The sequence below is a fragment of the Crinia signifera genome, chromosome 3 (genome assembly GCF_055691185.1).
Source record: "Crinia signifera chromosome 3, ASM5569118v1, whole genome shotgun sequence".
NCBI lineage: Eukaryota > Metazoa > Chordata > Amphibia > Anura > Myobatrachidae > Crinia > Crinia signifera.
In genome coordinates this window covers 77680597-77752685 of record NC_139219.1, presented here as the reverse complement: position 1 = coordinate 77752685, position 72089 = coordinate 77680597, and the positions used below count along the sequence as shown (strand labels likewise).

At 43.4% G+C, this 72089-nt stretch overlaps 2 protein-coding genes across 3 annotated transcripts in view; both read right to left on the bottom strand.

Annotated features, from left to right (window-relative positions):
* The window catches only part of LOC146063579 (ADP-dependent glucokinase-like), a 21445-nt gene extending 12460 nt beyond the window's left edge, over positions 1-8985 (bottom strand). Inside the window, exon 1 of the mRNA XM_083176085.1 lies at positions 8148-8985. Coding sequence (XP_083032211.1) covers positions 8148-8331 — 184 coding nt within the window. The 5' untranslated portion in view covers positions 8332-8985. The remainder of the gene's footprint in view (positions 1-8147) is intronic.
* A 24816-nt stretch (positions 8986-33801) lies between these two features.
* HNRNPLL (heterogeneous nuclear ribonucleoprotein L like) lies at positions 33802-70633 on the bottom strand. Of its 2 annotated transcripts, XR_014471618.1 has the most exons (14): positions 70263-70633; positions 58285-58403; positions 54020-54257; positions 53714-53799; positions 52668-52764; positions 52513-52585; positions 48348-48419; positions 46532-46746; positions 44531-44652; positions 41743-41944; positions 40294-40351; positions 40108-40206; positions 37580-38248; positions 33802-37240 (listed from the first exon to the last, which is right to left on the bottom strand). XR_014471618.1 is itself a non-coding variant. In XM_083176084.1 (13 exons), exons 1-13 carry the CDS (start codon positions 70428-70430, stop codon positions 38193-38195), a joined length of 1605 nt encoding a protein of 534 aa, XP_083032210.1. In that variant the 5' UTR covers positions 70431-70633; the 3' UTR covers positions 33802-38192. The 2 variants fall into 2 exon arrangements, 1 of the variants encoding a protein (XP_083032210.1); XM_083176084.1 differs by having other exon boundaries at positions 33802-38248.
* Positions 70634-72089: the final 1456 nt, after the last annotated feature.

The following is a 72089-nucleotide window of genomic DNA, read 5'->3' as shown; positions in this document are numbered from 1 at the left end:
TATGGGATACATAGTGCATGGTGCAGTCTATGAGGCAGAGAAACTTTAGTTGGCAAATTCCTATAAACATCCTGTTCTGTTCCAGTCCAGTAACATTTGCTCCCAAGCTTACAAAAGCCGGCTTGACTGGATTTTCAAGCTATAGATGTTTAATCAGTGTTTATACAGATCTCAGTGACCTTGTGCTACCTCAGCACTATTAGTGTGTGAAATGCTGCTAGCGATGTCACTGTGATGAATGGTTGCCTCTAGCAGAACCCATGCCAATATGTGTATTTCTACATGCCTGGAAATGATTGCTGAGAAAAACTGGCAGAAATTGATGTCAATTTCACAAAGTAGCCTTCATGTAAATCCAGATATTCCAATTAGGTAAAGTGGAGAAGAATTAGTGCAAGAGGTCTTCCTTTGAAAATGGTAGCAATGGTCCACAAATATCATAAGGGTGCAGATAAACGTTGAATTCAGTCACTATGAACTATAGCAGAGGTTCTCAAACACTTTGGAATCACTGTGCCCTAGAGTATCCCAAAAATTTTCATGCCACCCCTAGGTCAATAGTTTATTATTAAGTCATTTACAAACAATATTAAATTAAGTAAATTGTGTTTTTATGTCATCCTTAGGCTTAATTGTGTGGTGAGTGACAGGATTTGCTTCTATTTGTACACATATTCTGAATTCAATATATACACAAAACGCTGAATTCCAGGTTTCTTGTGATACTCCTAATTGAGTTGGTCAATGACAATACAGCAACCCCAACCCATCTAAGCAGACACTCAACACAAGACATACACATCAGCAAGTCATACAGGTTAAGTTTAGCAAACTGATAGGCTGCAGGCAGCTTCTAGGCTTGCTTGCCCCTTACTGAAGTCCCAACTCTAAAGGCACGTACACACTTGGCAATGTATGCTGTCCCTAATATCGGCGGCAGAGGGGATTTGTCAAGCGACAAACTATGGAGGGGGGGATGTTGCATTCTGCAGCATGGCCCCCATTAACGATCTACTCTCATCTGTACATCTTTTCCCAAATATTCTGTGGGACACAGAGAGAGGAAACCTTTACTTTCTGCTGCAGATAAGAAAAGTCCATGGGCAGGCAGATGGGATTATTGTCCCATAGGTTCAAGTAACCCGGGGAGAAGACTCTAAATCAGACCTTCCATAAAGGACTTGTGACCTATCTATGTGAGTGTACTGATTGAATTAAACCAACTTGAAGTGCCTCACAATATCACACTATGGTCTTGTCTTTTTGTTTTTGAGTCTTTTCAGATCAATAATTCGGCTATCTGGACTTATATAACCTATATTGTGTGTAAGTCATATTGCATTTCGCCAGTGGGTGTACCATCTTTGGTTTTTCTATTCTCGTCAGTACATGCACAAACAACGGAAGGGGTAGTTAACGAGGGCTAAAATGTGCAATATCACTCATTTTATCACCCAGAGTGTAGAAGGCTTTTATCTATGTTTAACATTTTTATTAACGATATTGGGATAGGGTTACTCAGCAATGTATCCATCTTTGCGGACGATACAAAACTTAGCAAAGTCATCAAATCATCAGAAGATGTCACCATGCTTCAAAATGATCTTGCAATTCTAGATGAGTGGGCAAAAAAATGGAAGATGAGATTCAATGTAGATAAATGTAAGGTTATGCACCTTAGGAGACACAACCAGTGTGCAAGTTACAACCTTAGCGGAGAGGAACTGGGTAATTCCATACTTGAAAAGGATCTAGGAGGCCAAATAGACAGCAAACTAGGATGTAGTGCCCATTGTAATGTAGCTACAAAAAAGGCCAACAAAATTCTGGCATGTATTAAGAGGGGAATGGAAACTAGGGACTCAAGGGTAATTATGCCACTATATAAAGCATTGGTGAGACCTCACCTAGAGTACGGAGTACAGTTCTGGGCCCCACACTATAAAAAGGACATCATAGAATTAGAAAAAGTCCAAAGGCGAGCAACAAAGCTTATTAGGGGAATGGAGAATTTAAGCTACGGGGAGAGATTAAGCAATTTGGGACTATTTACATTAGAAAAGAGACGTTTAAGGGGGGACATGCTCAACATGTACAAGTATATCAAAGGCCAATATAAGGAACTGTCAAGTACCCTCTTTTCTACTAGAAAGGAATCTAGGACGCGAGGGCATGAGTATAGATTAGAAGAAAAAAGATTTCATTCAGCTAGTAGAAAGAATTTCTTTACGGTCAGAACAGTCAAACTCTGGAACTCTCTTCCCAGAGAGGTGGTAACGGCTGGCTCATTAAATACGTTCAAGGAAAAGTTGGACAAACATTTACTGGAGAAAAACATCCATGGGTACAAATAAGAAATATAATTTGTCTGTAAAATACTAGAAGCTACCAAATCAGCAATGGATATCTATACCAGGTTGAACTAGATGGACGCAAGTCTTTTTTCAGCCTTACCTACTATTTAACTATGTAAGGCTGTATTTGTCTTGGCCAGGAGTCAGACTGAGAGCCCTTCTCCTTCCCTTGTGCTTCTCTCCGCAGCTGCCAGAGTCCCACTGTGAGACACTAGAACCCGCCCGCCCCGGTCAGCACACACTCTGTCATACACCACGCAGAAGCAGCAGACAGTACTCCTGCTTAAGCATGGCGCTTTCAGGCACAGCTGGCAATGTCATGCTATGCACAGCTGGGGGCAGAGGCAGCTTCCAAGCCGTGTGCTGCAGGTACTCAGCGGAGCTCCAATCCGAACAATTTTAGGTCAAAATCCACCAACCACGAGGTGCACACATCCCTCCAGTTATGCATATAGCCATCATTACCAGCATGCACACGCACCAGCCCTACAAGTGAAACAAGAAATCCATATGCAATCAGACAGATCCCTGAGTACACCGAACTCTGCAATACTACACGCCCTACCTAAACAGCCTACATGTGATTTGAATGTCCTGTTGTCCCACAGAATGTCATGTTGTCCCACAGTGCCCATCCAGCTGCTAGTTGCATTGCAATAGATATGTATACGACTGTGGAATGGGCAATAGGTGCATGTGCTCGGTGCTAAAGAATAGCGGGATCCATTTGCAAAATAGACTTGGATGAATTGGTCCCGATGTGAGCAATCCACTGTGTATATTGCACACAGTGGCATAACAATGGAGGGTTCAGTGGATGCAACTGCATTGGGGCCCCATGGCTTGGGGGCCCAGCAGCCATACCCCTGCACCCCTTTTTTTTTTATTCCACTGCGGTGCCACCCGATGAGTTGGGGGCAGTAGTTTTACTTCCTGTGAGTAGGGGTTGAGGCTAGCGTAAAGACTGAGCAGGCTGCATAGAGCACCACACTAGAGGGTGCTGCAGCTGCCTTTTACAATTGCCAGGCACTCGTGTGATTATTGGGGCAGATGTATTAAGCCTTAAAAAAGAGATAACCGCGAGGGTGATAATGAGAAATAAATGTCCAGCCAATCAGCTCCTAAAGCTGGGTACACATCTATACAATCCCTGTTTTCTTCCGACCGTTCGACCAACCGTAGACCCGCCGGACCGTCCACAAACAACAGCTGATACACGCGTACACGCCTGTACAATTTTACTTGCGACGTCCGATGTACTCCCGTCCAAACAGTCGCAAGAAAAAGATTGTACCACGGTACCCACTGTCTCGATTTGGGCACTGTCACGTCATATGTGAACAAAATTATCATAATGGGCTGGGTTAGGGCATACTTATAGCAAACCACTATATACGCAAAATTAGTCAGCCGGCAGGGTGACAACTTCTATATAGACGGGTTATGCATCTAAATTTTAGTCAGCCGGCAGGGTGACAACTTCTATATAGACGGGATATGCATCTAAATTTTAGTCAGCCGGCAGGGTGACAACTTCTATATAGACGGGATATGCATCTAAATTTTAGTCAGCCGGCAGGGTGACAACTTCTATATAGACAGGATATGCATCTAAATTTTAGTCAGCCGGCAGGGTGACAACTTCTATATAGACGGGATATGCATCTAAATTTTAGTCAGCCGGCAGGGTGACTAAAATTTAGATGCAAACCCGTCTATATAGAACTTTAGTCAGCCGGCAGGGTGACTAAACTTGTATATAGACGGGTTATGCGTCTACATTTTAGTAACACATTTACCAGTTAAAAAGAAAATGACGTGGGGTGCCATGCCCCCCCCCCCCCCCCCCCCCCCCCCCACGGCTGTAACCAGCACAAGGCTGAAGAGCCGGGGCTGGTATTAAAAACCCGACAAATAGGGCTTCGCTGATTTTTTAAAACCAGCCCCAGGCTCCAGGTCCTGGGCTGGTTCCCAAAATACGGGGGACAAAATGACTAGGGGTCCCCCGTATTTTAAGAACCAGCCCCAGGCCAAACCAGCCAACAGGGTAATGCCTTACCCGGGGGGGGGGGGGGGGGGACTTTTTATACAAGTCCCCCAGGCCAAAGCATTCAGCCCTCTGACCGGTCAGCCTGGCCAGGGGAAGTGGGGACCCCCCCAATACAGGGGTCCCCCCCTCCAGGACTTACCTGACCAGGCTGAAGCCTGGTGCTGTCCCCGGTGACCCTGTGCGGTGGTCACCGGGCTGATCTTGGTGTAAAAAAAAAATAGAATAAAAACTATTGTCTTTTACTGTGGAACTATGAGTCCCAGCAAGCCTCCCCCGCATGCTGGGACTTGGAGAACCACAAGTCCCAGCATGCGGGGCATTAAAGGGCCCGCTGGCACTTGTAGTTCCACAGAAAAAAATATAGTCAAATAAACACACTGACACACACTGAAAATAAAACTTTCATACATACATCCAAAGCCCATACATACTGATACTTACCTATCTTGATCCCATTGGTAGGTCCCTGCGTTAGGTCCAGTGCCTTGGTTCCGGGGCTGGTTCGGGGCTCCAGGGCTGAAAAGTCCGGGGTCCTAGATCCGAAGAAATCCATTTGGGACCTGTGGAAGGAAATCCTACTCACCCAGGTCCTCTGGCGAAGATCCCGTCATCTTCTCCGTCTTCTCCGTCTCTGCCGTAGTCAGCCGCCGGTACCCATCGGACTTTGAGAGGCGCAGAGATGTTTCATCTTCCGCGCCTCTCATCCGAATGATTCTATTGGCCGCCTAGCGGCCAATCAGGAGCCAACTTTCTCGGCTACTAAAGGTAAAAAAAGGTAAATATGAGCCACTGCTGTTCATACTAGATTTTATGCTTCAAGAACTGAGCAATGTTTGGGGAGAATTAAGTTCATCGTGACATGTTGCCGAATATAACAGCAATGTCTGGCTGCATGTATTTCGGTTTATTAAGGAAAAGCATTTTAGTTAATTTTCCTGCTGAACTCAATGGGATGAGGGGAAAAAAGACCTAAGTACCAGATGTGTGTTCTCTCATTAGATTCCGTATGACCCCAGATCGAGTTATACCTTACGTATTATTGTAAAGATCTTTTGATACTCCCTTCCACATTCTCATTCAGATGGATGGATTACAAAAACATCTTTATGTGCCATTGTTCTATTTGCAGTTGACCAGGATTATTGCAGGAGTGCCTAGTCTGACATTAGAAGGGATGCAGTCAAAATCCGGACGGTCAAAATCCCGTCAGCATCAAAATACAGACAAGGACAAAATACTGACATATAGAATGTACAGGTGAAACAGTCAACATGACTTTCAGTCGACAGGGGTTTTTTTCACTGTTTTTTGCCGACATGCGGTATTTCATGCCCTACCATCCACTAGGGTGTGGTCTGAGAATAAAATAGTGTGCCGTGAGCTCGGCACACTATTTTATTCTCCCACCACACCCTAGTGGATGGTAAAGCATGAAATACCGCCTGTAGGCAAAAAAACAGTGAAAAAAAACCATGTCGACCTTGCAACCTGTCGACCGAAAGTCATGTTAACTGTTTCACCTGCGAGGCACCGTGCCCGAAGCATCGTGAGCGAAGCGAGGGGCTGCGGTTCACTTCCAACTGTGTCCATGTAGACTGTGTCGACATTCGGGTAAAAAAAACTGTGAAAAAACCCATGTCGACCTCGCTACCGAAAGTCATGTTGACTTTTTCACCTGTACATTCTATATGTCGGTATTTGACTTTGTCGGGATTTTGACCCTGTCGGGATTTCATACCGAATCCCATTAGAATCATCTTTCACCTCACGTACCAAATTTTGTATATTAGTCAAATAAGGGCTCAAATTTGCTGCACAGCAAATGGCAAAGACAACAGTTGTACTCACAGGAAATGTCACAGATGCCATCCAAGGTAGGCCCTGGCACATGCTATTATATTTACCCCTATACAATACTATTTGCAGTAGTTGTTTGTGCAGGCCAGAAGTCTGGCGAATTATGGGTACTTGCCTAGTAATCCCTTCTTCAAATCTGTCAAGTCATTCAGAATTACACCTGCAGCTCTGTCCTCCAAACAACAGTGAAAATAACAGCCATACACTAAGCACTATTTACATGACCTTTGGCACACTTGCTCAACAACTAGATCCAATCAACCATCCATCTAAATAATTAAAGAAATGTCAAACACAGTATATGTCCATAGTTGCCAAGTCAGCTTGAAACAAGCGGATTTGGGCTTGTTTTTTTCGTGAGTTGCTTATTTTTTTTGATGGTTGCTTGTTGCTTGTTTTTGGGCTTATAATTTTTTTTAGTAGCTTGTTTTGGGCTTGTTTTATTTTGGGCTTCTCTGTAATTCAGTTATTCAGCACAGAGATAAGGGACAAACACAGGTGAGAACTAGGCTTATAGAAATGGTAATGACTCACATTATCTATGTTGCGGCTTGTGTGTATTCAGTAGGGCTAATCTGATTTTAGTAATGATGCTTGTAGTAAGATTGTTCTATCTTTTCTTAAAATGTCCACGCATGGTACAATTTATCCCGCTCACATCGCACAGCACAAAAAGTATGTGCTCACTAGATTGCATTGCAGCGCATTCAAAACAAATGCGATCTAGTACAAAGCGTACATCGCCTGTTGCACCGTGTATGGTAAATATTTCTCAGTGTGTACAAAGGACAATGTTCACTTGAGATTTTTCTTTAGAGAAAAAAATGAAAGTAAAATATCTCATATTGGGGCAGTTGTATGAAGGCGTGCTATGGGGAAGAAGGGGGTATCAGCGCATGTTATGTGCACTGATAACGCTTCTCCCCCATGTAAGAAGGAGCTGGTGTGCACAGGCCGCTATGTAAGGTAAATGTATGAACGGTCCACATCGCTGACTGTTCCGCCCCCTGCCGCTTTCCGCTGCAACAGCTGCAGGGTGACGAAGCCCTATACCCAAAATCTCACGTGAGTAGCGAGATCTCACGCATGCCCAGTACAGCCGGCCATGGGGAAGGACTCAGCGCGCAAGTTTGTGTTCGCCCGCTTCGGCAGACAAGATGTTAATACATCTTGTCGATGTCCCTTCCTGCTTTGCCTCATCAATGAGGCGAAGCAGGAAGTGTTATAGTATTCTTTAAAAGCCAGTTTTGTGCTGATAAAATATCATTGTAAAGACATTACATGTAGATTGTATAAATAATACATAAAATATCTACCTATCTATAGTCAAATGTAAGTTGGGCTTGTTTTTGGGCTTTTTAGGATTAGATTGGGCTTGTTTTGGGCTTGTTTTTTGGTCATCAGTTGCTTGTTTTACGTTTCAGAGTTGGCAACACTGTATATGTCCCTTATTCTGTAGTTGCCAACACTGCACAAGTTTCTGCTAAGCTGGCACATCACAACAAGTCCCGTGTGATAACATCTTGGTGGACCTTGGAGCAGTACAATCGCCAACTCCTGCTGTTTTTATAATAACAGTATCCGCATTTTAAATAATCAACTTTAGATCCAGTAAAACAACTGAAAAAAAGAATTGCATGGAAGAGGCAGCCACAATGATTTTAGTTTGAGCTTGAAATACAAGTTAGCAATTATGTTATTCACCAGGTATATTAAAATAAGGCGTTTTCTGTCAGTGCACTATACAGTTTTACATAGATAACATTGGTTCGATCTGAAAACTATTCTACAACCGGCAGCCATGGAGAATTTTTTTTTCTTTTATGAAAAAATGATCTCTCATACATACATACATACATACATACATATAAAACGATTTTACACACCGATTGCAATGCGAGGTGGTCTTTCTGCATCCAGTCCCACTTTCTGCTCAGCTCGAAGCAGCGATGACAGCACAGTATCCAAGCGGTCCTCCAGGTGGTCCTCCTTCACATTGCGGAACCAGTAGGCAGCCAACAAGGCCAGCAGGGATAGCAGCGGGAGGCACAAGAGCTTGGGGGCAGCCATGGAATGACAAAAAGCAACCTACCCAAAGGACTCAAACACCAAATGGCTATTGCTCCTACTACCTTATCTGTGTGGCCACAAAGCAAAGCCCCTACAATGCTCCGACACCCAGCCACCCACACTGGACCTTTTCAGCTGTGCCAGGGTAAAGGGGCATACACTTCCAAATGATGCCCCACGTACATTCAGAGGTACAGTGGAATTAGTTTCCCATGCCAAATAGTGTGGCACTCTGACTGACCTAGTAGCTACACGTATGCAACACACAGAGATCATCTGCATACATACTAACCCCACACAGCAGCTGGCTGGTAACTTGCCCCTGGCATTAATTAGGGTTCATTGCAGGTAAAACTCCTCAAAGCAAATTCCTGCCTGTATATCCCAGCAGCCAGCCTCCCTCCCTCCCTCATACAGACAGCCCGGTCCTCCTGCTGCTCTCCCTGTACGGGCCTCTTCCTCTGTGCTGCATGGTAGGAGGAGGAAGGCAGCCACACACACACGGAAGCAGCAGCAGCAGCAGCACCACCCGAACTCCTGCCTACATCCTATAGAAAGCAGGCATTAGTTGGGTGTGTACGCCTCCAGCTGATCAGAGCAGGCGGAGGCTTCTGCGGTGCTGACTGATCATTCTGGGTGTGCTGTGCTGCTATCTATCTCCCTGCCCATATCTCGCTTACATGTCTGCCCATCTCTCCTGTAACAGAGGAAGGATGTGTCCTGGAAATACTATAGGCTTTCTGCTGTGCATTAGGCTCAGCTGCTGCAGCACTGCTTTATGGGATTGTAGCAGAATGGGGCATTTTTGTATCTAACATTGGCTGACAGGTCTCTAAAATGAGTTGGTGTGGGTTAAAAACTGGAAACTACCAGATCCATGCAAAATATATTGAAAAAGCTGGATCCAGCTTAATTATACTGGGAAATCTGGATCCATGCTACTATGTATATTAAAAAGCTGGATCTGACTTTTTCAGTGTATTTAGCATGGCATAATGGATCCAACATATCCAACATATTGAGGCTGCATCCAGCTTTTATGATTGTGTATTGCATTTGCTGTGGATCCAGAGTCTGATTGTGCCATTTATTTTTAGTATGGATCCAGCTGTTCCCTATTCCCTCTACATCATAACATGCTGATTCAGTGTGCAGAAAATAAGAGTCAATGTAATAGTAATAGTCCACAGGTTGCCTAAACAGGCTACAATATGATACTGCAAGTTATATGTCATACAAATATAGTTTGTTATTTTACAGTACTTTGCTTTGCATTCTCATGGATTATCTTTAAACATTGTGTACTGGTATTGATTTTTCTCACGATGTGGGAGCAACGTGTGGATTATATAAACACATGTATGACACACACAGGGCAGTACGATCGAAGGTCACGCTATTCCTCACCCTGCTGTAGAAAAATATGCTCACATGACATTTACTTGGATCCTAAATAAATGTTTTTCAGCTATGACCATGGCCAGTGCTAATGTGTTCGGTGCCCCCCCCACACTTTACAAAGAGACAGAGCATGCTGAAAAAAAGGGTTGTATAATGCCTGTAGTAGTATTGTCTTATACACGTAATATGCACAGTAGCAGCAGTGTCATAAATAGCTATGTTGTTGGGGTATGAGTAAAAACCGGACCAGGACAAAACCCCCAGACCGCCGGACCAGACATCAAACTCTGCATTTTGGAGCTTGTAGCGTCCGTCCGGGCGGTGTCCTATCCGGGGGTGTCCTGTCCGGGGGAGCTGCCTGTGAAACCTAGAGGAGAAGGGGTAGAATAAAGTCTCCCTGTATGGTCCGGGCATGTAGCAAAAACCGGACGGTCCGGACCACACGAGGAGGCTGTAATCTCCCCTCTGACATGTGCCTGGTGATAGCTATCACAGGGACCCCCGCACAAGACACCCCCAGGACCGGACCCTACAAACTCCGGACTGCAGATTTTGATGTCCTGTCCGGCGGTCCGGAGTCTAGTCCGGGTCCGGTTTTTACATAGTCCCATGTTGTTGCCCTATGCCAGAAAAGGAATTGGTTCCCACACACACATATAAAATAGGGACAGTATGCGCCAAAAACCTACACTGTAATGCCCCTTATGCCACACACCATAATGCCCATTACACATTATGCCACACAATGTAATGCTTATTGTACATTGTACCATTCTCTGTAATGCCCATTACACATTGTAATGAAATATTTCCAATTGATGAATTTATAAATTGTGGCACCGCATACTGTATATATGCACTACAATGTAGTTGCGGATTACAGTATGTAGCAGTGGCGGAACTACCGCCGGTGCAGGCGGTGCAGTGCACCGGGGCCCAATGGCTTGAAGGGGCCCGGTGCCGCCGCCGCCTGCCCGTTATGCAGAAATTATTATTTTGGTTTTTTTTATGCGCGGCGCCACTACTGAGTTGCCCCCCGGCGGTAGCGTCGGAGCGGGTGCTTTATAAAAATAATTGGCTGCGGCACTCGGCAGACGGTGGGGCTGCTGTATGTCTGCCCCTAAGTAAAATGACCGCTGGCTGGGTGGAGGACTGCTGCGCATGCCCAGCCGCAGCAGCTCCTCCCATGGGCCTTTGCGGAGTCAGTCTGACTCCAGGGAAGTCACCAACCTCCGCCTCCCGGCTCCTCCTCCTATCCCACCATGCACAGTGTCAGTGCACACTCAGGGAAGGACAGAGGCCCAGCCCACAGAGCTAGGGGCACGTTTTGTAAAGTAAGTACTGTACATGCACTTATAACAGATAATAATAATAATAATAATAATGTATACTCTATGTATACAATCATGTGTGTGTGGGTGTGTGTGTTTGTGTGTGTGTGCATATTCATGTGTGTATGCATGTGTGTGTAATTTATTCATATAAATATACTGTAGTATGGCAAATCAAATGGCAGGACTGGTCATTGCAGTAATAAGGACATACGTTATCAGTGCACCTTTGAAATACACATTTTGGAAAATTCATTCCTTGTGAAGCAAGCCCATGGGTCTTAATGATAGACTGTCCTACAATGTCTCCAAGTCTTAAACAACAACCCGGCTCGAATTAGGGGTCCCTCTGTTAATTTAGGACTGCCAGCTTATGGTATTGATTGATGGTTCTGTTAGGTTATAGTAGATCCTTACATGTACAGAATACAGAAGGCTTCCATTTGACAAGAGGACTTTGTCTGCCTGCATGCACTTTAGTGTATTTTATTGTATTCTGTGTTTTTTTCAGCACCACACAGGTTCAGTCTGCACACACCCTTTGTGCTGTTTATTTCACAGCTCACGCACTTATGTGTATGTATATTGCACGCAGTAGATGCGTGCCTCCTACCAATCACAGCATACTTATGTTTTTGCACAGAGAACTTCCTCTCCCAGGACGTGGCGCCAGCAGCACCAGTTGCCGGGTAACACAGTTACTTAGAACAGCATGGTCAGAAGTGGGGGGCCCAAACCATTTTTTTGCACCTGGGCCCACAGCTCGCTTGTTCCGCCTTTGGTATGTAGGACAGTGTTTTTCAACCACTGTGCCGTGGCACACTAGTGTGCCTTGAGCTGTTCTCAAGTGTGCCCCGAGATCTAGAGATGCCCAAACCAGTTAACAGCCACAACCGGTTCGACTGTCATTTACTGGTCTCCTCTTTTCATGTAAAAGGCCAATGTATTTTATTTTTGTTACCTGTGGGGACCAGTGTGATTGCTTTTTATATGGGGTCCAATATGTTTTTTTTTTTTTTCCTGTGGGGGCCAATGTGTTTTGCCCTGTGGGGATCTCATGGTGTGCCTTGGCAATTTTAAAAGGTTGTTTAGTGTGCCGCAAGGTAAAAAGGTTGAAAATCACTGATGTAGGGAGAACTACGCATAAAGACTAGATTCAGAGAATACCGTCTTAACATAATTAAGAAATATCCGGGTCACAGTATTAAAACACTTTCTGGAGAAGCCCTATGGATATTCAGATTGAAAACATTGTTCCTCAATGGACTAAATGCCAACATTGACTTTAAATCAGATATCTGTCACCAAAGTAGTGCGTACACACTGAATTATTTTCCTCAAAGTGCAAGAGAATTTCAGGAGGCGAAAGACTTCATTATAAGGCTATTTACATAATGGGCTGGGTTTGAATTCGAAGGGTGGGAGCAGGGGCCATTTTATTCAGTGCATTCCTGTTCTTGGTGCCTGATTCAGAACTGATTGCTGGGCTGTGTATATTCGGAGCCCAGCAATCAGCTAAACTCTACCCTGCACCGCCCTGACCAGTAAAAAAATCACACCCATGTGCACGGCAAACATTTCATTTGTAGCCGTGCACGTAGGGAGAAATTCATTCACTTGCACCAGCAATGTATACGTTACACCATAACAAAATATACATATGGGGGGCAGTGGCGGTGGTAACATATACATTGCTGGCCTGCAAAAAATTTAAGACATGGCTTTGTTAGACAGGGGACTAAGCACACTGTAATGCCCATTACACATTATACCACATACCGTAATGCCCATTACACAATATGCCACACACCGTAACTCCCATTACACAATATGCCACACACCGTTCTGACTTCGTGCCAGGGGTAACATGCTCCATTCCATGGGTAACATGCATAGTGCCAGGGGGGAAACCCGGCTGTCTTAGAGCAGGTCTATCCATCCATGGTGTGGCAATTTCAATGAGTAAGCTTCAGGGACAGGGGGGAAATGGGATATATCCGCACAGGTAGGTGCTATAGCACCAGAGTTACCCCAAACGAGACATTATCAATTGTAGGGCTCAAAGGGGGTGCAGCCAAAGACAATAAATGTAACAACAGAAAAAAGGACAGGGAAGAATGTCTTTTTTGTTGGCGCACAAGAGTAGATTGAGAGAAATGTATAAATTACAAATTTCAATATCTTTATTAAGTCGTATTTAAAAAAAAGAGCTGTCCAGTAAGTGAAATATCTCATATATATGAAAACTGTTTTTTAATTGTATTGATTTTTAATAAAGTTCACTTTAATTATAATCCGTATCCTTTTATGTGTTTTTTGTTCAATTTCAAGGACCAAAATTGAACAAAAAACACATAAAAGGACACGGATAATAATTAAAGTGAATTATATTAAAAATCAATCAAATTAAAAAACAGTTTTCATATATATGAGATATTTCACTTACTGGACCGTTCATATTTTAAATACGACTTAATAAAGATATTGAAATTTTAAATTTATACATTTCTCTCAATCTACTCTTTTGCGCCAACAAAAAAGACATTCTTCCCTGTCCTTTTTTCGGCTATTTCAATGACGCTCCTGCTCACGACTTGCGAGCCAGTCGGAACTCACAGCCAATCAGGCATCAGTGGCTCTTGATTGGCTGCCGGGCCGCAAGCTCCGATTGGCTCACGAGTCGCAAGCTGGTGCATCATTTGAAATAGCCACGCCACGGAAGGATGGACCTGCTCTGAGATAGCTGGTTTTCCCACCGCTCTGCCTGGCTGTCTCCTTTAGCGATGTAGGCAGGAACAGACAGTGGGGCAAAGTGAGCGGATGGAACACAGTTCCACCCCATTCCTGCTTACTTTAACCCCTGATGGGCAGTGATGCCAATATATACATTGCCGGCTTGTGCCAGTAAAATATATATTACTGGCTAATAAATAAATAATAATTGATGTGCAGTGGTGCCAGCAATGTATATATTACTGACTAATAAATAATTATTGGTGCCCAGTGGTACCAATAATATATACATTGCTGGCTTGTGCCAGTAAAATATATATTACTGGCTAATACATTATCATTGGTGTGCAGTGGTGCCAGTAATATATACATTGCTGGCCAGTGACAGCAATGTTTATATTACTGACTAATAATCATTGGTGCCCAGTGGTACCATAATCAGGGCCGGCGCCACCACTAGGCAGGTCTAGGCATTTGGAGGGCGGTACTGAGCTGCCGAGGAGGAGAGGTACCATAGAGGTACCCGTACCATAGAAACCAGGATGCGCCACGGGGAATGGGAGCAGGTGAGAAAGGAAGCGTAGCTTCCCTCCCCCCCCCCCCCCCTGGACACGGTGGTTGCGGGCGCACGCCGCAGTGTCACCCGCACACCCACCCTGTGGTGCAGTATCGTCGGCACCCCCGCCCGCCACCTGCCGTCCACTGAAATCTCCCCTGCAGCGGGGACTGGGAGCAGGGGAGAAAGGTAGCGTAGCTTCCCTCTCGCCCCCCTAGCCTGTGCCAGCAATGTATATATTAATGGCTAATAAATAATTATTGGTGCCCAATGGTACCAATAATATATACATTGCTGTCCTGTGCGAGCAATGCATATATTACTGGCTAATACATTATCATTGGTGTGCAGTGGTGCCAGTAATATATGCATTGCTGGCCTGTGCCAGCAATGTATATATTACTGGCTAATAAATAATTATTGGTGCCCAGTGGTACCAATAATATATATATTGCTGGCTTGTGCGTGGAGTTAATTTTATATAGAGTGGCGGGCGCAGCTCGCCACCGAGCCCGAAGCGTGGCGAGTACAGTGCGCCCCGCGAGCTGACGCGTATTACTTTACATGTATTCCGCGTCCGCTCGCCACACTTCGGGCTCGGTGGCTCTCTGCGCTCGCCACACGATATAAAATCAACTCCACGCCGACGTGGATAGCGGGGGTATGGAAAGGTCGGAGGACGAGTACCGCCGCCCCTCGTGGCCTCGGTACGCTCGCCACGCTTCGGGTTGCCGTTGATAGTGGGGGTGCTTTTAACACATTTAATTATGTTATAGGGGGCACTTTTAACATTGAAAAACCCATTAGGGTGCCTTTACAATTTTAAATCGCATACCATTGTATATGCGATACAATGGCATACAATGCGATGTTATACAATTTAAAATTGTATAACATCGCCTGCCATCGCATCGCATACCATCGCATGCCTTATGGTCTGCGATGCGATGGGCGCCGTGCTAGTACACAAGTACCAAAAAAAATTTAGTCAGATATTTTGGCCAGATATGCCACACTGTATGAGCCAAAACTCACATTATGTCACACAGTATTAGCCAAAACTCACATTATGACACACGGTATGAGCCAAAACTCACATTATGACACACGGTATGACCAAAAACTCACATTATGACACACGGTATGAGCCAAAATTCACTTTTTGATACACAGTATGAGCCAAAAATCACATTATGACAAACGGTATGAGCCAAAATTCACATTATGTCCCAGGGAATGAGCCAAAAAATCAGGAACAGAGAGAGGGAAAGCAAGGAAATAGGGACAGCCATCCCGCCACCACTAAAGGCCCACATACATTAGGCCGACTTGTCCTAAAGGCCCATACACATTAGGTGATTTTCAGCTGAAAATTTTGGCTGTTTTGAGTGATTTTCTGCTGAAAATTGCCTAGTGTGTATGGGCCAGCTGATGGCAGATTAGCGATGATGCACACTCCTGCATCATCACTAAAGAGGTCCCACCGCGATGATAACTGGTTTCTCGGCCATCATCGCCCCGTCACCCACCACGCAGCGTACACTGACTGCCCACAATATATATACATTGCTGCACCACTACCCACCAATGTATCTATTTTTATATGCCCACCAATATATATATTTTCAGATGCCCACTGCCCACCAATATATATATTTTTATATGCCCACTGCCCAGCAATGTATATATTTTTATATGCACACTTATGTATATATTTTTATATGCCCACTGCTCACCAATATTTATATGCCCACTGCCAATAATGTATATTTATTTAAACACCACTGCCCACCAATGTTTATTAATAATAGGCGGTAACATATAGAGTACATTGGTCAGCCGGGCTGAAAGCCGCGCATCTTTCAGCTCGTCTGCTGTACACATTTAGCGATGATGGCTCAAATATCAGCCATCACCGCAACATCTGCTGGTAAAACCAGCAGATGGACCACCTCGCTGGCGATGATGCGGGAGCGCGCATCATCGCTAGTGGGGACTCGCTGGCCCATACACACAAGTCGGAAGCTGGCGCATCATTTGAAATAGCCACAGATGGATAGATGGACCTGCTCTGAGATAGCCGGTTTTCCCACCGCTCTGCCTGGCTGTCTCCTTTAGCGATGTAGGCAGGAACAGACAGCGGGGCAAAGTGAGCACGCATCATCGCTAGTCGGGCCTCGCTGGCCCATACACACTAAACAATTCTTAGCTGAAAATCATTAAGTGTGTATGGGGCTTAAAGTCTTACAGACATCACTGAAAACTAGTGGTTCAGTTCTGAGTAAGTGATGTGACACTGGGTTCATTAATCTGCAGGCTTTATGCGATGAGGTGAAGTCCTCAACCATCCATCTCGATCACATTACACTTGTTTCTTGGGGGGTAAACAATTATTTAATCAATATTCAATTTTCTATTGCCTGTTAGTTTCTAAAATTACTCAATAAAGGCGTATGACTTCAAAGATTGACTGTTCCTATAATTACAAATAATGTATCTGTGTGTATCATCTCAGAGTGGTACCAGGCAGAAGCCATCCTGTCCCCTATTGCAGATGTTAGTGGGGCTCCTGGTATAGAGCCAATTTACTACAGGTGCACTGCAGAGCTCCATTGAAAGAGCAATTGTCACACTTGGGTCCTGCTGTGAACCACATAGGGGCTGCTTTACATGTGCCCCATCAGGGCTTGAAGCCTCCATTGCCTCTGGGAATTACATCCCTGGAACTCCACACTTACAGCCGCTCGTTAACTACATACACACAGACCACAGCGAAAAAGCCGACCATTCTGATGACATACAATAATGATTGCTTTAACCCCTTCATGACAGAGCCAGTTTGTGCCTTCATGACAGAGCCCTTTTTTTCAAATCTGACATGTCTCACTTAAGTGGTGATAACTTTTTTTTGCTTTTACTTATCCCAGTGATTTTGAGATTGTTTTCTCGTGACACATTGTACTTCCAGTTAGTGGTAAATTTGGGTCGATACAGTCTGTGTTTTTTTGTGAAAAATACCAAAATATCGTGAAAAAATGGAAAATTTAGCAATTTGCAAAATGTTAAATTTTCTGCTTGTGAGACAAATAATCATACCACTCAAAATAGTTAATAACTAACATAGACCATATGTCTACTTTATGTTTCCATCATTATTTCAACTTCCTTTTAATTTTTTTGGACACTAGGAGGCTTACAATATGAATAGCAAATTCTCAAATTTTCAAGAAAATTTCAAACACTGATTTTTTTAGGGACCAGTTCAGTTCTGATGTGACTTTGAGGGACTTGTATGTGAGACACCCCCATAAATGATGCCATTTCAAAAACTGCACCCCCACAGTATTCAAAACAGCATTTTGGAAGTTTGTTAACCCTTTAGGTGTTTCACAGGAATTAAAACAAAGTGTAGGTGAAATTTCAAAATGTCTTTTTTTTTGCAGAGTTTCAATTTTAATACATTTTTCTAACGAATACAGTAGATTTTACTAGATAAATGTGACTAAAAATTGATTCCCCCAATTCTTTTGTTTTCAAAAATATCCTATATGTGGCCCTAGTGTGCACGTTGACCAAACCACAGGCTTCATAATAGAAGGAGCACCTACTTGATTTTGGAGCCTCCTTTTTATGAGATTTTTTTTAGGCACCATGTAGGTTTCTAGGCACCATAAGTGCTAAAAGTTAGGAACCTCCCCCACAAGTCACCCCATTTTGCAATCTACACCCCTCAGGGAATTCATCTAGGGGTATAGTGTACATTTCAAACCCCCAGGGGTTTCACCAATTTTGGTAAAACTGGGCTGTGAAAATGAAAAATTACATTTTTTTACACAAACATGCACTTCTGGCTCAAGATTTTTCATTTTCACAAGGAATGAAGGAGACAAAGCACCCCAAAGTCTGTGCCCCAATTTCTCCCGAGTACGGCAATGCCTCACATGTGACCAAAAAATACCAGTTGGGCGCATGGCAGGACTCAGAAGGGAAGGAGTGATTTTTGGATTTTGCAGCACAGATTTTGGTGGAATGAATGGTGGGTGCTATGTTGCATTAGCAAGACTCCCAAAGCACCAATACAGTGGAACCCCCCCACAAGTCACCCCATTTTGCAAAGTACACCCCTCAGGGAATTCATCTAGGGGTATAGTGTACATTTCAAACCCCCAGGGGTTTCACCAATTGTGGTACAACTGGGCTGTGAAAATGAAAAATTACATTTTTTTACACAAACATGCACTTCTGGCTCAAAATTTTTCATTTTCACAAGGAATGAAGGAGACAAAGCACCCCAAAGTCTGTGCCCCAATTTCTCCCGAGTACGGCAATGCCTCACATGTGACCAAAAAATACCAGTTGGGCGCATGGCAGGACTCAGAAGGGAAGGAGTGATTTTTGGATTTTGCAGCACAGATTTTGGTGGAATGAATGGTGGGTGCTATGTTGCATTAGCAAGACTCCCAAAGCACCAATACAGTGGAACCCCCCCACAAGTCACCCCATTTTGCAAAGTACACCCCTCAGGGAATTCATCTAGGGGTATAGTGTACATTTCAAACCCCCAGGGGTTTCACCAATTGTGGTACAACTGGGCTGTGAAAATGAAAAATTACATTTTTTTACACAAACATGCACTTCTGGCTCAAAATTTTTCATTTTCACAAGGAATGAAGGAGACAAAGCACCCCAAAGTCTGTGCCCCAATTTCTCCCGAGTACGGCAATGCCTCACATGTGACCAAAAAATACCAGTTGGGCGCATGGCAGGACTCAGAAGGGAAGGAGTGATTTTTGGATTTTGCAGCACAGATTTTGGTGGAATGAATGGTGGGTGCTATGTTGCATTAGCAAGACTCCCAAAGCACCAATACAGTGGAACCCCCCCACAAGTCACCCCATTTTGCAAAGTACACCCCTCAGGGAATTCATCTAGGGGTATAGTGTACATTTCAAACCCCCAGGGGTTTCACCAATTGTGGTACAACTGGGCTGTGAAAATGAAAAATTACATTTTTTTACACAAACATGCACTTCTGGCTCAAAATTTTTCATTTTCACAAGGAATGAAGGAGACAAAGCACCCCAAAGTCTGTGCCCCAATTTCTCCCGAGTACGGCAATGCCTCACATGTGACCAAAAAATACCAGTTGGGCGCATGGCAGGACTCAGAAGGGAAGGAGTGATTTTTGGATTTTGCAGCACAGATTTTGGTGGAATGAATGGTGGGTGCTATGTTGCATTAGCAAGACTCCCAAAGCACCAATACAGTGGAACCCCCCCACAAGTCACCCCATTTTGCAAAGTACACCCCTCAGGGAATTCATCTAGGGGTATAGTGTACATTTCAAACCCCCAGGGGTTTCACCAATTGTGGTACAACTGGGCTGTGAAAATGAAAAATTACATTTTTTTACACAAACATGCACTTCTGGCTCAAAATTTTTCATTTTCACAAGGAATGAAGGAGACAAAGCACCCCAAAGTCTGTGCCCCAATTTCTCCCGAGTACGGCAATGCCTCACATGTGACCAAAAAATACCAGTTGGGCGCATGGCAGGACTCAGAAGGGAAGGAGTGATTTTTGGATTTTGCAGCACAGATTTTGGTGGAATGAATGGTGGGTGCTATGTTGCATTAGCAAGACTCCCAAAGCACCAATACAGTGGAACCCCCCCACAAGTCACCCCATTTTGCAAAGTACACCCCTCAGGGAATTCATCTAGGGGTATAGTGTACATTTCAAACCCCCAGGGGTTTCACCAATTGTGGTACAACTGGGCTGTGAAAATGAAAAATTACATTTTTTTACACAAACATGCACTTCTGGCTCAAAATTTTTCATTTTCACAAGGAATGAAGGAGACAAAGCACCCCAAAGTCTGTGCCCCAATTTCTCCCGAGTACGGCAATGCCTCACATGTGACCAAAAAATACCAGTTGGGCGCATGGCAGGACTCAGAAGGGAAGGAGTGATTTTTGGATTTTGCAGCACAGATTTTGGTGGAATGAATGGTGGGTGCTATGTTGCATTAGCAAGACTCCCAAAGCACCAATACAGTGGAACCCCCCCACAAGTCACCCCATTTTGCAAAGTACACCCCTCAGGGAATTCATCTAGGGGTATAGTGTACATTTCAAACCCCCAGGGGTTTCACCAATTGTGGTACAACTGGGCTGTGAAAATGAAAAATTACATTTTTTTACACAAACATGCACTTCTGGCTCAAAATTTTTCATTTTCACAAGGAATGAAGGAGACAAAGCACCCCAAAGTCTGTGCCCCAATTTCTCCCGAGTACGGCAATGCCTCACATGTGACCAAAAAATACCAGTTGGGCGCATGGCAGGACTCAGAAGGGAAGGAGTGATTTTTGGATTTTGCAGCACAGATTTTGGTGGAATGAATGGTGGGTGCTATGTTGCATTAGCAAGACTCCCAAAGCACCAATACAGTGGAACCCCCCCACAAGTCACCCCATTTTGCAAAGTACACCCCTCAGGGAATTCATCTAGGGGTATAGTGTACATTTCAAACCCCCAGGGGTTTCACCAATTGTGGTACAACTGGGCTGTGAAAATGAAAAATTTAATTTTTTTACACAAACATGCACTTCTGGCTCAAAATTTTTCATTTTCACAAGGAATGAAGGAGACAAAGCACCCCAAAGTCTGTGCCCCAATTTCTCCCGAGTACGGCAATGCCTCACATGTGACCAAAAAATACCAGTTGGGCGCATGGCAGGACTCAGAAGGGAAGGAGTGATTTTTGGATTTTGCAGCACAGATTTTGGTGGAATGAATGGTGGGTGCTATGTTGCATTACCAATACAGTGGAACCCCCCCACAAGTGACCCCATTTTGCAAACTACACCCCTCAGGGAATTCATCTAGGGGTATAGTGTACATTTCAAACCCCCAGGGGTTTCACCAATTTTGGTACAACTGGGCTGTGAAAATGAAAAATTACATTTTTTAACACAAAAATGCAGTTCTGGCTCAAAATTTTTCATTTTCACAAGGAATGAAGGAGACAAAGCACCCCAAAATCTGTGCCCCCATTTCTCCAGAGTACGGCAATGCCTCACATGTGACCAAAAAATACCAGTTGGGCGCATGGCAGGACTCAGAAGGGAAGGAGTGATTTTTGGATTTTGGAGCACAGATTTTGGTGGAATGAATGGTGGGTGCTATGTTGCATTACCAATACAGTGGAACCCCCCCACAAGTGACCCCATTTTGCAAAGTACACCCCTCAGGGAATTCATCTAGGGGTATAGTGTACATTTCAAACCCCCAGGGGTTTCACCAATTTTGATACAACTGGGCAGTGAAAATGAAAAATTACATTTTTTTACACAAAAATGCAGTTCTGGCTCAAAATTTGTCATTTTCACAAGGAATGAAGGAGACAAAGCACCCCAAAATCTGTGCCCCCATTTCTCCAGAGTATGGCAATGCCTCACATGTGACCAAAAAATACCAGTTGGGTGCATGGCAGGACTCAGAAGGGAAGGAGTGATTTTTGGATTTTGCAGCTCAGATTCTGGTGGAATGAATGGTGGGTGCTATGTGGCATTAGCAAGACCCCCGAAGCACGGTGAAATGATGAACCTAATAATCCATAGATGTGTGGTATATTTTGAAACACTCCTTTATACATAGGCCGGGTTTGTCGGGGCAAGTTTCACAGTGGAAAATAGTTTCCTTTCTTATTCCCTTTTTATAGCAAACTTTGCACCTTTTTTGTGTCCTGCCCTTTCTTGCAGTGGAGGGGATTTCGTTGGGAAAATGCTGCCCTGGTACAATACGGGGGCCAGTACTAGAAGTACTGGGGCCCTCTGCCTGCTGGTTCCCAAATATTAGGCCCTTTATGACTTCCTCTTGAAAGTGCATAAATGTCCCCCTCTGGCCGGTAGAACGGAATAGCACGTAAGCGTTATACAGTGCCATCTGGATGATATACACGGCCAGCTTCTTGTACCAGATATTTGTTTTCCGCAGGGCACTGTACGGCTTCAGTACCTGATCTGAAAGATCCACTCCGCCCATGTACTTATTGTAATCTAGGATACAATTTGGTTTTGAGGTGTGGGTACTGGTACCTCGTACAGGGATGGAGGTGGTACTGTCTCCATGAATTGTTGTCAGTATAAGGACATCCCTCTTGTCCTTATATTTGACCAACAACATATTTTCGGTGCATATTCCCCTGCTTTCACCCCTTCTTAGTACTTGGGCAATGTGCGTTTTGGGGAGGCCTCTTTGGTTCTTGCGCACAGTACCGCAAGCTGCTGTACCTCTTGAACCAAGGGCCTTAAACAGGGGGATGCTAGTGTAAAAGTTATCCACATAGAGGTGATAACCCTTATCCAGGAAGGGGTGCATTAAATCCCAGACAATTTTTCCACTAACACCTACGAGGGAGGGGGGGCATTCTGGCGGTTCAATTCTTGAATCCTTCCCTTCATATACCCTAAACTTGTGGGTGTACCCTGTGGTGCTTTCACACAGCTTATACATTTTTATGCCATACCTTGCCCTCTTACTGGGAAGGTACTGGCGGAATTTAACCCTTCCTTTAAAATGTATAAGGGACTCGTCGATACTAATACATTTATCAGGGATGTATAGCTCTGCAAATTTGGCACTGAAATGATCAATGACCGGCCTGACTTTGAATAGCCTGTCAAAGGTGGGATCATCTCTGGGTGGGCACTGTGCATTATCGGTGTAATGTATAAATTTATGGATTGTCTCAAAACGAGTCCGAGTCATGGCCATACGGTAAAATGGGGTGCTGTACAGAACATCTGTACTCCAATATTGCCTAATTTGTGGCTTTTTTACTATGCCCATATGAAACACCAGACCCCAAAACGTCATCATCTCTACTGCATCTACAGGGGTCCACCTAGCAAATGATGACGTGGGGTTTTGAGCAATAAACTGCTGGGCATATAAATTAGTTTGGTCCACCATTAAATTTATAAAATCATCAGAGAAAAATAATTTGAAAAAGTCAATTTCTCTGAGACCTGTGGAATCAAATTGGATTCCTGGCATGGCCAAAAACTCAGGAACCTGGGGCTCAAAATTGTCTGGTGGTGGGGTCCATACGAGATCAATTATTGGGGGGGGGGTCTCAGCTGCTCTACGGGGGCGTCTTTGAGAGGGTCCCTCATCACCAGAGGAGGAAGAGGAGCTTAAGACGAATCCTTCAAATTCCCCGCTTGCCTCACTGGCTGTGTCAGAGTCAGAGGCAAGCATGGCATATGCCTCCTCCACTGAATACATTCTTCTGGATGACTGGGATGACATTTGGGATGACATTTGGGATGCCATTTTTATTTTTGTGTTACTGGTAGTGAAATGTTTCAACACGTGTATAGTGTAGGGGGGGGTACAAACTTTATTTCAACCCGGGGGGTATGTAGTGTGTAGTGTGTATGTAGTGCAGAAAAAAAAAATACTTTATACAAAAAAAAAAAATTGAAGGGGTTAAAAAAAAAAAAAATGGTACTTGTGAGTTATCCGGGCTGCCGATTTCTAAATCGGGTCGGATCGGGCACATCGCATCGCATCGCATGCGACCATCGGATGCGATGCGATGCGATGACCCGATTTTTCCATAGGAATCAATGTTAAAATGGACTGAGTCCATTTTAACATGGAATTCAATGGGAAAAAGGGGTCCTTTTCATACCCCTACTATCCAAATGGGCATGGAGTTGGATATAAACCTGTGGCGAGCGTAGCGAGCGTAGCGAGCCCCGCGAGGGGACACAGAATACCGGCCCCTCGCGGGGCTCGCTTCGCTCGCCACGCTTCGGGCTCGGTGGCTCGCTACGCTCGCCACAGGTTTATATCCAACTCCATGCCCACTTGGATAGTAGGGGTATGAAAAGGACCCCTTTTTCCCATTGAATTCCATGTTAAAATGGACTCAGTCAATTTTAACATTGATTCCTATGGAAAAATCGGGTCATCGCATCCGATGATCGCATGCGATGCGATGCGATGCGATGCGATATCGCATCGCATCGCATCTGATTGTATGCCTTAACTTAAGGCATACAATCAAAAAATCGGCAGCCCAGATAACTCACAAGTACCAAAAAAATTGAAGGGGTTAAAAAAAATAAAAATTGAAGGGGTTAAAAAAACAAAAAAAAAGGTCCTGCGCCAAAAATTGAGCACAGATGTTGGTCAGTAACGTCCGTCACTGAACAGCGCTCAAAGGCAACAGGAATTTGATAAAAAAAAAAAAAAAATAGATCAACCCTGTGCCGAAAAAGCTGATCAGTGATGTACGTCACTGATCAGCGCACAGTGGCCACAGGACACCCACAAAATCACAGTGTGTGTAAAAAAAAAATTAAAAAAAGACCACACAGCACCCACAAAAAAAAAAAAGGTGATCAGTGATGCGACACTGATTACCAGTGAGGGGCAGCAGGTGCACAACCTTTGGTGCAACTGACAGTGCAACTGGCAGCAACTGACAGGTATATATATAAAAAAAAAAACCTCTGCGCCCCCAAAAAGTTGCTGATCACCTCAGATATAGTGATCAGCACAAAAGGCAGGGGTAGCAGACACAAAATATACACTCTCTATCACTCTCTGTCACTATCTCTCTCTATCTATCACTATCTATCACTATCTATCACTCTAGGACACTGCAGCAGCAGCACTGACAGTTATATGTATAAAAAAAAACCTGCACCCCCAAAAAGGGGGGGTAGCAGACACAAAATATACACTCTCTATCACTCTCTGTCACTATCTCTCTCTATCTCTCTATCTCTCACTATCTATCACTATCTATCACTCTATGACACTGCAGCAGCAGCACTGACAGTTATATATATAAAAAAAAAACCTGCACCCCCAAAAAGGGGGGGTAGCAGACACAAATCTCTCTATCTCTCACTATCTATCACTATCTATCACTATCTATCACTATCTATCACTCTATGACACTGCAGCAGCAGCACTGACAGTTATTTATATATAAAAAAACCCTGCACCCCCAAAAAGGGGGGGGTAGCAGACACAAAATATAGCTCTCTCTGTCACTATCTCTCTATCTCTCTCTCTATCTCTCTATCTCTCTATCACACTGCAGCAGCAGCAGGAAGTCTCAGGAAGTCAGATCCAGGAAGCGTCCAGCACGCTACAAGCAGTGATCAAGTGATCAGGTAAGGTATTTGCAAGGATCAGGTAAGTATTAGCAAGGATCAGGTCAGTATCACGGCAGATAGGCACGGTGACCGCTCTGCACGCTATTCCAGACCGGAATGGCGTCTGCAGCGCAGTCACCGTTAGTTTAAATGTCGCGCCTTGGCTGTGATTGGTCCGTGGGTCCCACGGACCAATCACAGCCTTGGGGGCAGGTGGGGTGAGGGTGGGGTGAGGTGTCATCGTCACCGATGACCCCCTCATGCCCCCTGACGCCCGGCGGTGATTGACACCTGTGTTACCGAGCGTCTGATTCGCTGGTAACACAGGAAAACGCTGTGAATGGCTGTTCACACTGAACAGCCAATCACAGCGATCGCCGACGGGGGGGCGGCATCGCAGCCCCCCCCTGGGCATGCAGGGACATGTCTGCTGTCAGGGACAGCAGACATCGTCCCTCTGTCACTGCGTCTCTAGACGCAGTGACAGTTTAAAGTCATGACGTATATATACGTCATGTGTCGGGAAGTACTTCCCGGCCATGACGTATATATACGTCAAATGTCGTGAAGGGGTTAAGCTGATTTTAAATATTATTGTATTCATTTTGAAGTTAAATTCCATAAACACATTTTTGTCCAGCATTTATGAAGAACGATGATGTGGAAAAACTCCCTGGGCTGAAAATCTATTTTCCCAGGGGTGGATGACTTTCCAGAGCAGGACACTATGGAAAGCTGTCCACCCCGTCGCTCACCTGCTGTTAATACCAGTAGATGAGCGCCTGTGATGATGCAAGAGCACACATCAGCGTTATCTGCTCATCGCTGCCCCATGGCTTTTGAGCTGAGAGCAGCTCAAATGGTAAAATTGAGCTGCTTTCAGCTCAAAGTCGCCCAGTGTGTATGGGCCTGTAGTTTAGATGAACTGTGTGTCTCTGGTTCACTCGTTGCAAAAGTGCAAATTGAATTTGTATTTCCACTTCACAATCCATCCCGGGGATTAAGGGCCAGATTCTCTAAGCTTCAAAAGTGATAAAATGGAGAGTGATAAACAGCCAGCCAATCAGCTCCTGCCTGACATTTTTCAAACATAGTCTGTGACATGGCAGGTAGGAGCTGATTGGCTGATCCATATGAAACTTAGAGAATCTGGCCCAAAATGTTGGCTTCATAGTTTATACCCAAGGGTAATATAACTTTGAACTTTTTCTCCCAATAGGATCTTCGTTATCTTGGTTTTGGAGATCAGGTAAAAGCTCTAATGCTTGGAGTAATTATCAGATTAGTGTGACCCCTCTAAACACTGAGATACTTTCAGATCAGGGTGTACATTCTACAATGCATCGGGCAGTCAGATATTTAAAAAAAAAATTAAGGCCAAAGATTTTTTTTATTCTTAATTTTAAGTACAAATAAACAGAAGGTATAATACAAGGGTAGTCAACGTACCAATAGAACAATCATTTACAAACTTAAAAGGGAAATATTAACTAAAAAATGGCCAGCCCAGGAACCACTGGACATTCACCATAAACATAAATAGGGTATCTTACATCTTAAGCGTATCATAAGATGCAAATTTCAAAGCTGATCATTGGCAGAAGAATTTTAAGACAATTATCGGGCCAATCAACCGCCATCGAGTAATTGGCCCGATAATTGTCTAGGTGTGTACCTAACAAGAAACACAGAAAAAAGAAATAAAGTATTATTTTGCAAATTTGATATTGGTCCCAAAACTACAGTATTATACAGTTTGTTGGTTTATTTTATTCACGTAAGTTTTTGGAGATGGAACTGTTGACTGTTTTCAGCATAAATATAGTTCTGCAATTTTTTTCTCTGAAACATTAATATTGTTTCTGTGAGGTCTATAGGTTATACAGCTGATTTTTAAGGCTGTTGGCCTGGAGGTAATTGTCAACTCCCTAAGGGGTCTGCAGGTATTTCCCAAAAAAAATTATTGGCGTGGACTATTGCAGTGGGATAAGTTGTGTTATAATTATGGGTTGGGTACAGAAGACCGGCACTTGGAATGCCGGTGGTCACATGACAGCGGCATCCCGACGTCTTGTAATTAAGTACACTAACAGTCTTTTAACCCTCCCTTCCCGCAGCCTAACACTACCCTACTATTAACTCTCCCTCTGCAGCCTAACCCTACCCCGCGTACTTATGTTAGCGATGTTGGTGGTCGGGATTCAGACACTGGTCTGATCGCCGGCATCCTATCTGTCGGGTTGCCTACTAAATCGCGTATTTATAAATGTAATGTTTCAACTGACCCAGCAATTCCATCAGTTAGATCAGAGGTTTCCAACCACAGCATGCAAGGCACACTAAAGGGTACATTTACTAAATTGCGGGTTTATACAAATGGAAATGTTGTCCATTGCAACCAAACAGTACATGTTTTTAGGATAGTCATATTTGAGTAGGGTGTGCTATCATGTAGCCTTACAGTTGACAATTATATGTCCCAGAATGGGTGCTGTTATAATGCAGTATAGGAACTACGCATGGAGTTGACTTTATATAGTGTGGCGATTACAGCATTACATCTGCCCCACCTGCAGTGCACATGGTTTTGCCCATTTTGAGAACAAATTTGTACTGCGATCAGATCTGAATAAGGGCCACAATGTGTGGTCCAAGCCTAAGTCAAGGACACAAAGCATCCAGAATTAGCCAGGGTTGCCGACTTTAACATTCTCCTCTCCGGGAGAAGCCCGGAGAGGAGAGTTTCAGCAGCCGCTCAGGGGGCGGGGCTTACGAGTGACATCACTAAGCCCCGTCCATACTGTTAAAAGCAGCGAATTCAGGGATCTCCATGGAGGGGGCGGGGCTAAAATGACGCGATTGTGCCGTTTTAGCTCCGCCCCCTCCTCTGAGACCCGAGGATTGCGGCATTTTAATGCCGCGATCCGGGGGTCCCCCCTGAATCCGGGAGGGTTGCCCACCCTTCCGGGGGCCGGGAGGGGGTACCCGATTTTCGGGAGACTCCCGGAAATTCCGGGAGGGTCGGCAACCCTGGAATTAGCTGGAACATATCATTTATTTGTGCGCAAAATGACAAAAATGGTTATTTTCCTACAAAAATAGATTGCATGGCAGCCCAGTTACTTAGAAGCACAATACCCAAAAAATTCAAGGCACCCAATCAGGGAAGCTTGCACCATTTTTTACAGTATACATTTTTTTTATCCTAAATAATTAAATAAAATGAAAAATATCTTTTGAAGCAAACAAACAAAAAAACACATACAATCCCCCCATAAAATAGTATGGCCACAAGTCTCCTAGAAACTTCTTAACACGCATAGAAGTAAAACTTCAAAAATAATTGCCTTTAGAAACAGTTTAAGAGGTGCGTGTAAATTAGCGGGGGAAGTATGGCCACAAAGAGTCCAAACCCTGGAGATAAAGCATCTGATGTTGTAACTTGCTTAGCGCCATAGGATAAAATCAGTAGTGTATTTACCTTGTGTCTTCTGGAACACAGATTGTTAGCATGTTGTTGGAAGGTCTCATTGTGAAACTACACATCCCAGCATGTCGTGCCACAGATGTAGCACTTCGTTATAGCAAAACTGTGGCAAGTCATGCTTGGACTTGTAGTTTCACAATAGCTGGAGAGCCACAGATTGCCTACACCTGAATTAGATCAAAATGTACATAGATAGTAATCCATGGCTAGTGGCATTGATGCACTCATATTTTTCACCATAGATAGACCATTCCTAACAGGGCCTCTGTTCCATAGTTGCCTACCCTCCTTTATTCTGCAGGAGACTCCCTGAAATAACAGCAATCTCCCTCATTAGTCTACCAATCTCTCTCATGTCACCTAGCCCACATTACACTGTTACATTTTTGAGGTAAAAAAAGGAGTGAGAGATACCTGTAGATACATTTACATTGAATCATCAGCGCCATTTCCCAGCACTTTAACAAGTATAGTATCTCTCACTGCTTTGGTGCTCATCTACACCCTATAGATTGTAAGCTTGCAGCAGGGCCCTCTAACCTCCAAGTCTGTCTGTTGTTACCCAGTTTGTTTGATCACGGTCTACTATTGTAAAGCGCAACGGAATCTGCTGCGCTATATAAGAAACTCTAAATAAATAAATTTGGATCGAAGTCATATTAAATTACACACCCACACTTCTATGTGTCACATTCACAATCTCTTTTCACAACCTCTCTATGGAACTAGACATGCCCTTTTGGTGCAGCACGACACGCCCCCTCAATTGGGCACTTTGCAAAATTCTATTACCAACTATAATCTCCCTGAAACTAGTTTTCAAAAGTAGGCAAGTATGCTCTGTTCCCTAATCATTTTTTAATTAAAGGAAATTTTGGTACTCTTTACCTAGAAGGGCGCCAGCGATTGAAATCGCGGTCGTCGGGGGTAAAAATCGCGGTCATCGCGGTCATCGCGGGTAAATCGGGATGGCCGCGATGACCGCGATTTTCCCATAGGGAACAATGTTAAAAAGGCTGATTGACCGCGATTTGACTGTTAAATGCCTCAATGGACCCGATTTGGCCCTAGGAATCAATGTTAAATGGGCCACAGAGCCCAAATAAGCACAATTAACCCTTAAATGTCCCCCCCAATTTTTAACACCACCCCACCATCCACGCGAACCCGAAGCGTGGCGAGCGCAGCGAGCCCGCGAGGGGCGGCGGTACGCGTCCTCCGACCTTTTCATGCCCTACTATCCACTAGGGCGTGGAGTGAGAATATAATAGTGTGGCGAGCGCAGCGAGCCACCGAGCCCCGCGAGGGGACGCGGATACCTTCACAGGTAGACGCGTCCCCTCGCGGGCTTCACAGGTGTCGGCGTCGCCACGGACACCTGTGAAGCCCGCGAGGGGACGCGTATAACTGTGAAGGTATCCGCGTGCGCTCGCCACGCTTCGGGCTCGGTGGCTCGCTGCGCTCGCCACACTATTATATTCTCACTCCACGCCCTAGTGGATAGTAGGCCATGAAAAGGTCGGAGGACGCGTACCGCCGCCCCTCGCGGGCTCGCTGCGCTCGCCACGCTTCGGGTTCGCGTGGAGGCGTTAAAAATTGGGGGGGGACGTTTAAGGGTTAATGGGCTCTGTGGCCCATTTAACATTGATTCCTATCGGGTGGATTGAGCCATTTAACAGTGAAATCGGGTCCATCGCACCTTTTAACATTGATTCCTATGGGAAATCGGGAGCATCGCGTCGCGGGCATCGCGGGTACATTTATGGCCGGCCGCGACGCGACCGACACGATTTCTATGTTTAACATGGGTTTCAATGGGAAATCGCGGGCATCGCGTCGGTCGCGTCGCGGCCATACATAAATGTACCCGCGATGCCCGCGACGGGCGCCCTTCTAGGTAAAGAGTACCGAAATTTTCAGCTAAGAGATAAAGGGCCTTATTCTAGTTCACTATTAGAGGCAAATCCCTTCTCAGATGGTGAAAAGCATGTGCACTGCAGGGGGGCAGATGTAAAATATTTTTATTTTGGTTCATTCTTTCTGACAAATTCCTTCTTAGATGGACAAAACCATGTGCACTGTATGGGGGCAGATGTAAAATGTGCAGAGAGAATTAGATTTGGGTGAGTTATTTTGTTTCTGTGCAGGGAAAATACGGACTGCTTTATTTTTACACTGCAATATAGATCTCAGTTTGACATAACACCCCACCCAAATCTAACTCACTCTACACAAGTTAAATCTACCCCACCTGCAATGCACATGGTTTTGTCCATCCTAAGGTGCGTACACACGGGGGCGATTTTGTCCAAAATCACGGGAAATATGGTCGCTGAGCGACCATATTGCCCGCAATGGGAGTGTGCACTGGTGATTTATCGCCGGGTGCGCGCTCCCGTTTTTGCCCCGGTGGTGATCGCTGGTCGCAGGAACATGCTCCTGCGACCAGCTGATTACCACTGCCGGGCTCCCCCGGCAGTTTCTTTTTCATCAGCGACCATCTCTGGTCGCTGATGAACAGGAGAAACTGAGCAATATATTGCTCAGCCATATATTGCTCAGCGATATATGGCTGAGCAATATATCTCTCCCGTGTGTACACAGCATAAGAATTGAATTTGTCAGAAAGAGTGAACCAAAATAACCCCGTTTAGTCATTAAGTAATTTTTTTCTTGATTTAAGTCTAGTTAAAGCAGAAATATTTGTATCAGTAATTATTGCATTTGTTGGGCCATAAATGTAAATCCTGGGTCACAATTTGTTGGGAGCAATTTAGAGGGAGATGTTCTAAGCCTTGAAGAGCGATAGTACCAGCAGAGGCATATTTAGATATTATTAGGCCCATAGCAAAAGTTTGTAAGGGCCCCCTATGTAGCAACTGATAGTGATAAATGTATGTAAAACATATTAGTTAGACAGCAAAGATGGGCCCCCTTCACCTCTGGGCCCCATAGCAGCTGCACCCATTGCATCTATGGTAGTTACACCCTTGAGTACCAGACAATCAGCTCCAGCCTGTTAGGGAAAAAAAGACAGTACACCTGAATGGTTTGCCCTTAAATAATGTATGGTATATTGGTATATTTGTGTGTCCTAGATAGAGTATTTTTTTTTTTTAGGTATACACCTACAGTAACAATTAAGATTTCCACTCATCCTTAGCATTCATGAGGTCTGGGCCAGGATGTGCATTTTGCTATTTTCACTATTATACATAGATGAACATTGTGGTATGTCCAATGGCATATACTGTAGCATCTAATTCATTTGGTCTCACTATATTCAAAGTAGTAAACTAATGCCTTGTTCACACAGCGTGTGTGAACTACACAGCATTTACCCGACAATTAAATGCTGGAGCAGCGGCGACGGACCCCCATTCTCACTGCTAGGCAAATTCCTGAATGAAGCAGTTCTATCCGGTAATTTGCCTTTTAACAAGGTTTTTTTTGCAGTTTGAAGGGTCAACCCGTGTCTGCATACCCAGATCTCAAACACAGGTAAAAACAAGGGTTTTACTCGCGTACAAGATCCAGGTATGCAGACAGTTCACACTGCAAAAAAACCCGTGTTAAAAGGCAGATTACCGGGTAGAACTGCTTCACTCTGGAATTTGCCTAGCAGTGAGAACGGGGGTCCGTCGCCACCGCTCCCGGCATTTAAATGCCGGGTAAATGCCATGTAGTTCACAAACGCAGTGTGAACACGGCATTCGTTTACTACTTTGAATCTAGTGAAATTACCGGGTCGACATGCTAGACCCGGTAATTTGCCAGGAAGTGAGAATGGGGTATTAATATACTGTAGGCCACAATCACAGAAAGAAATTTATAGTGAGCGAAGTAATGCCTTACAAAGAAGACACAGATCACGTGTACTGCACTTCCAGAGAAAAAAAGGCAACAAGGGCACTATAGCCGGGAATATACAGATAGGCAGTGGACAAGATGCCGGCGTTCAGAAGACCAACAGCTCCATCCTGAAACACTGAATGGCAGATAGGGATCTGGTAAGTATCCCCTGTAGACCTATATACTCAGGGGCACTTCTGTTTGATGAAAGGAATTGCACCCCCAATGTCAGAGCTACTCTCATATCTTTTGAGCAGTGACTGAGTAGTTGCAGAAGTATTTCTAATGCTAGTGTTTTAGTGCCTCCGCTATGTTATTCTTTGTTTCCTCCATCTCTGCACTGCTTGCGTGTTGTGAAATGCCTGGAAAGTTATGTATTAGAACAGAGTGATGTGTGGCCTACTTTCATCAGCAGTCTTTGACCCAGAAGTCACATTTGTGGTACTTTCATTAATAATCAGCGATATAACACTCATGCAGATGCAATTCCATGGTTTACCATAAGGTGGCATTCCCCTGACAGGTCAATCATTACCAACCACTAGATCATTTTTTTTTTTTATCATACTTCCTAGTTATTTAGAAATCACACACATCACGCAGCGCTTTACAGAGAATAGTTGGCCATTCACAACAGTCCCAGTGGTGCTTACACTCTATTCCTTACCACATGTACACGCACACTATTACAAGCTAGAGTTTGTTTTTGTTGGGAAACAATTAACCTGCCAGTATATGCCTGGATTGTGGGAGTAAACCCACGCAAGCACAGTGAGAATATACAAACTCTGCACAGTTAGGGCCATGGTGGAAATCAAACCCATGACCTCAGTGCTGTGAGGCAGTAATACTAACCATTACACCATCCGTGCTTTATTTATTTCTGCATTTAAAAAAAAAGGAAAAAAGGAAAAAAAAGTAGTCCAGATTAAAAAGACAAAAGTTCTCCACATTTATTCAATGTCTGATCAGCTGAACTCATGATATACATGTACATTATGGGAGCATTTTTTTTATGGAAATATACACAGCTGTTAATAGTTTAAAAGGTAAAGCGTGGCATATACATTATTTAAAAACACTTGGTAAAATCATAGACCAGAAAACTGCAGATAGCGGACTGAATGTCCTGCACGATGATAAACATGTGACACATCATTACACAGCATATTTATCTAGAACACGACTGTTTGTTACAATGTAATCCGTGCATGTGATTATATCCTGTATAATAAAATCAGCTGCTGCTCAAACTTGTCCCCAGACCGCAGCACCAGTATTTGAAGTTCACTGATGAAGGCAGTCTGAGAACAAGAAGCATTGTGCAACACAGAGCCATTCATCACTTTCCTTGTAATAAATACAGGTTATGTAGATTTGCAGGAGAGAACAGCACAGGAGACCTAGTTATATTCTAGTTATAAGTCATGGACAAAGTACTTTGTCATCACTTTAGCAGAGCAATAACGGTTATGGGGTGAGATGCAGGAAAGGTAATGTGGCCAAACCTCCGAAAATGCTGTTTTCTGGGGTTTGGCCGAAGCTCCCGTATGAACCAAGCCCGGAACACAGTCAATTCCAGGACTTGAATGAGGTGGGCAACGTGATTTTCAGATCTGCCTACGGCCTTCTTTTGCAGTTTTGTGCTGTGAGGGATCTAACCAGATGCGTCACTGGACCCATGCCCAGAAGTCCTATCATCGCAAAGGATGGCTCTTAAGGCCCCCATACATTAGGCCGACTTGTCCTTAGGAGCTCAGCCAATCAGAGAACAGCTAGTCATTTGACAGGTATTTTAAAATCTAATACCCGCCACTGCGCGTCCCGTCCCGACTCCCGCAGCGCTGCTGATATCTATGATCATCACCGCCCGGTCAGCACTCGCTGGCGCCGCAAGCTAAGCTCTCAGGGACCCGCTGCCCGCCCCACTGCTCCCCCGGTGTCTGCATGCATATGCCTGTCAGGTGGGCAGGCATATGCATACAGGGAGGTCGGACGTGATCGTACATGCTGAACGTCCGACCTCCCTGATCCGGTCCGATGCGCACGGGACCGCGCATCGGATATCACACACCTGCGATTTTGGGCCGATTTCACCCGATTATCGGCACAAAGTGCCGAAATCGGATGAAATCGTCCCAAAATCGCATTGTGTATGGGGGCCTTAAAGCCATAATCAATCCTTCTTCATGCATACGGTGTTACTAAACGCCGGTATGAATGCGGAGAGTTGCGGCAAGCATCCCAAGCTTCTTGCATATACACAGTGCAATAACCATTAGTGACGTACATACGCCATCGGGTTTGCATACATATCCGAGGGTATTAAGTTTGTATGTTACAGTCAAAAAGTAGCAGTAAATATAAAAATGTGTAATTCTCACTACTACATGTATTCTACAACTTGTAATATGTTTAGTCATACCCAATAAGCTGACATATTATATAGATGTAGTGTGTATTAATTGTATGTGTTATTCCTCTATGGGATACAATCAACACTGAAATGCTAACCTGCACAATGTATGCTACAAGCATGTAAGGGTGGGGTGGGGGTTCCACACTGAAGTCACTGAGCTTTCACATGGCGGCTGCAACAGCGCACAGACAGAGAATCAGCACCGTGTGACTGTGGTCTGGTGGGCACCACAAACAACCCAGAGAGTTATGCAAAAAAGGGGAGAGAGGGTGAGTGCATCAGCTTTCTTATTACACAGCACTTCAGTAAATGTGTTCATGGACAAACACTGTATGTTTTCAGAGGTTTCATTTCTGAAAGCGGACAGCAATCATTTACTTTATATACACACAAGAAACAGGACTAATGAAGTCCGTGGTTTGATCTGAAACATCAAACGTAGAAAAGTAAACGTAATGTGGTCACTAGCAATTTAATAACAGTGCATACAGAACAACTCCTGTATTAATCCATTTCATAAATCTTGGGGGACTCTTCTGCTTGATTTCCTAACAGTTTCTTATATAGCGCAGCATATTCCGTTGCACTTTACAATAGGAGACAATGATAAAACAAATTGGGTATTTACAGTCAAAGGTATGAGGGCCCTGCTCGCAAGCTTGATTTGCCCAATATATGCCTGTGGTTACTGTTGCCGTTCAAGTATGTAAGCTGCTGTGGAAAGCAAGTGTTGCATAAAAGGGTATTCTAGCGCCCCCTGTAGGACTCTGTTAAAGGGATTATCTATAGTTTTCTAGGCCCATGTAAGCTATGGGAAGTACACATCTATCTATCTATCGCTAACTCCTCCTCCCCTCTATGGGGTAAAGTACCACCACTGACAACTAGAGGCCACTTGACAGACCAAATTACGCGTTTATGTGAGAAAAGATGTCAGAACAGAAAGTGAAAGCAATTTTTGCAGGGACACTAATCCGTTTCAAACTTGCTGGATATAGAGAGAGGGAGCTGTGAAGACAGAGATGGGAGCAGATAGGGACTAGGGGTGGGGTGGAGAGGATGTGGGCTAAAAACGATCACAGCTAAAGTTAATGTAATAATGGTCACAGTGACAGCACATTGCAGAATCCATCATTTGACGGGCTTTTAACTAGTCTGAAAGATCTCTAATAGAAAATAATGTAGGGCCCTCAATTCGCCACAGGGTTCTCAGCACCGGTAGCTTCCAGTATAACCCCTCACTTTATATTAGGACTAGCTTTCACCTTTTGACAAATGTAATTATTAGCATGAAACAACTGTTACATATAAATGACATGTACACACTGTATTTTGTTGTCTGCTTTTGCTTATACTTTAAATTCTAGAAGCAGACAAAAAATACCCCCCCAAATGGTCCTCATCCCTTACACCCAGAGTTTAGTGTTACTCACACTGTACTACAGTAGCTTGTAATATAAAATTCATGTTACACCTCAATAAAGAGCTACTATATGGTTTGCACTACATTAAATATCAATTTATTATAATAGAGCAGGCCAGGCCAACCTGCGGCTCTCCAGCTGTTGGGATACTACAAGTCTCTGCATTCCCTGCCACAGTTTAGCTATTATGGAATGTGTAGTTTCACAACAGATGAAGAGCCACAAGTTGGCCTGGCCTGTAATAGAGCATTGGTGTAATATAAAACACACAACAAAAAAACTGCTTCATAGCCATAAACATGCAAAACTTTTACAAAAAATAAGTGATGCCTTTATAAACCAATTCAGTGAAAATTCAATGTTTGATCATTGGACCTTCACTGTGGTGCTAATTCAGATGTGGTTGGTGTAGCGTCACTTCTCGTGCAGCATTACTGATCCGAGCTGCATCCTAGGATTCAATATTGGATCTTTGCCACACTATCGGCCAGCTGCGAGCCGAATACGGTCGCAGCAGCCATTACCTAGAGCAGTGTTTTTCAACCACTGTGCCGTGGCACACTAGTGTGCCTTGAGCTGTTCTCAAGTGTGCCCCCAGATCTAGAGATGCCCAAATCAGTTTATAGGCACCACCAGTTCAACTGTTATTTACCAGCCTCTTCTTTTCATGTAAAGGGCCAAGGTATTCTATTTTTGTTACCTGTGGGGACCAGTGTGATTGTTTTTATATGGGGGCCATTAGGTTTTGTTTTTTTCCGGTGGGGGCCAATGTGTTTTGCCCTGTGGGGATCTCATGGTGTGCCTTGGCAATATTTAAATCTTGTTTAGTGTGCCGCAAGGTAAAAAGGTTGAAAATCACTGACCTAGAGGCTAGGAAATCTGTCCTCTGCGGAGATCCTGGATTCTTCCCTTCAACAATAATCGGTACTTTACTGCACGTAACACAACGCCAACCACATCTGAATTACCCCCCATGTGCTTGCCACCACCAATGTTTGACACACATGCAACAGTGGATAGCATTCTTGTATCTTTCTGCTAATTACTAAGAATACAATTCTGTCCTAAATAAAAATAATAGATGCACATGTCACGTTTCACTGTATTTTGTTGCCTTTTACAAATTGAAATTGTAGGAATACCCAACATGTGTTTTGCATAAAATTTCTAAACATTTAGATAAAAACCACTAGTAGATACAAACTAATACATTTCTAATTCAAGGGCTACAATATAAAATATCTGACGAGTGCCGACAAGGAAGGTAAAACCTCAAAACAGGAAATATTGCGCATCATTGGGCAATAGCTAGATCCGCTCCATACTACTCTCTAGACATTACCAGCCTCATTATTATACAGTAATATTACAAACACACGTAGCTGCTTATAACAATCCAGAATGTGCAACCATTACAAGGCATTGTTAATCATGCAGAGAACAAAATGGAATAGGTGTTCACACAATCTTCTTGTTTTAAAGATGGGAGGAGGTGGAGAAACACAGTTTCAGGGTATATGGATTCGAGCCATCTGTGGAAGACAAAGACATTTAGTATTGCAGTGGGTTCTACGGTTACTTCATTTTTATTTCCAAAATGACCACCTGAAAATTATTAATTGCAACTATGTAATTTATCATTCCCTCAATCTCCTACATCCAGCCGCACATGAAGAATGTAATTAGTCTGTTACCTGGCTTTGCCGCCTCCCCAGTGTGCCTCGGACCAGGCAGTGATGCGGCGGTCTATAACCACCATCATCACTGACTGGACCGCTCCTCACACAGCCATGTGACCGGCATTCTGCAGCACATGTCACAGGAAGCACAGTTTGGAGAGGGCCCTTTGCTCCTCTCCCAGTACAGTTACATGTGCAGAGATCAGCAGCAGCACAGGTAGGGGGTGATTAGTACACTAACCGGGGGTCCACATGCTGAAGTTTTGACGCGGATACCATAAAAAAATAAAATAATGTAATGTCCGTGAACTGTACTGCACAAGATTTTAATGGTTTTTAATCTTTTACCTCACTCCATGCTTGCATTATGCAGCATTGTATTGGTGTATCTAAAAGAGTTTAGAGTAAAAATAAAATAAAAAAAAAAAAGACAACGAACAAGTAACCAGGTAACACCATGCAGCAGTGTGGCAGATATACAATGTGCAGAGATTTATATTTGAGGTATGTCCAAGCTCATATCTTATTGAAGGGTAAAAAAAAAAAAAAAGTTTGTATTTGTGGGCTACATGCAAAAGCAGCCAGTATTTACACTGCATGCACATACAGCATGTTTTGTTCAGGTGCAGTTACTTTTTTTTTTTGCTTTAATCCCACCTCAGAACATTCTTACCTCTAGGAGCAGCCAGGGTTGGGCACTCACGTCTTTAGCCCTTCCTCCATAGAAAACACCCCTCGATTTGTGGGCCATGACAAGGGGGAGGGGCTAATATGCAACAAATGACGACATTTATTCCTGGCAGCTCTATACACGATTCCTATATTAAAACTCCCCATCCTGCCTACTTCCCTAAAAAACATACAGGATGGGGGAAGAGTGGAACACTTTTCAGGGGTGTGGGGGACTGAGGAAAAATCTAGTCTGCCACAACTTCCAGGAGAGTAGGCTAGAATACTGCAGAATCTACCCAAAATGTCAAACAATAGTTAGGTCATAAAGCGAGTGTCCTTTCACTGCTAAGGCTGTACCAACCTAAAGGGAGGATGTGGCATTTATATTCAGTTTCTACGTTTAACTTTATGTTATTGATTAACAACTTATACATCTTTTACTGATGTATGTATGTATGTATGTATGTATGTATGCATGCAAAATTAGGCTGAAAGATACATTTAGGGGTGTATTCAATGCGGCCGGCGAGGGGTTAAATGGCAGCTATTGCTGAAAACAAGTGATCTTGCTACTTAACTCCCGCGCCAGCCACTCACCCTATTCAACGCGCTGGGAAAAACATCGCTGTCAGGATATAAAGCACATTTGAACCCACTGTATGTAAGATAACCACTGCAGAGAAAAGAAGTGATGGCAAAAACGAGACTGCATGATCACTTTTGCATGGCCTCTCGCTGCTTTTGGCTGTGCATCTTTTGGTGTGTACCACAAACTGCGGATCACATTTCTCTCTTACACAGCAGTAACAGAGAAAGCTGGCAGACATTTCTCCTCACTGCCAGCGCTGTTCCCTGGCACACCCAAAGCTCAGCAGCTTGTGACCTAATCTGACATTTGAGAGTGAAATCAGCGTTGATTCACAGCCTCCCATCTCGAAAACCTGTCATGAACCAATCTGCTAAACCTGCACTTACTGTTCTTTTCATTCATTTAGAATTGTATAAAATTGTACAGATTGTGTAAAAGAAGCAGGACTTACTAGGTACTCTTATCTGGTAGTGATTTAATACTGTGAGGGCTTCCACTGCATCAGTCTTTGTTGCCCATTCCAGTAGGCCAGACAATGTCTTAGAGGATTCTGCAGAAGACATACCACAGACTAAGTGAGAAAGTCAGGCTTACAATAAAGGGGTTTGGTACGTTACAGGTATGATATTATACTGACGTTTTGCATCAAACACTTTGTACTTGATGAATTTAGGAACCTCGTGGTCTTCGCAGAGCTACAATAAAAGCAGAAAAAGTATAATAAAAGTATGTTAAATAATTAAAATGATCACAGGTGCATGATATTTAATATTGCTATTTACTCAGTGCCGGCACCAGTGTTCCCCTGGTGCTGCCAAGAGATCCAAAAATGCATGATGGAGAAAAGGAGGCATGGCTTTATTTGAAGGGTGTGGCCTTATGGGAGCCATGCAGAAATTACTGAAGGGGGTGTGGCTTTATAGGTGGGGGAGCTTCCTATTATCTCATTCCAGGGGCATGCAGGCTGCCCCCAGAGAATCTTAAAGTGCCCACACACACTAGACTGAGTTTTTTTGCTGATCGGCAAATTGGTCAGTTTCGATCGGATGCACGCTCCCGTGGATCTTTTGCTAAATCTTCTGATCTTACATGCTACAGGAAAGATCAGAAGATTTAGCAAAAGATCAATAGGAACACACATCGGATCTTAGGATAAATCTTTGGTGAAGGATGGAAAAAAAAAAGGATTTCAAGGCTAATTTATACGCACATCTTAAGATCATAAAACTTTCTAGTGTGTGGGCACCTACAGGCACCTGGGTCCTGTCCCTGCAGAGGAGTTAGCATTTTGGTGCCACCCCCTGGCACAGTGACACCCAGGAACAGCCCGCACCCCACTGATGCTACTTATTTACACAGCAAAATAAGTAGCGCTTATTAGAAAGTTACATATACAAAGTAATCTTTTACTTTTCCTGCATGTTACGGACCCATACATCAGGCGGCTATGGAAGCCATTTCCTGTTCTGCAGATCAGGGTCAGGGGATTGGGAAATGAAACGTGTTGGAAATCCTTAAATCACAGATTGAGATAAAAAAAAAAAAGATGATTGGGATCGAGGAGTTAGGGATTTTAAAATATGCTGTGTGTTGCCGATTTGTCGAAGGATAATCAATGATCATTGATCGTGGTAGGCAGAACAGGAAATGGGCTCCAATACATGTGTACCGTCAGAACATCTGCCGCGGGCAGCACAGATGGTGTAATGGTTAGCGTTACTGCCTCACAGCACTGAGGTCACGGGTTCGATTCCAACCATGACCCAAAACCGTGCAGAGTTTGTATATTCTCCCCGTACTTGCGTGGGTTTACTCCGGGTACTCCGGTTTCCTCCCACAATCCAAAAATATACTGGTAGGACAATTGGCTTCCAACAAAATTAACCCTAGAATGTCTGTGTGTGTGTGTGTGTGTACATGTGGTAGGGAATATAAATTGTAAATTCCACTAAGGCAGGGACTGACGTGAATGTTTATTCTCTGTACAGCGCTGCGGAAGATGTGTTTGCTATACTAATAACTGGTAAGAATAATAAAACACAAAACCTGACAAGCTGCCATATAAGTATGCTTATATATAGTTTACCTTTTGGAAGATGCTTTCTTCTATGCATAAGGGGACATTATAGTAATGCAGAACGCAGGATGGCGGCTGGATTATGTTCTTCGAGGCCTGCCCAGCGCTGGTAAATCGGTTATTCTTGCTCATTGCAAAATCCTTGTAACTGCTTGTGCCATCTTCAAGCTCAAAGATCTGGCTCGGGACGACAGAGTGCTGCTTTGACACACTGAAATGAAGACAAACGATCAGAGCAGGTTTCCCCTAAATCTGTGGACATAGGGGTGATTTTTTAAATTAAATATTCAAAACATGCAGTAATAGGAAGAACCCTGTCCGCCTACTTCAGTGACATCACATGAGAGAGAAGTTGGCTGGTCTGAGGAAAAAGTTGGTTAGTTGTGTGGGGCAGTGTTTTATAATCCTTTCACATGATATAAAATAACACGAGTCGACCCAGGTCTCTGTGTGATCTGAAAAGGGACTTTTTAAATTTTCCGGGTCCAGCAACCCGGCATTCCAACTGATGTATAACCAGCATAAAATGTTTAGCCTTATGCCTGGTAGTGGAGAAGCACCTGTAAATATATAATTTACTGCAATTTATAAGAATCCATAGAGCGCAGATTACAAAAGATGGCTTTAATGTTTAAGTGGTGATCAATGCTTACAATACAGCCAAATGCTGGACATACACACAGATAAAAATATCGTTCAGATCAACATACCAATTTTCTGACATGCAAAAATCTTCAAATATCTTGGCCATACACAGAGATTTTTATACTCCCAACCAACCATCTATCTACTAACTATTGTACTTTGCATGCACATTAGTTCCTGTGTGTGTGTGTATTCATACAAACCAACAATATCATACCATATTGTGATGATGCACACTAATATGCCCAGATCACTCTGCACATGCAATTGATAAATGCAACTAGGCTCAAATGAGTACACTGAGCCTAGTTGTCAAAACATTGCGCACAGGAGGCTCAGCCATAAGTTGTTTTAAGTATAGCACTGAATAGGGCAATCTGATGATGCTCTGTAGCGGACTGTACAGACCGGAGTGTGGTCATTTGGAGAATCTGCAGCATGCTCTGGCAGCGTTGCAGCAGTGACCACTGATACAGGATGCTGTTCCGGGTAACCAGCTAGCCAGAAGGGCCATGTAACATCCACAGTGCTACCCACACAGAGCCCTTGCGCTTCTTTTGCGCAACACACTTAGTTACAGCCCTGCATGGCTCCCCAAAATACTAGTAAGCCCAGGTACACATAAAACGATGTGCATCATGAATGTCCGGCCAACCCTTAAAATAATGTTTCTGTCATCTGTACACATGGCACAATATATATAAGCGGCATTCAGCAACAGCTGGTCACATTGGACAAGAGCCCTCAGATCTAATCGCAGTACAAATTTGTTCTCAACATGGGCCAAACCATGTGCACTGCAGGTGGGGCAGATGCAACATGTATGGAGAGAGTTAGATTTGTGTGCTTTATTTTATATCTGTGGAGGTTTAATACTGGCTGCTTTATTTTTACACTGCAATATAGATTTCAGTTTCAACACACCCCACCCAAATTTAACTCTATGCACATGTTACATCTGCCCCACCTGTGCACATGGTTTTGCCCATTTTCAGCACAAAATTTGTACTGCAATCAGATTTGAATAAGGGCCAAGGTGTATGATCTGTCGCACAATCCATGTGGCCTCAACTTACCTTTGCCATGAGAACACCTGGAACAGGCCCACTCCCCCCAGCTGGGACAGGAGGCGCATCGGCCATGGGGCCCCGGCACTACACCACCCCACCACCAGAAGGCCGCACCAGCTCCCCACTTACTCTCTCCCGGCCTCACTGACTGAGTGGACTGCTCATCTGACTTGTCCATTCACCCTATTCTATATATTATCAAAACAAATGTACCCACACTACACACCAATACAGATACTGCTAACAATAAGAGGTCACCTATTCTCAGCAGCAACAAGACTGGCTCCAAAACAACCTGGAGAAAGCCCTACACTGCCCTAAGATGTCCCCTAAGCCTGGTCCCCTCTCCTGGGGGCAGGGACCTATATAGGCCACTGTCCTGGGAGATTGAGAGCCCCTTTTAGCAGAGGTTCCCAATTCCCAATGCCTAACAGACAGGTTCACATTTTAAGAAATCAACAACTAGCCCTAATTATTTCATTTGTGATTTTGTAAGGAGATCTGGAAATCATGCAACAGAGTTGGGAAACACTGGCCTGATGAGTTGCAACACCTAACACCGGAAGAAGATATTAGAATGGCGACACTGATTATGTGGACAGTTTAATGTGGATGCAGTGTTAATTCTAATGATAGCATTTTAACCATCTTAGCATTCAAGTTTTAAACAGAATGGTAAAACATTAGGTTTAAAGCATGCAGTTTCCAAATGCAGCCCTAAAAGCAGTCCAGGTTTTAAGGCTATACATGCTTAAGCAAAGTTGAATAAGCACCGCAGGCAGTTTAATATCCCCTTTGCACAAGCAAATCCCTAATATCAATAAAATTCCTGATATCCCTAAAACCTGGACTGTTGGGGTGCCCTGAGATCCGCATTTGGGAACATCTGTTTAAAGCTATAATGTCCATATGGTTACAATTCTTTAATTAGTATTAGTACCACGTTGGTATTATGTAGTCCACATGACTTTTATATACGTACTATTTGCCAATATTCTTCCCATTGACATCTGCAATCCCAATGTCATGCCCCCATTTTTTGTAAAATATATATACAATTAGTAGAGTTGCTTATTTCTCACCAAACATTTAATCTCTTCCCAAATATCTTCACATTATTTAGGTGAGTGACTGCCCTTTCCACAGCATACTCATCGCCCATCTCCACAAGGGCAGTGCCAGGAATGGTCTTCATAAACTTTACCTAGAACAAAGAGGAAAATCTTAAGAATCCCAGTGAGCGGAGTGGGCATGGAATGGTTAATGCGCAGTAGCTAAACATCGATCCCCTGTGCGAACACGGCGAAGAGCGATCAGACCAGAATCAGGGACTTCATATCTAAAACAACATTAACCTCAACCTAACCGATGATGCACTTATCTAGCTAAAGCAGTTTTATGCCATCACACTGCGCAACCTATAAACAAAATTAGGGAAGAGTTTCTGCCATCTCTGCCAGTTTCATCACATGATGAAAAAAAAAAAAAAACAGGTGTGATCCATTATAAAATCATCATTAACTGAGAGTTAGGAGCCAATTGGCTGACGCGCCCTTTACCATACGTAGAAATCAGCTAAAACTCGTTGAAAAATGGCCCGTTTACATTATAATCTATGACAGGGGCTGGTTTCAAACAATTACCTGTTGTAAAGCTCTGCATAATATATGTATCTGCAATACCAATAATTTAATAAATTCAGTGATGCAATCTTATTTCCATATTACAATTAGATCGGTATACAAACAACCCACGTAATCTAATCAGATAAAATCCAGAATTAGTCTCAAATGTAGACTGCTTAATTTGTTAAACTATACTACATTGTGTCTTAAAACACTTTCTATGCGACATCAACAGACCACATATGTTCTAATGTGAAAGTTGCTAAAAAAAAAACAAAGATATGGCAAGAACTGGTTTCCATTAAATTCACAAATAGGTTGCATGTGGAAATTGTAGTCCTGAAGTCCCATGACAAGTGTGTGTGTGTGTGTGTGTGTGTGGTGGGGGCAATGATATAACTTGCAAATAGATGCCTTATCAGGACCGGCCATCTTGTTTATTGCTTCCTCAAACAGTTGGGAGGGGTCCGATGATGTGAATCATGAAGTGTAACATATACAACATTTGTAAGCTGGATATTTCGGGAAGTAGGCAAATATGAATAATGCTTTCAGAGATAATATGTCATATCCTACAGTACATTTAACACACTATATATTCATATAGTACAGTAAAGGTGATATCTTCTACACTTATGCGCTCCACATTCTCATATGTGCCAAATACACCAAATTGTTCAGAAATATCTTAGCTTTAAAGCAGTTGGTCCAAATCTGATCTCTTCTTCAAATTCTCTCCGTTTTATGCCATACAAGAGAGAATGGTAAAACAACCATACCATAGCGTAAAACAGTTTAATATAACATGTAACACATAGGGTTAAAATACATCAGACACGGTGCTGGTAGTAATTGCAATTACCAGATAAAAGTGAGAACTGTCAGCAAGTTCTCTACATAAGCATAAAACACTTTTAAAAGATGGTCCGCCACGTCACTTCAAACAGAAGAAAGAAAAGTCAACACAATTACCAGATCTTGTTGAGAACCCAAGATGTACTCGGTTCTCTGTATGGGTAAGATGTGCGGCTGTATGGCGCTCCTGGAACTCTGCAGAAGTCCTTCGGCAGCGTCACTTTTCCTCTGTTTCTGCTCCAGATGGCGAGTCACCAGGGTCCTCTTTAGGTGTATTTGGCACATATGAGAATGTGGAGCGCATAAGTGTAGAAGATATCACCTTTACTGTACTATATCCTGTTTGGGAGGGGTTGTGGGATTACCTCCTAGATATCTTCAATACTATTGCTGCACACCTGGATGCGCACCTGTTTGTGATTTCAAATAACTTTTCTTCTACACACTATATATTCATGACTAATATTTATAGTACACTATTGCAATGGGGGTGGGGTGGAATTAACTCTCATGGAAACCATATACGTGCCTTTGCATAAATGATCATTTGTGATGTACTTTATGCTTAGTTGAGCATTTAAACCAAAGTACAATTATATTTACCTTTTCAATGTTACCATATAAGCAGAACAAGTTAAAAACCCGAGAGCAATTCATCTTTTCTTGATGAAGGCCACTAACCATGGCCACTGACCCAACAGGAGGCCCACCATGGATGTATGAAGAGGTCTGGGGCAGAGGGTAAGAAACCAGCTCTGGAGTGTCTCTAGACCCCATCCTGTAGCGATTGGGTAATGGGAGCAATGGGCCATGGTTTCCTGTAGAAGGGAAGGAAATGGATTTATACAAAGTGCTTTGTGTACAATAACAAATGTAATCAGCATAACATTCCTTTTGTTCAAGTCGTAGCATTGGTATACAAGACTGGACAATCGTTTCACTAGAAGCGCCACTGCCATACCCAATTATATTGTGGAAACAAAATGCTGAAAGTTTAATTCCGAAGTCCTATAAATTCAGGGATAAAAATGATGGGCACACTTGCCTAAAAAGAACCTTTTCCCTGAGATCGGGTAGAATTTTGTCAATTCATATAAATTCAAAAATGGATGTGATCAACTTCCCAGCAGTCAGTATACTGACAGAAGACTGAGAGGGATACCGGTATTTATGTAAGGAGCGGTCATTGTGTAAGTGCAGGATACTAGACCTAAAGGATGAAGTGGCTCAAATAACACCGCTTTATTTCCACTCCGTGTAAACACCCACTTACAGATTATTACCATTTGTTAAGAAAATGTCCTCTGCAACCGTGCAATGGTTCATTATTTACAGACATTTGTAGTATTAGCAAATTAAATGAAGAAATTGTAAGTTGTTTAATATAGACCCTTTATTTCTAGTAATTAGCAGAAAGGCTTCCATAGTATGATTTGCATTAAGGTTTCATTGTTACTAAAATGTGCCCCACTTTTATGGCATTAGTTTACTACCAACTCCTATAAAAAGGAGCATTTCGGTCACCGGTCTATTTTCCCTGTAAGGAAGCCTCCACTAGGTAGCATTTCAATGCAGTTTCTCAGCTATCCAGCTGCTTCTTGTCTTAAGGTGCCCACACACGAGAAAGATCTGCGATCGTAAGATGTGCGCATAAATTAGCCTTGATTTCAGGCAAGCGCACATCTTTACCAAAGATTTTTCTTAAGATCCCGTGTGCGTTCCTATGGATCTTTTGATCTTTCGTGCAACACGTAAGATCAGAAGATTCAGCTAAAGATCCACGGGAGCGCGCATCGGACCGATACCGGCCGATTTTCGACCGATTATCGGTAAACATTGGATGATATATCGGCCGATTTATCGGAAATCGGCCAATCGGACCAAAAATCATTCTAGTGTGTGGGCACCTTTACTATCCCCACTTTAACCATTCCAAACGCTGCCTCTTTCTATGCTATACAGGAGTAGAAGGAATGGACCCAACAGATAAGATTCAATTGTTTGATAACAAAGAGTATGTACATAAATCAGCCCCCGAGTATACAATTCTGGCACCTGCCCACTGGGTGTCTATGTTTATTGCACATCTCCTGCTGATTTCTATTTCCAATTGTAAAGCGCAACAGAATATGCTGTGCTATATAAAAAAAAAACCTGTAAATAAATCATTTCAATCTTTACCCCATCCTACCCCTCACAAACTCAAAGAATGACCACATATGCAGCTGATCCACTGACACAGTAATGAGCATGAACATTTGGGAACTTAATATTGCAAATAAAACCATAGCAAAAACCAATACATAGCAGGGCCACTAACCATTCACTTCCACATATGCACCTTTTACTACACAGCCATGCAACATTAATGCTGGTGCTTCAATGGATCAGCTAATGAAATTCTGCTAAATTACGTTACCGTATCCATCATAGCGGTAGGATGATGGGTGATCCCCAAGAATGGCTTGTCTCTGTCGCCCCTTGCCACGGTCTGAATTAAAAAAAAAAAAAAAAATCATATACAAACGTAAACAGAAACAAAACAGAAACCCACCCAAACATCCATTTATTTACTTCTTACATTGCATCACTTTTATTCCCCCAACAGTATTCACATAAAAACATTAAATAATATCCATTTAACCATTTGTTCTAAAAGCCACTATGGTAACATAATCAAGGGTGGGTATTCAATCCTGGATGACATTTCCGACTAAATACCTATTCAATCTCAGTCGTTTTCAGCTTGGACTCGCCACTGCAAATCCAACTATTTTAATAGTAAAAGACGTGGTTTTGTCGATCAACAACTTTTTCGACTTTCACATTGTTTCCGAAAGTCGGAATATTAGACAGAACAGACATTGAATAGGTTGGAAAATAATCAACATATGGGCCGGCATTGAATACCCCCCCTAAGTATGGTTAACAGAATTGAGATCTTAACAGTTGCACTATAATAAGTGGCCATTCAGATCTAGCAGTAGGGAATTATATCCGAATAATGAACACATAGTAAAGCTGTAACGGTCAGTTTGACAGCCATAGATGGTCAGCAATGGACTACCAAACACATGGTTTCCTTATGGTATATTATAGAGAACAGATCAGAGAACATACATTTCCAAGTGCAGTGTAACATACAGAACTTCACCAAACAGTGAGAGGTGTAAGAGAAGTAAGGATTCCATTCCATAGTACAATATAATTACATTTTCAACATTAGGTATAAAACATGGCCAGATAACAAATCACTTGTGTTTAAACAGTACCTGAATTCTACTACAAGCTGCACCAGCAAGACATTTTCAAAGAGGTCTCCCTTCAAGAGGTTTCAGCATAATCCAAAAACAACCTGTATTACATGGTTTCAACAATTCAGTTAACACAATGTTTAAATATAATTGTTGAAAAGATTTCATGCAAGTACAAACAAACAAAAAGCACTTAAATTAACTAGTAGATACAATAAATACATATACAGTAAACATTATAAAATTTTTATAAGTAGAATAAATAGGTATCACATGCTTAACAGTCTGATGTAAATGGCATTCTTCAGATGAATGCAAACAATCTGTAACAGTCTACCGACAGTAATGCGTAGCACAACAATTACATTGGTACAGTTACATGCTGTCAACATTGGCATCTAAATCAGTTGGTAGGTTTTCCCAAACTGGATTACTCAAAACAAACATTTGTATGGTTGCTATATGTTTTACCAGGCATTGTCCGGTCATCAAGCATAGCCGTGGGGGCCACACTGGATGGGTACCAGCTTTTGGCTATATGCCACCCCCTGCTCCGACTCATGCTTACCACACTGTGTGGAGAGAGATGTGGGGTCTTCTCCCTTAAGCCCTGTTCACACAGGGCGATATTGGTCAGTATCGCTGGCTAAATGGGACCATATCGCCTGTGTTTTTTGTGTGTACAGGGCGATAAATTGCAATGAGGGCACTCCCACAGCCAGCCTTTAATGGTCACTCCTGTGATTTTGACTTGTCAGTCACCACTGAAAAAAAAAGCTCCACTGTGCTATATTGTCACTGAGCGATAAAAAGCCCAAATTGCTCAGGGACCATATTGCACCGTGTGTACACACCTTTAGAGCTAAAGAGCCGTACTATGGCTTTGAATATGTAAGATGCTCTGAAAAACATGAACTCCTCTGGTGCTTATAAACTATTCTACATGTAAGCACCATATGCCAACTTTTTAGAACCATAGTCTGAGGCTGGATACACTCTTGCCAATATATTGTGTATACAGCCGAAGAAGGTTATAGCCTCTGGACCATCAGCTTGTGTGTATCATCGATAGGTCTGTAAACGATGTCGTGCCCATCGATTATTCAATTTTATTTTAAATGGATTATTTGTGGACAATGTTGAATAGTTTTGCCATTGGGGAGGGCAAACTAGATGATTTCTTGCCCTAGACATAGAGCATAGCCCCGTTCTCAGCTTTTGATTACCCCATGGGCCAGTCAGTGAAAGTACAGGGATAGTCATCGGATTGTGTAACCATCGATGGTCATCTATTGCATAGCATACAACAATCGATGGACACATACCATTTCTCCATTGATGGTATACATGCTGATGGCCATCCCCAGTTCACAGACATATCAGGTCAGCCCTGCAACCCTACTGATGGACAACAGTACATCTGACTGTTCCGGCTACCAGCTGACTATATCGGCTACAGAATGCATTCACTAGAACGTCACAAATAGGCAGGTATATTCAAATTATTTTGTGCAGAAACCTAACCAATCATTGATCCATCAGCCAAGTGTGTACCTTAGCGTAGGGTAGCGGAGAATTCATTTGAATGAAATCCATGCTACTTATTTGCACAGATTGTATTTTTTCAGTTTGGATGCTGTGGTTTAGTGCAGTAGAAGTAAAAACCTTGCTGACTGCAGTACTAACACACAGACCTAAATTATTTTACATGAATTTAAAAAATACCAGAAGCAGCAGCATTTTTATGGTTATAGGGCAAAAATGTATGATTAGTAGGTCTGTGTGTTTTACTATCTTAGTGGTATAACTAACACACTCCAAGACACAGTACCTTATTGCTATCTACAAACCAAAATTACACCCATTTACGTGTAAGTTATTTGCAATGTCGCATGTCTATTATGTTATGTTGGCACTTACAGAAGTTCAGCCATTTATTTTACGGTTTAGACTGAATAAATTGTCATACATTCTGCAATATCCGCTGCAACACAAGGCAAATCTACCCGTTATCCCTGAATGCGTGACCCCACAATGGCCCTATTAGGCTAATTATTATACATGTTCCCCTGACACTGGAAGGGATCTGGCAGTCCAGACATGTCAGAATGGCTATATGTTGTCCGATTTTCCCACATGTGGTTAAGACCGTCTCGTCTATGTTTGTAACCAGCAGTAATCTTTATTTCTAGGTACTGTTCACCATAGCCACAACATAGGGAGGCTGAGCTGCTGGGAAAAGAAACCATCTCCTGCTCACACCTATATACTCCGTGTCATCCCTGTTTCCCCCATGGAGGATAAAGAAGTCACGAGGTCTACAAAAAAAAAATCTTAAAATTACAAAAAGGAATAAAAATATCCGGTGACACAATGAATACATAAAAATACCAAGGTACATTTATAATGATTTAGCCTGTATGCACTACCGTGTCACTTAGGGTTTCTATACAAGGCTTACCAATCTTGTTAGCGCAATTGCATTTCAACCTCATACACCGCAATTAGGGTGTGATTGGGTGTTTATGGATACTGTGACATTGTATATTGTACAATGTCATTGTACATTGTATAGAAGCCAAAGTAGTAACAATACTATAGTGTAAAATCTGCATTGATCACTGGTCATCAATACACAACAGTTACGATCTAGAATTAGAAGGACAGTGTTTGAAAGTCAATAAACTGTACATTTGCCATGCCCCGCCAGTCCTGATATAAGACTGATTTGCATTCACTTTACTGCAATTAAGTCAATATACATCCAGGTGACAGATTTCATGGATCTAGGACAGCATGTTCAATCCTTGCAAGTATGCACAGGGCTGTTCAAATGTCCTTCACTGAGAGCCTGTGGTGGTGATGATGATGCATGCAGAATGTAGTCAAGGTGAGTTGCAAGTCTGTGGTTTTAGGTGGGTTTTCGGAGCCCTGTTTGCTGTTGCCGATGTAGTGCGTTAAGAGGTGTGGAGTCAGCCTGCTGGAAGGTCCTCCGCTAGACTTCTGAATGCCATGTCCAGCTTTTGTGCTTGGGAGCAAAGTCTTGTCCGTGGAGATGCAGCGTGCAAGTTTATGGTTTGGAAATGCATTCCTTCCTCACAGCATAGATAGATAAGAGTGTGAGAGGGGAAGAGAGGGACTGGAGCTGCTTGGAGAGACAGTCTCTGGCACTGAAAGCATGTCTGCATGTGTGAGCTTTTCCTGGTATCTGACCAGTCCAACACAGCCACTAAACCAAGGACCTACCGGGCAGCAATCCCAAACCTTATTCATTAAGCATTAACCATGCTTACCAATTTATAACATGAGCCAATATTATAAAATTCCTACCTCGCCTGTTCAAGTAGGGTTTGCTGTAATCCCAGCTGTCATTGTCATTCCGTATAACATTGAGACGCGTGGGCTGTGCACAGGGAAACAAATATGGACAATGTCACAGCAGCCAAAACCACAAAAGAGATACAAGCAGTGTGAAAGAGACTTACTCTGGCATATTCTATTTTTAGTGTGCAGCATCCAGCGTAAATGTCTGCTCCATTCAGCGCGGCTTTGGCCTTCTGGGCACAAGTCACAGTCTCAAATGTTCCGCTAGGTTAAGGAATCTCTCATCTATGTAGGCACGTGCAAATATAAGACAACGGAAGCAAAGGTCTGCCTGATTTTTGTGAACAGCGCCATTTGCATGATGTTGTGATTACATACATATAGCCTACAGATTATGGTCACTGGATTCACTTCTAACCAGTTCTAAAAGGTGTGTATACATGGTGCGATTATTACTGGTGACAGATTTTGACTAATTGATTTTGGCTATATGCACCGACGACTTTGTCTATGTTCACTATGATAGTCTACGATGGAGTCAAAATAGATTTGCCTGCAGAGTCTATTTTGCTACACGATATTGATTTAGCGGGGCAACACATTGGTATCGGCTGCATGCTTAAACCCATGCGATTTTGGCTAACCAGCCAGGCGATTTTGACTAGCTGCCAAAAATCGCACCATGCGTACACCCCTTAAGCTTTGGCCGGCTATTTCCTTATATTTGAGCAGAACCAGTTTACATGGCTATGAACCAAGTTTGTTAAATTAATTTCTGTGTCCCTCATTAGAGTACATACATAATATATATATACACATAATATATATATATATATATATATATATATATATATATATATATATATATATATATATAGTTACTGGCTACCTAGCTGGCTGTGCAATCACCATGTGGCGCCGCTGAATGGCTGCCTGGTACTGCACAGCTCGGTAAATATGTTCACCATGTTCGTGTCCCTCATGTAGAATGCGTCTTGTGCATATCTGTATGTCTGATGTATATCTGTACTGCCATTGTTGCCTGTTCCTTGTACGGATAACCCTTTGTATTACAGTATGTGCATTGTTATTTTTAATGTCTGTAAAGCGCCTTGAGTCCTGTTGGAGAAAGTGCGCTATATAATTAAAACTTACTTACTAATTTGAATTTTTTTTTTTTTAAATAACTGAAAATGACAAAGGATATTCAACCATGGCTTGGATTCCATTTCTCTTGAAAATAACAATGCGCTCCACTTTTCCTACTGGGTTGCAGACAGAATACAAGACATCCTATAGGAAGGAAAAAATAAGGACGGGTTATAACAAGAATTGTATAGAATACACAGAAAACAGAACAGGACATGATCTGTAACTGTACTACAACTACCATAGACATCCGTACGAGCTTCTCACAAAAATGTTGCAGATACCCAAATAAAATGTTGTTTGCTATGTAAATAATACTATAATTATATGCGTTTAAAATGTGAAAAATAACCAGCAGACTAACCACTGTGATTGGATAGAGGGGATTCTGAATGGACAGGAGAAGGACTTTATTCCCGCCAGAAGGGTCTTCAGTGTTTGCTGGGCGGGTGATGCGTTTGCTTGTGGAGTAGTTGAAGAAGGCCTGCTGCCCTGCTATGTACACAGGCTCGCTGTTAGCAAATGTCACACACTTTTTAGAAAATTCAGTGTCCTCAAACTCCACCAACGCTTGCCGCTTAAAGGGCATCATCATCACGTAGCTGAGCAAAGCAGAAAACAATACAGTACGGATTAAGTAAGCAGCTACCTTAAATTATTTTGATTAATCTGTGGAAAAATAATAATAATGATGATGATGAATACGTACATTTTTTTTTCCCCAACAGAAAACAAAGAAACGCTTGCTGAAGCCACAGTGCGCTCCATGGTTTGCATTGCTGCCTAGTGCAGGAGTCACAGGTTCTTAACTGGCACTGGCCTGATTCAGCAAAGACTTGGAAAACTACAACTCACAGTGCTAGCATGGGGGGGGGGGGGGGGGAGGTGCGTGGGTGCGCCAAGCCGGGCCCTACCCACCCATAACATGTGAAAGGCTTTGTTATACACCAAAGTGCTCACATGTTTAGGTTAACTCCATGCCTGTGCAGCTAGGCATGGTGGTGACGCCCTGCTAATGGTCCGGACACACCTGTGTTGACTGATCCACCCTCCCCCCACATCGCTGCCCCCCTCCAGGCCTTTAAATGCAGTCGCATAAATTCAGGGCTCCCGCAATCACGCTACTGCAAAAATGAGTAACAGCCATTTTCCAACTTCAGCATTAGAAGATGAATAAGGCCCACTGTGTGGAACCTGTATGTTCTCCCTGTGTTTCTGCGTGTGTTTCTTTTACACGCTTCACTGGTACCTGAGAAAATCAGAACGATGTGTGTTAGAGGATTTAGATTACGTTTCAATGTGGTAGTGGATGCCTAAATGATTAAATATGATCTATACACCACTGTTTAATATGTTGGTTATATAAACTATACTAAATAGGTCAAAGGTAACTTGAAAAAAAAAAAGTGCATCATTCGGAATATAATATTGTATGCTTCTCTGTATGGGGGTCGATTCAATTCAAAGGTATTTTAATAGTGATGGTAAGGAGGTCCAGGAGCTATTCAATTGATTGCAGTTATGCCTGACTAGAGGATTCCTGTTCACACTCCCTCTATGGTAAATCAGACTAAACTAGTGCCGTAGTGCTATTTTCTGCCATATATCACCGAACAATCAGCATCACAGCAAGCACTTAAGTCTGACAATGGCAGGTTCTCGCGAGTAAACACCCAATTTAAGGCGCGAGAACTGGCATCTCACAACTAGTGGTGTGGACAATCACTTTGGGGTATATTCAATGATATTTACAAGCTGTGACAGCGAGCAATGCTCTTCAACTGACCCCCAGCACACACAGTTTCCTCGTCGCATCATTTTTGCAGCGACAAGGAAATGGCATGTGCGGCCGCTAAAACAGCGAGGCTCGCGGGTAAATGCAGTGGGCTTCCTGCATTAGCCGCGAACATCGCTGTTTGGGGGAATCCTCGCTGTCCCCCCAGAACGTAGAATAGGGTGAGCGGCCGTTGTGGGGGTTAAACGTCAATGGTTGCTTGTTTTCAGTGATCTCCACTGTTTAAACCACTCGCCGCCGCATTGAATACAGGCCTTTGAATTAAAATCAAACCCTATGTTCTTTATGGGTAGGAATGTGATTAAAATAAACAAGCAAAAAGTAGTTTAAAGTTATGGCTGTAGAGCCGTCCTCAGCACGCTGTCATTTCTTATGCTCTTTTAGTACTCTTCTTCCTGATTGCTCAATACCTGAGTAAGTTATAATGGTGATTTCTGGGAACTTTTGTGAGGACACTGGCCCTTATTCAGATCTGATCGCAGTCCAAATTTGTTCTCAAAAATGGGCAAAACCATGTGCACTGCAGGTGGGGCAGATGTAACGTGTGCACAGAGAGAGTTAGATTTGGGGGAGTTATTTTGTTCCTGTGCAGGGTAAATACTGGCTGCATTATTTTTACACTGCAATTTAGATTTCAGTTTTAACACACCCCACCCAAATTTAACTCTCTCTACACATGTTACATCTGCCCCACCTGCAGTGCACATGGTTTTTCCCATTCTGAGAACAAATTTGTACTGCCATCAGATCTAAATAAGGGCCACTGTGCTGTGTAACATTAATGGACAAAGAATATTGACTCTTGTCCATCTTGGCTAACAAATGGGTGCATCTCTCCGACACCTCATCGCTCTCCACCTCTCTACGTTAGAATCAATCATACTGTACATATATATCTGGACAAAATGAACAATAATAAAAAACAAAACATTTGCAATATAAATAAATGTGTGTATTAATTATTGCAGAACTGTAACATTTAGCTATAAATAACTAAGACAAATCCAATACGTATATTATACATTTGAAAAGACCATTTTCTTGGTATTAACAAAACCTATATTGTAACATTTTAAATAGTGGTAACTCTGCTCTTCAATTTGTAGTAAAATTGAACACCGTTAGTAAGAGTTTCTAAGTTGTACCATAATGTTAAGTGGAATCAAGTTTGCAGAGTTGTCTTGAATGCCAATAAAAAATGTTGCAGTTGATTTTTCTTGTTTTGTTTGGCTGTTGCTGCCAATTTTGTGAGTAATATGCCCGTACCAAGTGGCAGGGGGCACGTTGCAGTAGACTGATTTTTATTCCAATACGCCTATGATTTATTCACAGTAAAAGTGATCCCTACGGACACCGAGCCAGGTTTATTCATACGGCCGGAGCTTTCCATCTCGCCCTTTTCGCAGCAATGGGAAGCGCGAGCCTGTGAGACACTCACGCATCCCCGTCTTTGCAGACGGCACACCAAGACAGTAAGCTTCTGCGTGCCGGCTGGATAAACAACCGCGGCTCCATCTGCAGTGTTCGATTGAGATAGACTTAAATATTAGGTGTAAAACAGGCCCTAAGGCAGGGGTGGCCAAACCGGTCCTCGAGATCTACCAACGGTCCACGTTTTCCAGGTTACCTAGCTGGTGCACAGCTGTAGTCATTACTAACTGTCACATTTTAAAACATGCTGCATTCATTCCTACTATAGATCCACAAATTGCCTGGAAAACATGCACCGCTGGTAGATCTTGAGGACAGGTTTGGCCACCCCTGCCCTAAGGAGTATTTTTTGCTGCATATCCATATAGGAAATTGACACCAGTTGTTTATTCATTGTAACATAGGATTTTAATATATTGTGTATAGTCAATCAGCCACTTCATTAGATTCACAGTCTCTACTTCAATGTTGAGTTGTTTCCGGGAGTAAGTGTAAATATGAGAGGTAGAGAGAAACCCTTGGGTTTTACAACATATTTCATTGTCTAAGCCACAAGTCAGATCTGTAGGTGGGATAGTACATAAAACTTTCCGAGCAGAACTATGTGCCTGTAGAAACTGAAAAAGTGGTAACGTTAGGTTCAGAAAATGTTCCTGTAATTGTGCCTTGGTCAGTAGTCTATTTAAAAAAAGAATTGGTAGATATATTGGAATCCTTCTTTATGCCATGCGTAAAAGCGTGGAGAAACTCTGTATGTATGGGGGGGGGGGGGGGGGGGGGGGGGGGGGGGAGATGCAGGGTTGCGCCAGAAATGGAGGAATAATGAGGACTCTAGACAGTTTCATGATGGAGCATATTGCTCTCCATGTCTTATAATTATAACATAATAACACATTTCTAATAACATCTTTGATGCATATAATAACATAAAAAGGATTGCCAACTGAAACACTATCGACCAGCAGCAGCAATTCATTTATACAAATAACATTGTCATATTTTAATTCCCTTTAATGGTTATTGGGATTCTGAATGAAAGGCCTGCTGAATCCTCCACTCATTACTACCTCAAATAGCACAGTCTGAGTAATGTTCCGCTCATCTACCTGCATCCTTCCTGCCCTGCAACTGGGCACATTCACCTGACACATTTAAGTACATAAACTGACATCTGTTTTGTTAGAGTGCATTCATCTACGTACCCAAAATAAGATCTGAAAATAACCAAAAAGATGCATTTCCTGGACTACCAGAGACGATTATGTTTTTATACGAGAAAAACCTTTTAAGGCATTTTATTTTTAAAATTCCTATTTAGAACAGTGGAATACATGGAGTAAGCCTACAATGACAGCACCAAAACATGTCTTATTTGTGCTTATAAATCCAAATATAAAGCCTACCATATTGTTCCAAACTTTGTCAGTGCTTCCACCAAGTCAGCCTCCACAACAGATTCACAAAGTCCTCGCACATGGACCACTGGAGAGACCGACACTTTGTGATGGTTCCCCCCTCCATCCTGTATATGACATTAGAAGATATTAGGTTTGACTGATAAAGTCAGGGGTTAGATAAAAATATGAAATGTAAAAAACATAAAACAAAAATGACATCAACACTCTGGTGTGGATTTTAATGTATACGGAGCATCAACATCTCTGTTACACCAGGACATGACCACTGAAACTATTAAATCCAAGCATTAAATATTTCTAACTACTGCACCTAAAATGCAGGTTAAGGCAATAAGGCAATAGCGGAGAAAAAGACTTTGTTGCACAAACAAATACAATACAATACATACATACACACACATATATATATATATATATATATACACACACATGTATATATATATATATATATATATATATATATATATATATATATATATATATATATATATATACATACACACACACACATATACATATATATATATATACATACATATACATACACACACACACACACACACACACACATTCTAGAATGACCCCCTGATTGTAGAGAAAGAAAACAATATCAGAGTGCACAATGTAATAGTACCATCTAAAGCAAAACCAAGCTTATAAGGCAACAACATAGACAAATCTAAAAAAATGGATACATTAAATCAAGTTCATAAAAATAGTCCATGAATAGTAATAGCCTATTTTCCCTTGTGGACCCTTACGAGTGAAAATAGGCCCTGTAAGTCGGGATCCCGACTGTCGGGCTTGTAACAGTTGGGATTCCGATGTCAGACAAACAACCGTCGGAATCCCGAATGTCGGTGAGTCAATTGGCACCCAAAGTAAGCAAGCCAAGTTTTTCTACAAAGGTGAAATACTGAAGGTGATGGAGGTGGAGTGTATAAGGTAAAATCGATTGCACAGTCAACCTCATAAAAACTGATGAGGAGCTAAATGGTTGTCACAATAACAATATACTAAAAAATACAGGTGCAGTACGATGACAAGACTATGACAAATGGAATAATTTTTGCAGTATCTTACGAAGCAGATTATGGTTTAGGAATGCCATGAAACTGCTGATACTCTAGGGTACCTTGATCCAAAAACTTTAATGAACCAATGAAATAGGCAATAGAAACAATCAGTGATCCTGTGAGAGGATCTAATGTAGCTGGCACTAGTCTTTACAGGTATCAAAAACAGCATATGCCATTACAATATCTTCATGTATTCTTTATTTTTTTTTTTTTTTTTGGGGAATTTTTTTTTCATATTTTGGAAAAAATGTGTAAGGGCCTTATTTGCATCAATATTGGCCAAATCCTTTTTATATCCTAATTTGCTGCAACTCTATTCCATTTAACTAGCATAGTTAGAACCACAGCCTAGTGCCCATCTTTAAATTTTTTAACATTAAATTAAATTTACCGTATCACTGCCTTTTATTTGCAACTCTGTACAGCAGTTATTATTGATTACAGCGCCCATATCACAGGTTTCATCCAATAACGGCACAGACCGTATTTATATGGTAAATCAAAGGTAAATATAAAGCTAGGAGTTTACTTGAGGCATAAACATACCTTATATTTCTTTCCCTTATTCTATTGTATATTTTCTATAAAAAAAAAGTCCTAGACCTGTTACTAGAAGCAACAATCTACTATTTAAGGATTCAACTGTAGATACACATATATTTCTTTTTATGATATTTCCATGTTTGTACGATTTCCTGTGGTTTCCGCAAAATGAGATGATAGGGGGTAGGTTTACTAGTTTCTAAAAATGAAAATTGTTGCCCATAGCAACTAACCAACCAGATTCTAGCTATTGAATCACCATTTGTCTGTTTTAGACGCTTTTGTAAATCTACTGCTGAGAGTAAAAGAAAAGGCTCATTTATATTGGTAAAGCCAATGGGGCAGGGGCTGATGCAAATGATTAAATAATCTCTGAAAAGTGCAACGTAACATATAGATGCCATAATGATCCTATATCATCAGTGGTTCCTAAATTGTGTGCCATGGCACCTTTTGGTGTCAATGCAGGGGTGGCCCTGTACACACCATGCGATCATTTTCTATTCAATCCAGCTTCGATTGGGATTGAATTGTGCAGTACCGTGTACACTTTGAAATTAGACTATATAGTACATATCTGTACTATATAGTCTTGCCTACAGTCTATTTTTCTATTCAATTTCAATGCAGTGGGGCCACGCATTGGGATCCAATGCGGCTGGGAACCGTTCGATTTGATTTTGCGTATATAAGCAAAATCGAATAGAAAATTAGACAGAATTGAACCGTGTGCACGGGGATTAAGGATGACCTATAAACACAATGTACTTAAATTTTTTCTGACATTCTCAGGGTGCCGTGAAAGAAATTCTGATAATCCGGTGTGATGCGATTCAAAAACGTTTGGGAATCACTGTCCTATATAATTAACACTGCTCCTCACTTCTTTGGGTCGGAAATCAAATGTTGTGCATATGTGCAGCCGCTAGATGGTGTCTGACATAGGAATTCATGTATTGCTCCGCTCTGGCGTAGTACACAGCTGACAATTATGTACCATCATTATGACAGGATGGTAACTAGTGAAGGATAATAAACAAAAATGTTACTATTGGGGGGGGGGGGGGGGGGGGTTTCAATCCCGAATTATATTACAGACAGGCTGAAATATTGGGTGTGGATCATTAGGTCACCAGCGTGTTGGTCTACAGTCATTAGGTCGACATGCAGGAAGGTCAGCACGAGTCTAGGTCGACATAGGGTTTTTTAAATTTTTTTGTCCTGAATGTTGACATGGACACTGAAACATAGCACTGTGTCAGCTCACATGGCTCGCTGTGGTCGGCACACTATTTTATTCTCCCACCACGCCCTAGTGGATGGTAGGGCGTGAAGTAGCACCTGTCGGCTCAAAAAATAATAATGTGAAAAACCCCATGTCGACCTAAACTCATGTCGGCCTTCCTGCATGTTGACCTATACTCATTTCGACATAAATACATGCTGGTGACTCAATTACCGTATCCCAAAATATTGGGGCAGTAAGGACGGTGTAATTGTTAGCATTACTTCCTTACTGCGCTGAGGTCATGGGTTCAATTCCCACCATGGCCCTAACAGTGCGGAGTTTGTATATTCTCCCCGTACTTGTGTGGGTTTCCCAGGTTTCCTCCCACAATCCAAAAATATACTGGTAGGTTATTTGGCTCCTAACAAAATTAACCCTAGAATGAAGGTGTGTACATGTGGTAGGGAATATAGACTGTAAGCTCCACTGGGGCAGGGACTGATGTGAATGTTCATATATTCTCTGTAAAGCAATGTGGAATATGTGCTATATAAGAAACTGTTAATAAATAAATTGGCCGTTTGTATTCAATCCCTAGCAGTTTTCAGCCAGGATTCGCTTAAGCAGATTCAACTTTTTAGAAAGTCGAATCTGCATTGTCAAAAAATGGCTCCTGGATTGTTGAATTGTTGGTATCTTTTAAGACCGTGTAAAAACGGACCAGGCATTGAATAGGTTGAATGTAGATTAAAACTATTCTTTTCGAAAACGTTTTCAGGCACTAACACATGATATCCAGAATAAGTATCTGGACCCATGTGTTATTGCAGCTCGGAGGGCTGTTTATTGGGGATTATGCTTTGTGCGCATAATCCCAGATAAGTACCAGCTATCAGGGCTAATTGGATAGCCTAAAGCAAATTCATTAGCCTTACTTGAAAATGGGTGTTTTCAGGGAAATAGCTGCAAATGTACAATGATAAACAGGTCCCTAAAACTCTTGTTGCAGTATATTATCAATAGTATTTAATGCAAATATTCTGATGTGTCATAATTGACCAATGCTGGGCACACACTGGCCAATCATATGACCGGTCAATATATTGTTAAGCGATCAACGAGTGTGTACCTGTGATATTTCTGATCAGCGTTGTTCACAGACATATTGCACAGCCGAAGGCTGATATATATTGGTGCATTGTGCTGTGTGAACAGGTGATTTGCCAGCCACCAGTTTACCCACAGCAGGAGCCGGCGGTAATTGACAGATCCACTGAAGTGGGTGCATGTATTTGCGCCCACCCAGCTGTGACCCAAGTCATGAAAGATCTAGCAGTGTGTATTGAGGATCAATTGATCTGAAGATATATCTGCTATACTGTATCCAGCCTAATGTGTACACTCAGGGGGAAATTTAATAGGCTGAGAGATTCAGAAAGTGAGAGATTGGCTAAGAAATGTCCATTTTTTTTTTAAAGCGGCAATCATTTACACTGCAAAACCAGTTTGATTTTGCAGTGTAAAGCATTGCCGCTTTGAAAAAACTGGAGATTTCGTACCAAATCTCTCACTTTCTGAATCTCTCATCCTATTAAATTTCACCTTCGGTTCGATTTGGTATATTTTTCTATTTGGTTTTGTTTAGATAAACAAAATCAAATCGAACGGTTTTCAGCCGCATTTGATCCGATTCGATCCCAATGCACGGCATTGAAATCTAAAAGTAAACTAGACTGTGCAGGCAAGACTATATAGTATAGATCTGTACTATAAAGTCTAAATCGAAGGTGTACACAGCACCGTGCGATTACATCCCGAGCGAATCGGGATAAATTGCAAGGTTTGTACACTACTCAATTGTTCTAATGAATTTATAAGAGCTCTTATTAGAGGTAAGTCACACCTGCCCATTTGTTTTCACACATTAAAACACACATGAAATTGAGACATGGGTGCATATTCCAAAACCCACTTTGTCATGCTATAATGTGCGCTGCCAATACTATGGACTGAAATCTTAAAACTGTAATGTTGGAAACAACGCTTCACAGAAGAAATTTTTTTATTCATTTTTCACAAGCACTTATGTGACTTTGCAAGATTGTGACTAATTCTCCCAGGCATGTGCTCCAATATGTACACTAATGTGTGCCCAAGGTGGGTGTGTTTGGGCCTAACAAGTTAAATATACCATCAATATAATTGTTTTTTTGTTTATTTTATATATTGGCAGAACAATGTTATCGAAAAGTATCCGGCATTCCACTACTACACGGGTAGCTAGGTTTACAAAAAAAACTGGGACAAAGTACATAAAGTTTTGTGTTATGAAGTCAAGTAGTGTGCAATGGGTTACTTTGAAAAAAAAAAAAGAAAAGATGGTTAGAAAAAGAACACCAAAATACAGCTTTTAAAGTAACATTGAATAGACATTAAGGGTGAGATTTAATAGGATAAGAGATTCAGAAAGTGAGAGATTTGGTGAGAAATCTCCAGGTTTTTTTTAAAGCGGCAATTATTTACACTGCAAAACCAGTTTGATTTTGCAGTGTAAATGATTGCCGCTTTAAAAAAAACCTTGAGATTTCTCACCAAATCTCTCCCTTTCTGAATCTCTCATCCTATTAAATCTCATGCTAAAGCTGTGTACACACGGGGGGCGATAGGGGCTGAAATCGCTGGGAATATGGTCGCTGAGCGACCATATTGCCAGTGATTGGAGTGTGCACCAGCGATAAATCGCCGGGTGCGCGCTCCCGTTTTCAGCCCCTGAATGGTCGCTGGTCGGAGGAGCATGCTCCTCCGACCAGCGACTTCCCCTGCCTCTTCTCCCGGCAGTGTGACATTTTCATCTGCGACCATCCCTGGTCTCAGATGAAAACGGGACACTGAGCAATATGATTGCTGAGCAATATATTGCCAGCGATCATATTGCCCCGTGTGTACGCACCTTTAGGGTCAGATTCAAATCGTACCCGATCTCCAGTCATTGTGTTCAGATGCAAGAAGTTGCCGGCGCCGACACGTTGTCCTGTCATTTTGACGGGCTAGTAACTATTTTTCATAATACAACAAATAAATAAAACAAAACAGAGCCAAAAACTAAAGATTTCAACATAGCCCTGATTCTAATCTCATCGGTCCCCCGGTGTTCGCACGGGGGACCGATGTCTCTTCCCTGCGCATGCGCATATTCTCATATGCGTATGTGTAGGGCTTCTGCACAGGCACGTTCTCCGACCGTCACTGCAGGCGTGGCACTCGCACAAGGGAGGGGCGATGGGAGCAGCGCTTTGACATGGGAATGCCCAGCATTTCATGGACGTCCCCACAAAAACGCTGGGCATTTCTATGTAAATGAGGCTGGGACACAGTGTGCCGGGGGCAGGGTTCTGACGTAACCTGATGTTGCCAACCTCCTGCCCTGTCTTTGTCCCGGCACACACAAATAAATCAGTCTCAGAAATCATTTCATGGTTGGCGACCATCAAATTATTTCTCCTGCTGCGCACATGGGAAGGGATGTGTGTCAGAACACATCCCCGCATGGTTGCAAGGGGATATGGTGGAGGGGGTGAGACTTGGTAGAGCGGCACCACAATTGCTCGGCAAGCCGTGAGCTTTGCAGCTTACCGTGCAGTTCAGAATCAGGCTCATACTCATACAACAGCAGATCCAAATGACTGCCATGAATGCAAAAGGTGCAAGCTAAATTAGGGAACATTTCTACCATAAACATCTCGCTGAAACACATGACCCTTTAATATGGTCCAACTGCATGTTCTAGCTCAGGCATTCCCAACCACGGTCCTCAAGGCACACCAACAGTGCAGGTTTTAGTGATATCTAAAGAGAGGTCCCAGCCAATCAATGGCTTCCTATGCGTTTGTATTGGGTTTTCTTTTTAAGTGCTTCGCTGCTCCCGCCATTCGCGCTGCCGCATCTTCTCCTGCCCGGCTCCCTGGTACTCTGCGCCGCCCCCTGCTCCTTCTGCCCAGCTCCCTGTGCCTGATCCCTCCGCCCGGCTCTGGTAAGTCCCTCGTTGCGGGGGAGCACAGCTCCGGGCAGCACATAAGATTTAGCAAATCTTATGTGCAGCCCGTCCGACCTCCCGACTCCGATGCGCTTTGGGATGATTTCACGGTCCGATTCATCCGAATCGGGCAAAATCGTTCCCAAATCGCATAGTGTATGGGGGCCTTAAGTTTTGCGGCCACACACAGATATTTGTAGATATTTAGTGGTCATTCTAGCACCCTTCACCTGCCTGGGGTGTTGTTGTCTGCTGTGGTGTTTCTCGTACAGGTCTGGTCTATGAGCCTGATTCAGACCTGATCACAGGGCTGCAAATTTGCGCAGTGGCCGATAATCGATACACTGTGCATGCATACGGCCCATAGTACGCATTAAAGAGTCCATCCTGTGATGAAGTCCTGCTTCTTTTTCTATTTTCACGCCTAGGGACCAGATGTATCAAGCTTAAAAAGTGATAAAATGGAAAGTGATTAACAGCCAGCCAATCAGCTCCTACCTGCCATGTTACGGGCTGGGTTTGAAAAAAAATGACAGGTTGGAGCTGACCGGCTGGTTGTTTATCACACTCCATTTTATCACTTTTTGAAGCTTGCTACATCTGGCCCTAAGTTTGCCGGAGGGGTTTAGGGGAGGGTGTGGGACGTCAGCTCCAGGCCGGATAGGCCTTTTTACATCACACTGCCGAGCAAGTCTTGGACTACTCTGAGCCTGTGATGACTTGTGCCCAGTGTAAAAATCATTAGATCAGGGCAGGCATTCCCAACCACGGTCCTCAAGGCACACCAACAGTGCAGGTTTTAGTGATATCCAGGCTTCAGCACAGGTGACTTAATTAGTATCTGAGGGATTCTGATTAAACCATCTGTGCTGAAGCCTGGATATCAGTAAAACCTGCACTGCTGGTGTGCCTTGAGGACCGTGGTTGGGAATGCCTGAATCAGGGGTTCTCAAACTTGGTCCTAAGAACCCCACACAGTTCCTGTGCAGTACACATCCATTCGCACATCGATTGCATTAATCCACAATGCAGGATTTCCCTTGAGGAGTGTCCTCTTAACTGTCCTTATATCTCAATACAGGTCAGACTGTACTAGAAGCACCAGAGCAGACAGCAACAGTCAGTTCACATGTGGCATAAACCCTGCAGCTACAGGAGCTATTGCTCACCAAATCTACTGTACATGAAATGACAAACTGTGTATTCCAGATAATGACCTACGCAATTAACATCCTCCATTTCAATTGGGGAGGGAGGCTTGCAGCTTAAGAAAAAAAATAGATAAATGTACCATATAACAAACCTATGCTAAAAATGAACAGGAAGTTGTTTGAAAGAGTATTTCTTATCAGGATCTGTTGAATCGAATCTCTTTGTCACTGTAGCAAATAAACAAGGTAACCACAACAAATGATATACTTTAGCCTTTATAGGAAATGTAAAAGCCCCACACATCTTTAAGCAGATCACTTAAATAACTTATGGAAAGGGGGGGGCAGTAGCGCACGCAGTGGGGGGGGGGAGGTTCTGAGTACCCAGAAACCCCCCTAGGAATCTAAGGGCCCTAGACTGAAAGCTGAGGGTCCCCTCTTTCCATGGGTACAAGTATTTTAAAAATCGGCCCTGGGGAACCGGAGATATCTGACTTCAAAGCAGTGGTCCCATCCAAGCCTGTTAATTGCTCTTCCCAGTCAGATATTTCAGGTTCTCTTTGACTTTTGTTTGTTTTTCTGAGGGTATATTCCAAAAGCTGGGACTCTTCCCCTTTGATGGACACTAGTAGCTTGTCTCTACTGTTCCAAGAACCAGAGATATCAGCCTTCCAGCAGCTGGTTACTGCTCCAGCTCTACATACCTGGTATGTAGTTTTATATTCTCATTGGAAGATTGCTCTGCCTCCTGAACTCTGATCCCCTAGTCCCCAGTACCATTTGGTAGGTGGGATGCTCTAGTTTATAATTCCATTAAAAGCTAACTGGAGATATCTGCAGTCAAGCAAGCTGTCCTCCCACCAGAAAATTATAAATAATAATCCCACTCCACTATACACCCCTCCTCTGCATATTAAACATCCTCTACCACCCTGGAAGTTATGTATCATGACCCCTTCATTCAGCCCAATGCCCCCTTCTCCCACCTCATCTCTCACCATCTGTGCAGTAAAGGGATAATTAGTGAAAATTACTGATCCAGTCCCTACATGCTGAGCGGTTGATATAATACCCCCTACCACCCACGGGACATCAAAGCTTCCGCTCATAGCACCCCCCCCCCACCCCTAGAGGATAGGTAGGGGCCCCAATACATTGCTATGCCCAGGGGTCTACACTGCTGTTATGTGTATATATTATTTATATACATTTGGTCTATCTATAATACTTTAACTGACCTGGCATATACTGGGTCACCTAACTGCCTCTCTGTGCTCCGCCCCTCTCTGGAAACCCCCTTCTGAAAATCCTGCGTTTGCCCCTGGCGGGGGGGGGGGGGGGGGGTGTCACAGTAGCACCAGCATATTCCATTGTGCTTTACAAGTCTGAACACAGCAAAGAAACAAGATTGGACAGTAACAGGCATAGGTAACAAACTTTGGCTAGCAAGTACACACTCTATAGAAATGTGATACAGAAGGATGAATGCTACTTATTAGAAATTAGTGCACAGGGATTGCAAAGATTGTCGGTTAGCTATGTGACTCGGGGGCAGATTTATTACGCTAGGTGAAGTGATAAAGTGTCTGGTTTTTATCACCTGTCAATCAGCTTCTGTGAACTTCACAGTAACTTACACGCTTGGTTTGAAAAATGACAGGTAGGAGCTGATTGGCCAGTGATAAACAGTTTATCACTTCACCGAGCTTAATAAATCTACCCCTCAGTTACATAGTAATATTGGCATGGGAACTGTGGGTTCTGAGAGTGTCGAAAGAGAACACACGTAAGTTTTGTGTGAACTGTATAGAGAGAGTGTAATTGGGTAGAATATCTTTCCTAAAGAGATGAGTTTACAGTGAACAGTTTAAGGTTTGGAGGCTAGAGGACAAACTTGTGTATCGACGATTGGGAAAACATAGGAAAATCAAATAAAAACAATTATGTAAAACAAAAATGATCAAAAAATATAGGAAGTGGGGAGGTTTTTAAAACCTAAAAGGTGTCTTGATCCTGACCAGTGGGATGCCACTTTCGCCTAGGGGCAGATTGGTACTTGTGTATTTTGGCGGCGCCCACGATGAGGATCGCGTCCATCGTCTGTGAAAAATCGGGTCCATCGCGTCGTGTGCATTAACATGGCACACGACGCGACCGACGCGATGGACCCGATTTCTCCATAGGCTTCAATGTTAAAATATTTTACATTGAAATCGTGTCGGTCGCGTCGGTCTTGTGCCATTATAATGGCACAAGATAAGATGGACTTGATAAAGTCCATTTTACATTGTGAGCGGCACCCCAGTATTGACGTCAACCCGAAGCGTGGCGAGCGCAGCGAGCCCGCGAGGGGCGGCGGTGCGCGTCCTCCGACCTTTTCATACCCCTACTATCCACGTCGGCGTGGAGTTGAGAATAGAATAGTGTGGCGAGCGCAGCGAGCCACCGAGCCCGAAGCGTGGCGAGCGCAGCGAGCCCCGCGAGGGGACGCGGATACCTTCACAGGTAAACGCGTCCCTTCGCGGACTTCACAGGTGTCCGCGTGGCCACGGACACCTGTGAAGCCCGCGTGGGGACGCGGATACCTGTGAAGGTATCCGCGTGCGCTCGCCACACTATTCTATTCTCAACTCCACACCGACGTGGATAGTAGGGGTATGAAAAGGTCGTAGGACGCGTACCGCCGCCGCTCGACACGCTTCGGGTTGGCGTCAATACTGGGGTGCCGCTGACAATGGGGGGCATTTATATTTGGACATGACGGGGCCATATACAATGAGAAATGGGCCATATTGGCCCATTTCCCATTGTTTTTTATGTTAGATGGATTTTAACAACTACATTTGATCTTGTGACATTATAATGGCACAAGTCCGACGCGACCGACAGTATTTCAATGTTAAAAATATTTTAACATTGAAGCCTATGGAGAAATCGTGTCGGTCGCGTCGGTCGCGTTGTGTGCCTTAACTTTAAGGCACAGGACGCGACGCGATGGACCCGATTTCTCCATCGGGTTCAATGTTAAAAATATTTTAACATTGAAGCCTATGGAGAAATCGGGTCCATCGCGTCGCGTCCTGTGCCTTAAAGTTAAGGCACACGATGCCCACGACGGGCGCCGCCAAAATACACAAGTACCGCAGATTTATTAAGCTTGGTGAAGTGATAATCTGGTACTTTATCACCGGCCAATCAGATCCTAACTGTGAAGTTACAGGCTTGGTTTGAAAAATGACAGGTAGGAGCTGATTGGCCGGTGATAAAGATCAGACACTTTATCACTTCACCAAGCTTAATAAATCTACCCCTCGGTCATCTAACCGCCGGCATCCCAATACTATCCATATAAACAAACAGTCAATAAATATATGCATGGACATTTTTAGGGAAACCAATGAAACTTCAAGCTCTCCCTGGATGATAAATAATGCATTTTGTACACATAAAAATGATACACTGGAGGTCAGCATGCAGCGCATGAACCATAAACTACATGTACAGTATGTTGTACTATATGCAGGATGATGGCAGGAGAGAGAGAGAGAGAGAGAGAGAGAGAGAGAGAGAGAGAGAGAGAGAGAGAGAGAGAGAGAGAGAGAGAGAGAGAGAGAGAGAGAGAGAGAATGTGTGTGTATGTGTTGCATGCAGGGGAGGTAGGTTAGCCTGCATTGCATACACCATACACTACAGTACCTGTATGTGCTACTATATGCAAGGAATAATATATGTATATATATATATATATGCAAATGTGCTGCATGCAGGGGAGGGGGGTCTGTCTGCATTGCATGCACAATATAATACATGTTTATATGCAGAAGGATGTTAGCTATGTAGGTGGACGCTCGGGAGAGTGTGAGTACAGTAGCCGATACACAGTATATGTGTAGTGAGTGTATACAGTGGAGGATCCCTGGATGAATTACCCTTTGGGTGACTGAGCCCCGGGCGCTGCTCGCTGCACCAGCTGAGTCCCCCTCATGCTCTTCCGAAGTGTAGTCTATCTCCCCGTCCTCCTGGCCGCTCTTCAGCTTCTTGGGCTGGCTCTCGTACTCTCCGTCCTCGTAGCGCTCGGGAGATGAGGAGGACGACATGTCTGCTCAGCTCCAGCGGCTCCTTTGTCCCTCGCTGACTGTCTGCAACAGACAGCGGCTCAGAACAGCAGCCAGAGACACAATCCAGCCGGGAGCGGGGCCTGGCTGGGGCGGGGCTAAACGGAGGGGCGGGGCCAGCGGCGGCACACTCCGGGGGGCTCTCTTCTTCCTCCGGGATTGTTGCTCTGCTGGGTAACAGCGCATGCGGTCAGTGGTCACGGAGTGGAATGACGCGTGACACCGGCGGACGGGTGGGTGGGAGCACTGCTGTGGGAGGAATGGGGAGTGAGCTCTGAGCTCTGGAACATGCTCGCAGGACCTCTCCTGCAGTGCAGCTTCGTCACCTTTTAGCTGCTCTCTGTATACAACGCACAACGGTTCCCAGCATTGGCAAGAGCAAACACACATGCCAATGCCGGCACTGGCAGTGATGCGTTCTGTTAAGGCCCATACACACTGGGTGACTTTGAGCTGAACGTCGCTCAAAACAGCAGGTACAAAGCCGCCCAGTGTGTATGCCCCAGAGATGAGCGGTGAGCGCTGCTGCGCGCTCCCGCAACATCGCCGGGAATGCCGTTCATCTGCTGGTTATACCAGCAGATGAGCGGCTTTCAGGACGGCTTTGCATAGCGCTCCGCTATGCAACGCCGTCCTATCCCCTCTGTCAGTGCCGGGCCAGGGGAAAGCCGCTCAGTGTGTATGCACTGAACGGCTTCCCCCCCCCCCGCGATGAATGCGATCATCGCTGTCCATACACACTGGACAGAGTCACCTTTAGCCCTGCAGCAGAGCATACCTGAAAACATCACTACGGATATAGGTGCCCATTTTATCATATAATATTTACGGCAAAAATTCAGGTGTTACCCGCAAATATTAAGTATCACCTCCATGTATGTAGGGACCTCAGCAGGAATCTCCGATCCCTGCTACAATCCCTCCTGTACTGCCGCCAGCCGCCTCCCCCATAGGTTTCTATGGGGGATGCTAAGATGCTTGATGTATCAACATTGGGCCGCAGCGCATCCCCGGGCTATCACCATCTTGGCGGTAGCCCATTGTAACCACAGTGCTGTCGGCGGGGGGTCGGCACTAACTGCATGTGCGTCCCTGCGTGTCAGGGATGATACATCCCTGTTATGGAATTGCATTGAGTTTGCAGAAACTCAGGGAGCCCGAGGTGTGCGCCCAACACCCAGTGCAGTGACCTAAATCATGCATAGGGGGCTGTACGTACTTATGGACCCTCTCCCAAAGGAGAAGGGCCCCATTACTCCCCTAAACCATCTCAGCCATAAGGCCTAAGAGGGGAAAAAAGGGATCAGTGTTTCCTCTTCGCCGAAGCTTCGAGAGACCCTCTTTACTCAGGTGGGTCCTCCACACCAAAAGTTTGTAAAGACCCGCAGTAGGCTTCCGGGCTACCAGTCCTGACAGTGGCTCACCAAGCCTGCATCGATTTCCCTCCAGAGAAGTCAGAGAAGTGGCCAGAATTGGTGGAGAGCATGTTTGGGGGCCATGTGACCAGAGACCCACGTGTGCTGCTTCCTGTGTCCCTGCTGGAGGCTGATGCTGCTGTGTGTACAGTGGCCACTAGTCCTACAGCCTACATGCTGCCCTGCTGATGAGGAGATTTAGGAGCTGCCCTTAGCTGTGCTGTAT

What these genes read in the sequence shown, in the direction of transcription:
- HNRNPLL (XM_083176084.1), bottom strand. Translation starts at nt 70,430, where the DNA reads ATGTCGTCCTCCTCATCTCCCGAGCGCTACGAGGACGGAGAGTACGAG. An exon ending in GGGGCTCAGTCACCCAAAGG is followed by an intron (nt 58,404 to 70,262) that starts GTAATTCATCCA and finishes TGTCATATACAG; the next exon opens with GATGGAGGGGGGAACCATCA. An exon ending in AAGAAAGCATCTTCCAAAAG is followed by an intron (nt 40,352 to 41,742) that starts GTAAACTATATA and finishes CTTTTATTGTAG; the next exon opens with CTCTGCGAAGACCACGAGGT.